The following is a 72,089-nucleotide window of genomic DNA, read 5'->3' as shown; positions in this document are numbered from 1 at the left end:
CATACGACGATTCGCAACACCTTTTCAAATATGTAATTGGAAAAATAATAAAATAATTTCATCCCTATGATTTTGCGCACTTGTATGCTATAAAAATAAAATAGCATTTTTAAAATCAAAAATATGGTTTTAATTTAAATCTATATATTATAATAATACATAAGATGCATTGTGGTGTTGATGGTATTTCGTAAAGGTCAATAAATTATCTAGTGACACTTTAGAAATGAGAATGTCTTTTACCTGACCCTCCCCATATACACCCCATTTTTAAAAATTTATTCCATTTATGTTTAATATAAATACTATATATTTTTAAGGTATAATAATTATCTTTATTCTTCTTATTATTTTTTACCTCTGATTTAGCAAATTATTTAACTTAATTATAGGTTTATACTAGAATAAACATTATTTTATTTTATAATTTATTACTCCTATAGATACTTATGTTTTATTATTATTACCACGAAATTTTAAATTATTGAGGTGATTTAAAAAAATATTATCAATCGTTTAAACATATTTTTTTTTAATTTTGGTTGATGCCATTGAACTTTCTTATTTTCGAAATTAAAAGGTGTGATTTCGAAAAAAGAAAAATTATATAATTTATCTCTCCTTCTTCTAGAGGAACATTTATAAGCGGTTATATATTTTTTTTACCTTAGGTCCAAAAATTTAAAAAAAGCGAAGTTTTATATTTTGGGGGAATTAAAAATAAAATAAATCACCCTCCATTTAGAAAGTCATTCAAATGGTTGAAAAAATCTAGGGTGGTTGATCGTCTTATTTTAAGAATGTATAGAATTACGTACTTGCCATTCAATTCATAAAAACTATAATTTTTAATATACAAGTTTAAAAACTAATGTTAAAATTTAATTTGACTCTTGAGGTTACAAATCAGATTGAACAGTCATCAGTACGGCTAAAAGTAATTAAACATGTTTACCAAATGGATTTATAATTTTGGAAAATCTTAAATAACCATTTCTCAAGCGCTACAAACACCTAACAACATCAAACAGAATTAATTAATCTGGGATAAATGTTAAAAAAAGAGAGAACAGAAACACGGGTCAATAAAGGAAACTTTTTTCATTTCTATGCACAACTATATGAAGCATGAAAGAAGGTAAGATTTAGGAATAATTGATGTTATTTAATTTAATTGTGTGGAAAAATTAGGAATTTCTTATTAAGAATAAAACAAGCACAAACAAAGGTCAATTTTTTTTAAATTCTCCATTCTTTAATAACAAATTTTACCAAAGTACATAGGGGGCCATATATATAAATTTCGATGAATGCAAATTCAACTCATAATTTATTTATCTACAATACAATGAAGTACAAGAACAACGCTTTTGAGTTATTTCAATGACTTCTCATACATTTACGATGAAGGGGAATCTGCCCCTCCATTTAAAGTTTGCGCCCATCCTTATGAGATAATGCTAATTTTTTGGAACAAAAATATATTAAATATACATTTCAAATTTTTTAAGGTTTTGGAAGTTATTTATATATAAAAAATATTTTTGAATTTAAAAACAAATTAAAATTAATTTCTTAAAATGAACCGCCAAAAAAAACGAAAACAAATTTTATTAACAAAATAATATTAATTTTTCAATTATATTCTTCCAATATATATTGTTTACAAATTTATACTCGTTTTTAGTTCTAATGGCTAGTGTAAAAAATAATAACCCCAAAAGCCTGTTTAATTTATTTAATTTAAATAAAAAGTTATCAATATTCATAATTGTTTGTATTTACAGGTAATAGGGAAAAAAACCCCACGGAAAAAACACCCCCGGATGTTTTTTTCATATTTATAGAATTTTTTACAAGAAGCAATTCTCAATTCCAAACACATCGAATTGAGCCTCTATTTCCCTTAGAAACTTGGAACGTGAATCAGAGTACTCTATTTGACGAAGAACGCACAAACAATCAATGCGAAATTTGGAATCATCGTTTTTCTAATCTGGTTGAGGATAACCACCCATCAATCTGGGTATTGATTTTAAAAAAATGAAATGTGAGTTGGCTACCTATGAAACTAAACTTGAACGATGGCATGTAGATAGTTGGACACCGAAAAAAAATCGCAGAGTTATAAAACCCAGATTCGGTTATAGAAACTTGGCGAGGAATACCGTGATGGGGTGCGAAGCCTTCCAGATTTTATAAGAGCGATTTCCTTCAATATTCGATGTCAATCAATATAATTATTATTCTAAATTAATAAATTTGTATATACATAATAATGATTTATCAATAAAATAAATATATTTTATTACAAAATTTTATCAAATTTAGTCTACTTAATATCGTAATTAAGGATGGATATTGTATTTATTACTATAGCAAATAATCTTTACGAAAATAAGAAATACATGAGTTATTTTACTGGGGTATTTTACCCCAGTACCAATTTGAACTTCAGCATTTTATCTTGTTTAAGCATTTTTTATAGAAGGGTATATGAGTAATCTATAAATGATGAATTCGGGCCTAAAGAAATTTAGCTTATTAATATATTATATTTTTATAATATTTTTTTCTAAAATACTAATTTATCTATACATTATAAATATGATTATAATAATAAAAATATACCTATAATTAGGTCTTAAGTAAATTCTATAAATATGAAAAAAAATTCAGGGGTTTATTTTCCGGGGTTTTTTTTTCTTGGGGTTTTTTTTCCGGGAGTTTTTTTCCGAGGTTTTTTTTCCGGGATTCGTATTTACAAATTTTCAATAAAAATAGCAAAAAATGAACATTTGGCCACTCCAAATAAACAGTTGGCCATTCAAACTGAAAATTCCTGGCTATAAGCCTACAAAACAGATTTAGGATATTTCTCTTTCTGTTAGTTATATCTCGCCATTTCCACTTTCATTGTTGGGTCACACAATTTCTTATGATAATATTTGACAAGTATAAAAAGTTGTTTGCATATTTTTTGCATCTAAATTGAAATGGGATAAAGTATAAAAATGTTGTTTATTTATTTTTTGCTCTCATAATATGAATAACTAAAAATAAAAGTGAATATAAGTTACAAATTTAATCATATCAAAAATTAAATATATTTATATTTTGTTTTAAACTATAGTCGATTTTGTCACATTTTTATCTTCTTAAAAATATTATAATTGTAAAATATAGTAATTTGACTGATTTTCTGGAATAAAATTATATTTCATACCCCAATCCCAGTATATGCTTGATTTATTATAAATAAACATTGTAAAATTTTATTCTGATGCATTTTGGGGCAATTAATATAGTTTTTATTTTTTGATAATTCGCATTCTGCACCCCTCCCTCCCCCCTGTTTTTTAGATCTAGTTGTGTCTCTGAAATTTATTTACTCATTTTAATCAATATATTGTTCATTTTACTAATTTTCATTTTCTAAACATGTGAATTTAACTGATTATCAAAGCTAGGAATTTAACATCGTTGACGTTGGTTGCGACTCGCATTTTGGAAATCAAACTATTAAATGCAAACATTGATACAATAGATTCCTCACAAGTCATTTAAAAAAATGTGGACAGACCTTTCATTAAGATTAATAGACACTGCCAAATCGACACTAGGCCTGATAAGAGGAGCAACAAATTATACAAAGAACTATGGTGGTGGAATGAAGAGGTACAAACTACTATACAGGTTTACCCCGCATGGATAATTTATGGGGATATTGTGAAAGCAACAAATATTTGCCATTTCCCTTGAGTCTATCATTATTATTAAATATATTGTAAATTTATTTAACAAACATCAGTAAAAAACACATAAATAAATTAAATTTAGATATATTCTCAATAATATATAGAACAACACAATAATATATAAAACAACACAATAATATTCTGAAAACTATTATATAACTAGCAGATAGCCCGTCAAGAATGACGAGTGTGATTCAAAAATTACCCTTTATTTTGATAAGGGGTTATTCTGAAATTTTCCATTATTATAAAATATGTTAATGAAGTATAAATTTTGTACCTTTAATGTGCACAATAAAATAAATTTTAAACTAAATTTTTTTTCATTATTCTTGCTAGATGAGAGTTTTGTAAAATTATTTTATAATATTACCCCACAAAACCCTTATCTAGCAAGTATACTTTTTTTAGGTTTAAACTAAAAATCAAATGAATAAAAATTTAGTGTAAAAGATGCATCCATGATATATTACAAATAAAACCAAGTATTATTAATTATTAACTTTAGCCTCACTATTTATAGTATATTATTATTAAAGATATTATTCGATTCTATATAATTACCTAATTCTGAAAGCCCCTTTTTGTAAAAAAGAAAAGGGAAAAGCAATTTTCTTGAAATTATAATCAAGATTTTTATATAAAATATTAAAACATGTTATAACACAGCCGCAAAGCAATCTCCTTTGTTATTAAGTATCCCAGGTTCGATAATGGCAGATAGTAAAAATAACATTAGGTTATATATATAAAGTGTCCTTAAATTTTGGTACGTTAAGATAATAGGATCATGTTTTGATTTAGGATATATATATATTAGATTCAACAAAATTTATAGACACACAAAAAAACGATACCAAAATTTATATAATATGATGAACCAGAAAATATTTATATTTTCCATAATTCTGGATTTTTTATAATAAGAATATATTAAAGGCTACTAACGATATATTGCCTTCATCTCTAAACTTTAAGTAGAGAGAAAACTTTGATATATTTATTATCCACCTAAATTATGAGGGGGTATGTCCTTAATAAAATATTTAGTAAAATTTTATTTATATACAAACATATTTTGTAAAAACAACAAAAATACAACGAATTCCTGCCAGGCTCAGCCTAGTAAACCATCAATATTCTCAAAATTATTTCTACTACTTGGCCAATCAGAAAATAAATTCCCTAGATATAAAATTTAAGAAATCAAAAAATTCACTACAAACACATGAACAGAACGATTCACCCTATTATAACAATGTCGCCATTGTTATCTATTAGAACTGAAGATATTTTATATTACTTAGGCCAAAGATTTTGTAATCAAAGAAAGCTCTGAGTATATCCAAAAAGGAAGAGATGTTAACCAATCTATATACCGTATTAAGCGTATAATATAGAATATTTTGTATGCAAGCCAGTTTCTTGATTAGAGCATAGATCTTACTATCAAATATCCAAGGATATTGAATATAAACGGTTAAGATAAATATTGGGTATATTGGTTTTTTTTAATTTTGGTGTGAGGTACTGTTGAATCAAGCGATTTAATTTGACCAAGAATTCTATCATTTCAAATTTCATGCAAGTTTGGCCAATTGACCACAACATCATGGTAATCCCATTTGTTGTATTTGGAAAGTCTAATGGTTTCAAGGTTGATGGAGTTTTAGCTTTCTTTTAATATAATAGCAAGTTATCAATTTGTGTGGGAGTTAAAAACTACGGGAGGATTTACAGCGGATTGATTATAGAGAAGCGTAGTTATCTAGGTATGAGAATCAATCCTACAATACTTTAAAATAGCATCCACCAATTTATAACCTCCTGATGTCTAATATAATGGAATGGGAATTGTCTTACAGGGTAAATATGTACTTAACTATTAATTATATCTTTTAACTAGTATCGTTATCTTTTAAATAAATCACGGTCATAAAAAATATATATCAGGCAATTGCAGAATTTGAAAAATGAATATGAATATATATAATATAGTCATCCTTTATAAAATAATTGTATATCTTTCTGAAATAATAAATATACATATATTCCTTCCTTTTTCCCGATGCTATCATACTACATAGAGGTACCATCCTTCATAATAAATAAGGTAAACATTCCATATTGGATCTATGTAATTGGAAATACGTGATGCACGTTAAAACTCTCTCGGTGATAATGAAATTGCATTTTATTCAATCTGGCTTATAATAAATAAAAGTGAATGTGAAAATCCAAGAAGAATGAAAATGGCGTATTTGTTGTTTTATTAAGTTACCAGTAGCGTCAAGGGGGGGGGGGCTCAAAATTTTGATTTTTTCTAAGGTCATTATTTTGGATAGTGGTTAGCTAAAAAAGAAGATAATTTTGAAAATAAATTTTAAAAATTTTCTTGAGCCCCCTGATGTTATATAATAATTAAGAATAAATTCTCTGTACAATTTAATTGTTTTGGACGTGTAATAAAGATATGGGATTTATAATTTATTTATATAGAATGAATTAATATAAATAAGTGAAAGAATTTATGAATAATGTAATTAATATGTAGAAAAATGGATGTAGGTGATAGACTATTATTATGGAAAACATGTTAATATTGATGAATAATAAAATTTTGGAATAATGGACACATGAAATTAACAGTTAAATAATTTTTGAAAAGAATGAATTTACAATATAGTTATTTGATGATTGATTGAGAAAATATAAAATTTTATGAGAAATATTGCAAGATAAATTATAAGTTAATAATATGATTCAATTTAATATTGGAAATAAGTTCATGATTCTACATGAATATGACAAAAAAAATATTAGAGACATTGTATAAATTGAATTTTGAATAGATTAAATGTTTTGGATAAATTTGATATTTTTTGACATCGAGCTTTAAATAATGATATTTTAATTTTAGAAAATGATGAGAATGATTTTAATAATAATAAAGTAGATTAAATTAAATTTTTGAACTCTATAAAGATTGATTATGATTGTTGAGAAGCTTAAATTATAGGAACTGATGTTCTGAAAATCTTTAGAGATTATTATTTGGGGATTGGAATTATAGATTGGTTACAATGTGGAGCTAGGTGTTAGTAACCATAATACTTGATAGATGGCTCTTGAGAATATGATAATAAGAATAAGATAATGATGACAATTAGATATCTTAATTGAGCTGTCATGCCAAAATTAGCTCATCGAGAACGTATTCAGGGTTGACAGTTTCATTCAAATAAAAAGCGGGAGAATGTAACCATAATTCAAAAAATAATTTTATAACAAATATTAATTACTGTGAATATTTCTTTATTTAAATAAAAATATCTAATACACAACAGTAAAATAAAGGAAATTAAAAATCAGGACATATTTTCATTCATATTTTTTAGAAGATTTTATGAATTTTATTTTTATTTTACATCATAAAATCTTTACAAGTACAAGTATAATTATATTTGATCATTAGTTCTGCTTCTAAAGCTAATAAAAAAACCGGTTACGATCATTCGCCTAAAATTTTTCATTAAACTAAATATGCGTTCTGAATCAGCATTAGAATGTGGTAACAAGAATATAATTTTGCATATTTTTTCAAAATTTAGCCTAATGTTCTTTGAAAAAAAAGTATACATTTGGTTTCATGAGCCAAATTCGTTGGAGACTTTTGTTCTTCTAGATTTTATGCTTTTGGTTATTTTTGAATCTATAAAAGTTTAGGCATGATGTTTGTAGCCCGAGCTGTAGATAAATAACTAAGCTAATGTTTTTTCATTTGGTAGATGAATGTCGTTTATGCGATTGCAGTGTTATCAATATCATCAAATAAATTTTTTTTTTTTTGAAGGGATGATTCCTTATTTTATAAATTGAAAATATGTTTTTTTGTTGAATGCCTTTTTACATCATAGACTCTTCCATGGTTGATATAAAATTTTGTATTGCATATTATACAAATTGCATTTTAGCTACATTCTTTATCTTCTCTGACCCATGAATAAATGGAATTCCAGTTATTTTGATTTCTATTTATTGTATGTTAAACTTGTTTTTAACCCGAAAGAAATAAAATATCATGAGAAAACTTTATTTTTAATCAAAAATTATTATTAGGCATAAGTTTCGAGTTAAGCTATTTTTAATTATTTTATATTTTATAAAATTTATTTAAAAAATTAGGGAGAGTATTTTTATGAAAATCCGAAGAAAGCGTAAAAAAATCAGGACGTAAAATCAATAGACGACATGTTTTTGTGTAAACTAAAGAAAAATATCAGGAAATTACGCCAAAAGCGGAAGATATGGCAAAACTGAACATAATTATTGATTGCGAGGAATATGGGTTAGCAACCATATTCTTGTATATAATAATGTGACTAATTAGTATCCCTATTGAAGGGTTGTTGCTAAGATTAAAGTGGGCCTTACCAAGGATTAAATATATCATGGATAAGGAAAAATATAGAGTACTTATGAAGACGATTATAGTTCATTGTTGAAGATAAATATAGACGATCGATGAGAACGAATATGAGACCACCTTGAAGGTACGATGATAACGAGGTTGATGAATTCAAAATTAGAGTAAATTATTGATTAGAATTAAACTCGATATTCATAATGTATAAGGGATAATAGCATTGCAAGGAACCTTTGGCATTAATGGTCATTAGGGTCATCCCAGAATTACAATGATATGTAGGAAGTTGGAATTGGTTACGGTGACTTCGCCTTGCAATCGTTCATAGAGTCAAAAACTGTTAAAATACAATGCCGTTCAAGGGCTATATCTCAGACATTTTAGAAGTAAAGAATTGGTTTTAGTTATCTCGTGGTCTTGCAAGATATAATTAGATTTCTGAACCATTCAACGTCAACTCTATTTAGGCTACCAAGGGTTTTAGACCTTAAACATAATGATGATGACTATGAGAAGACTACAAGGTTATAAAGAGAATTAATTATTCTTAGAATCAAATGTTTTTGATTGGATGATTCAAGAAGAATGAGGATGGCATTGGGCTATAATGTTTAAGTTTTGTTCAGTCTGCTAAAAAGTGGGGAAAAGGTTTCAGGACTGGTTTGTGTTTATAAATATTGGGCACTAAGATCGAGGTAAAGATCATGATTGTTTTTAATTTTTAATGAGATATTTTAACATCGTAAATTAATTTTATATATAAAAATCGTTATTTTAATAGATATGGAATAAAGGTTAGAGACATTGAATCAGGCGCAGTACAAAGATGGTTTGATACCAAATTGAAACCTTATATTCTTCTGAAATCAACTTTGAGTACATAGGGGATATAATTTAAGATTAGAGAATACGGATTAGGGGTATTTATTTTATAAATGGGGGTCATTACATCTAAAATTTATTGATTGTTTAGAAATTTATATATATTGACCGACGATATATTATTAACACTAGAATGGTTTATCTCCGGGTTTATCATATTAACTTTAAATATGTTAAGTATATTTATTAACTATTTTAAATAAATTTATTCAAAATATGCTAACATTATTATATTTCCAAGGGGTCATGTGTTTTTTAGAGGGGCTTATCATTAAAACAATGTTTGGAACTACTAAAAAAAATATATTTGTTGGAAAATAATAAAACTATATCTTAGACTTTAAAATCCTAATATTTTTCCTATTTAAATATAATAACATAAAATTAATCTTAAACTTATAGCTTCTCGAAATCCGGAATTTAAATAAATCCAATCTCTCATCAGTTGTTGTCAAAAATAGAGACTCATATATATATGAATATCATAAGTTCTATTGATCAGTGGCGTATCCAGGGATTTTCCTATAGGGTAATTTTTTTTTTGGGGGGGGGGGGGGGAGCTTCGCCTTACAAACCTCTTTAAGCTGGCCTTCGGCCTATTCATATCTTTGAGCTGTTCTTTTAAATTATTCATAATTCAATAATAATTATATTAATATTTTAAGCTTTTATTTACTAATTCGCGCTTATGGATATTTAAAGAAGAAATAAAGGTTATAACCCAATTTTTTATTATTTTTAGTTGGGTATATTATAATAAATAAATTTTATGCAAGTATATTAAACAATTCAAAATATTTGGAAAATAGACGTAGCCCCCCCCTTTCAGAAATGTATCACTTTTTGTGAATATCATTTTAATAAAAAATCAGGGATGTGAACCCTTCGACAAAAAAAAAGGTTCAGGTCCGGGTTCGGGTGCAGGAATAAAATTTGAAAAGACCCGGGTACAGGTTTCGGGTTCAGGGAACATAAAAATTCATTTATTATTATACTTCAATATATACATATTCATAATTTACAAATAAAAAATTTTAAAATGAAATAATTTATATTTTAGATGTTTTATTCAATTGCACAATCATAATATCTTCTAAAATATCATCCTTGAAATTTCCATGTAAATTAGATATATATTTCACAGTTGAAAATTCCCGTAAGCCCTTACCTAAAATAGATAGTTATCTTTATAAAATTATTGTACTTGCGATGCCGGTACAGCCATGAAGATTCTAGATAAGATATATAATTCTGGATATATTGGAAAAATTTTTCCCTAGAATTTTAAAATATTTATATCCTTATTTATTCTCTTAACTTCCGAGAACTTAACTATTAAAGTTACAATAGGCATTTTTTGATCCTCCTTTCTATCTGATGATAATTTGATTTTTTTTTCTCTATCTAAAAGTAAAATTTAAATATCATCAATATTATTATTATCACTACTACCAGTAGGTATTGTCGTAACCTCCAATATATTGTAAATAATGGAGTTTTGAGTATGCCATAAATCCTTAAGATGACCTTTAGCCATTTGTTTTTGCTCAATATTCAATAAAACTTGATATCGAGGGTATAAATATATGGAAGGTTATACAACACTATTTTGCAAATATTGTTACTCTCGAATTTTCAAGTTTCCTAATATTTCGTATAAAAAGAACTGTAAATTTTTCTAAATCTAATCGGCATCTAATCCATATGCCATAAAAATCAAATAAACATAATTGTTCTGATTGTAATCTTAATATTGTTATTTTTAAAGGAACTATTAAACTAGTAAGGTCCTTTATTTGGCAATCCGACAAAATGATTTCACATGCTCCTATAATAAAATCATTATAGAAATCTTTCAAACTTAATAATCGTTCTAGTATCATACAAATTGATAACAAACGTGTTGTGCATTATCATTATCATTTAAATTAAAATATTATTATACAATTCACTATAAAAATAATCAACGTTTACATAATAAAATATTATTACCTACACTAATGATATCAATCTCAAAAAAAATGGAAGTCCAGGAAGAAAATTGAAAGAAAAAGGCGAAGATAAAATAAATGATTCCACAAAAAAAATTAATAAAATTTAAAAAAAAACTATATTATTTTTTAAAAAAATATTTTTAATGTTAAAAATTTTCATGCCCTTGGACCCTCCACTTTTAAAAAGGGTTCGGGTCCGGGTTCGGGTTCAGCCAAAACACAAGGGTTCAAGGTCCGGGTTCGGGTTCACATCTTGTAAAAAATATCTTCCTTAGTCCTCACCACATGTATGCATATATCTTAAACAATAATTTGAAAGAAGGAATGTAAAAGTTAATATTTTTTTAAACTTAAACTATTGATTATAATTCATACATTTTGGGAAAAAGCATTTATATAAAAAAGTGAAACCAAAGATGTTTTTAAGAAATAAAATATAAGCCAAAGATAAGTCTTAAGACAGAAGTGAAATATATTATAATTACAAATAATAGATCCATAAATTTACTAATATATAAAATATAATTTTTTATATAACTTTAATTTATTTTTCTTAATAAAAGTAAAATAAAATTTAACCTTAACAGTTGAGGCTTATTTGATTTTTATTATAAATTATTTTATAACCCTAATTAAATAAATATAATCATTTATTAATTTAAAATTAAATTTAATATTGTAATCAGCCGAGTTCAAAATCACTAATCAACTATTTTATTCATTTTTAAATTTAATTACCATGCCTCTTCTTAAAAATATTTCCAACATCCAAACATCTATAAGAAATTCCTTTATAAAAATAAGCAGACATATAGTTGATAATTCTCTATTATATATAATTTTTTTTATAAAATATTAGATCAAATGCAATTTTTACAACATATTTGACAATTATAGAATATATTACATTTAATATTTTAAAAACCTTATTAACCAATGCTTTTGATAATAGACATGAGCAACAATTCGTCTTCAATTCTTTAACGCCATCTATTATTTTGAATCGCATTCATAGTGGAAATCCGATCCGACACGATTTTACAGCTGATCGATTTTTATAATCGGTTTAGAATCAATTTTCTTTATTAAAACCAATATAGACTTAAAAATAAAATTAATATTATTTAAAAAAAAATTGATCTCATAAACAAATTTTTAAAATCGATTAGCTGTTAAATAGTATCAGATCGGATCCACTATGAATGCGGCCTAAAATTTAATCATACTATTCATCCCACAATGGATATAATATTTATTAGATATCTTTTTTTAACGTATTTTTAGGAAAGTTTATTATCTTCTTCTTTAAATAACAGTTTTGAGTTAAATTTTTAATACGAGTACACTTTTGATACTATTAAAATCTATTGTTATATTAAGACATAATAAATGGCGGACATAACATATAAGGCCGAATTCATAGTTGGATCGGATCCGACAAAATTTAACAGCTGATCGATTTTTAAATCGGTTTATGAGAATTAATTTTTTTAAAATAATATTAATTTTATCTTTAATTTTATACATGATAATAACCTAAGAAATATTGGTTTTAATTAAGAAAAATTGATTCTCATAAACCGATTTAAAAATTGATCAGCTGTTAAAATTTGTCGGATCCGATCCCACTATGAATTCGGCCTAAAGGGAGTGCGTCAATAATATATAAAATTTTAATACTTACATAATATCACTCTGGTCCTTATTTTACACTAAATGATTTATTTTTAACATGGCATCCTTACCGTGTAAATAACTCATGGCTTCCATATATTTGTAATATTTTATTTTATCAATTTATCTAACATAATAAACACTTATGGGAGTTTACATAGTGAGCGTCATGGCTATGACTGCAAATTAACCAACATCTATTATTTGTGTGGGTATGTAATTTAAGATTATTACTCCTGATGCTGAAAGCATTTGATTGCATAATTTACATGAGCAACAATGGTCAGCTGTCTTGTAGCTTATATATCATTAAAAACGTAAGATAATCTTTTAGAAATTGAAAATCTCACAATAATTATCTATTACCTATCTAGCTTCTATAACATCTAAGAGATAAATTCTTATGATTTGGTCTAGTCTATTCTCTTCTTAAAGAATTATTGATTTGGTAGGGACTCCAAATATTTTCTTAACAGTCCACATTTTCTTAATAGTCTATTTTATAAAATATTGTCTAAAATGGATGAAACAACGTTATATTATTTTAATAGTCTTTTCTTAATGAAGTTGCTAAGAATTAATTGTTCAGAGTTTGCAAATTTCAATTTTAAAGTGTAAAATATTAGTATAGAAATTTAACCTCGTATCTTGTAAAAATATTTTATGACTGTATATACACTAGGGAAACCCAGCAGAAGGCCGGACAAAAATTGGCCGAAGCCCTGAGAAAATTTTTAATTTACCCCCCCCCCCCCCCTCCCCCTTAGGAAAATCCTGGCTACGCCTATGATTTGGAAATTGAGTCAAGGTTTCCTTATACCAATTGAGCGCAACAATATTATGCTCAGGTAAAATGTATTAAATATTCATACCACAATTCTAATTCACTATTAAATTGAGTTCAGTATCAATATCATAGGAATAAAATTTTGCTAAATATTTAATTTTACCAATAATGGCATCAGAAAACGAAGAAGAATCTTTAGAATAAAATATGAAGATCATTAACTTGTTTTTTTTATCTAAAAACTATACTTTAATTTGCGATAAAAATCTAAGAATGGGATGAAATTGGATATTTTATTATATTCTTTAGTTGAGTCAACATTTATATTATATCGATTAGTGTTATATTATAAGATTTAGCTTTCGATATAAAAGTGGCAGGACTTAAATAATATTAATAATATTCATTAGAAAATATATTTAAAAATTTTTATCAATCAGTTTTTAATAGCTGTCAAATGTCATTTTCAACTAGTGATAAGGTATCAATCTTAATATTAGAGTAAACAAAAATTATTTTTACGACATGGAAGGCCTGACTCCTGATTTTACAAGAGTTTTATTTAAATTTATTGTTAATTTCACTTTCCCTCTCCTTTAGAATATTGCCGAAGATAAACTAAAGGCATTTCAAATAGGTGCTATGAGTATGATCAAAAAGCCAACATCTAAAAAAATTCAAGAAGAAAATAAGAAAAAAGTAATTATTAAATGTAATATATTAATATTACATATATTGTAGCAAGATGAGATAGCTACGGCTGAAATATATCAAGAATTTGTATCATCTTTTCAAGAAAAAGATAGATTAGGGAAAACATTTGTTAGAGGTGAGATAGTCAATGCACAACCTGATCAAATTAGTATATTTATTAATTAATAAAAATTACTATATCTTAATAGCCACAATAAAAAGCAACAAAACTGGTCAATTATATAAGCCCGTTTCTAAACTTCAAGAAACAAGTTCTAAAAAAAAAGAAAAGGTTTTTATAATGATAATGTTTTAACACTTCTTTTTTTTAATAAATATGATAGCCAATTCTAGTTAAAAAAAAAGATGACAAAAAGAAAAAGAGTAATTTAGAACTTTTCAAAGAAGAATTGCAAAAGTAATACTTTAATAAAAATATTATGTAATAAAAAAATTTATAAATACATTCTTTGATTCATATATATTTATTTAACCCTAATCTACTTTACCTGGGTATGAAATATTATTTTAAATTTTTGATTTGAACTATTTCTATTTCCCATCATCTATATTGAACAATTTTTTAATGTTTTATTTTTTTTGTAATTAAACTATTATATATATGTTGTTAGTAATTCTTTTGTAAAATAAGATAAGTAAATTACAGTTAATTTCATTTTTAAGACAAGTTAATTATAATATATAAGCTTTTTAATAGAATTAAGCTTGTCAGTTGGAAAAAATTTAACCAGGTCAAGCATAAAATATAAGGTTTGGTTCAAAATAAAAAATTATTAGCTTGGTTCAGGGAATAAGAGCCAGGTTAGAATTTGGAAATTTTATATAGTAAAAGTTAATAACTTTTTAAATAATATCTATAATTTAAAATTTTTTAGGAAAAAAGAATTCTTTAATGAGAAAAATCAAAATTAATTTTATAAATAATCTAGTAGCCAAAGGCCTCAATAAGTGGGCCTAGAGACCTCAGATAAAATTTATGGAAGAAAACCTATCTAATATAGTGTTGTTAAATGCTTGATTTGGGTTTATTTTTGAAAATATCCTGATTAAAATTTTAGCCAAAATAATATTATATAAACCTTGAGATTTGACAAGTAGAGATCCAAACTTTTTTGCCACCAATGATCAAAATCTCCTCGCTTGCATTATATTATTTTGTCTAAAATCTTAATCTGGCCATTTTAAAAATTGACCTAAATTGAGCTGTTTAACACACCATTTATAGATATATTGTATATAATTTGAGGGCAAAATGAATATAGGGGAAAAATTTTATTAGCATAAAAATGATATTTATTCTATCTTATTTTATTCAAATATGATTTTAGTTTTAAATAATAATTTTTATGCCTCTTAAGTAGAGATCTGCAAAAGTAGGCCCAGCCTGAACCTGGGTATATTTTTTTTTTAAGAAAATTAGGTTTGGGCTGGGTTGGGCCTAATATTTTTTAAGAAAATTCAGGCTGTGTTGGGCCTTAGAAATTTTTTTAAATATATCTAAATTTATCATTTTATATTGAATTTTTTATGTAAAATAAAAATATTTGATTTTATTTTATAGAAACTAGACACTTTATAACACATATTGTTTATTTTGAATAATTATAAAAATTAATTTCTATATTCAAAAAAATTTGGGTTGGGTCAGTAAATTTTTTCAAAAAAAATTTGGGTTTGCATTGGGTTGAGCAAAATTTTTTAAAAAAATTTTGGGCCAAGTTGGGCTTGAAAAGAAAAACAATTGCTCAAATAAATGATTCTTTTAAAAACCTATCTTCTAAATTTGCTCTTTATTTTTCAAAATACTTTCTAAAAATGTGAGGAAAATTCATCTATGATAAAAAAATATAAAGTTGAGAAATTCTGTTCTATAAAAAAATACTACTTTTATCAGTTAAAATTACTAATTAAATTTTATAATTATGAGAGAATTACCATTAAATTAATTTATAATGATATATTTCTGTAAAAAAATTAAAATTTATAAAAAATGCAAGAATGGTAAAAAATAGGGGTATTGAGATTTTTTTATATTCTTTTTATCAGTACTGCTCAAATTCCAAATGGGATAAAATGCAATAAATATTGTTTACATATTTTGTGTTCACATCATGTGAGTTGTCTGTTCAAAAACAATTTAGTATTTTAATTTCCATAATATTTTTCAAAAGGCTATTTTTTTTATATAAAATACTAAAAAATTTAAAAAAAATTTTTTTTATTGCTTCATTTTAAATTATGCTCTCTAATTATCTCTATCTAATTATCTCTATCTAATAAGAGATGTTAATTATATATTTACAAAAAATGAATTCAATGTTAATAATCAAAACATTAATCAAGAATACAAGAGGAAAGACAAGAAAGGAACAAACTAAAGCAAGAATTGAGAGAATCAATTAATAAAGGTGGAAAAATTGATCCAGCCATTGAGTCCTGGCTTTCTACCGATAAAGGTTGATTAATCATACAGTTTTTTTAAATATATTAATTAAGAAAATAGAAAAATAACGATTTTTTGAAAAATGAAAATTAATGTGAAAATAACGATTTAAAAAAAAATGAAAATAAATATTAGAAAATAGAAAGATAATGATTTTGAAAAAATATGAAAAAGAAATTGAGATGTATATAAATATCAAATTAAATTTTATAATTCAATTATATGTAAAGATGAAGACCATCTTTCGCCGTCGCTTGGAGGGATGCCTTCCCATCTCAGCTCTGCACCAGGAATGAGTGATCAATGGGACTCTGACCCTAATACCACCAACATATTTTTGGCGAATCTTAATCCTAAAGTAGCAGATTAAATATCAATCATTTTTTCATTTTTTTTTGGAAAGTTCACTTGTTTTTCTATTTAGTTCTGGAATAAATGGTAAAAAAGCCTGATTTTTAAGAGAAGTATTGAGTTAATAAGAGTATAATATATATTTACAAATCAAATTGCGAAATAAATGGACTAAGCTTACAAGAGACAAGGCTAAGAATACCTCAGGCATATTAAAATAATTGGTGAAAACTAAATTTTATTACAAAAATAAAAAGATGAATAGAATATATAAAGGAATAGAAATAGGGGGAAAATGATATGATAATTTTTTTATAATATATATAAATAAAAAGAATTAGAAAAAATTATAAAAATATAATAAGAATTAAAAAAAAAGGATATAGACAATGAATAGAAGGGTGAGAATATATTATAAGATCATAAATAAGAAATAGTATGACCCTGCTATATTAAAGTCTTTATCTCGGTCATTTTTGGAAGTGGTTAAGTGATGCAACTTATTAAAAGATAAAGTGCCCTACATCCATTTAATAAATACTCATAATTTCAAAACCAGTTGAGTGTCCAAACGAAACCCTTTTTTTTATCAAAAGAATACTCTTTAATCTTAGATATTTATTTAAAAAAATTACTTATAGCCGTTTTAAATAATTCCGTTTTCTCTCTCTCTAGATTTTTATTAATATTTTTCATATCATTTAAGAAATCTAAAATAAATTGGGTGCACATTTAAAATTAAGGAATAACCATCGCCTTTTTAATTGCATTATTTACAGATTTTATTGATATTCTACCAAATTCCTTCTTTTTGGATTATTTTTTCTTTTCTTAAAAATAAAAATTGAAAAAGGCTTAGTTTTCGTGTCTCAGAAACTGACCGATTTTAGCTTGATTTCTTAGATGCTTAATCAATTTTCCCACTAAAAACTAGAATATGCCTTATGGCAATCAGCTTTTAATTTAAATAACACCAAGTCATATATATATTTCTATCTTATTATTATTATATATACTTAAACCCCCATTTTTCATTTCTAGAAAGATGCTTTTATTTGAAATACTATTTTAATTAACAAAAAACTAGGTCAATGAAGAAAAGCTCTGTGAGTTGTTCGGGGAATTCGGGCCTCTAGCGAGTGTCAAAATAATGTGGCCTAGGACAGAGGAGGAGATAGCCAGAAACAAAAATTGTGGTTTTGTGGCCTACATGAATCGTAAAGATGGCGAGAAAGCATTGGAGAAACTTAGAGGTTTTTTTTGACTAACGTAGTTTATATAAGGTTAGAAGGAATGAAAGAATGAAGAGAAGAGAATAATAAATTTTTATAAATAACTATTTCTTATGTACCATTAAAATACCAGGTATAGACCTCCAGGGTTACGAAATGAAACTCGGCTGGGGCAAGCCGGTTCCTATTCCGCCTCATCCTATATACATCCCGCCCCACATGTTGGAGCTCACGCTTCCTCCTCCACCCTCTGGTCTCCCTTTCAACGCCCAACCTGTCAAAAAAACTCGCAAAGATCAAAATGATGATGAAAAAGAAGATAGAATTGAAACGAATGCAATTGAAGACGATGGTGAGGGATTTAATTTGACCCCAGGAGGTATTATGCCACCCCTCGATGTTCATGGGAGGAAAAAGTTTGAGAAGGTAGTTATTTTCCTAATATATACACTTTAGAAAAAGAAGCTTTTTTTGAACCTAGTACTTTTTGTGTAATTAAGATGCGAAACATGTATATTATTATCAGATACAAGAATCTGGTAATTAGCGAAATTATTATATTCCTCCTATTTAACTAACCAGCATTTTCATATTTACACTCAATGTATATGATAGAAGAAACAATTAATTGTGTTATAGGTGGATATTAATCCAAATAAGGATTTGAAGATTTGGATGAACAAGAATGACAAATAATTATGAATCAATATTGTATATTCATCACATGAGATAATATTTGTATATCTTAACTTATGTGGATGGATTATATTAAATACTAATATGTGCAACTAAAAAAATAAGATGCTAAATTTTTTTTGATAAATATTTTATAATTAAAAAATAACTGGCATGAATTTTCGATTTATTCTTATTTTTATTATAGATACAAAAATCTCAGATTATAGCAAGATCCATTTTTTTCCCAAATGGATCATACAGAATTGAATACTTAGTTAACCATTCTTTCAATGTTTTAAGCCACCATAATTATATAAAATATAATATATTCTAATTCTGATATTTCGCCTATTTTTTTTTGTAAAACCTAAATTATTAGCCAAATTATTATTAAAATGATTTTATTTAAAATTGTTATTTTTAAAAAAATATTTATGTGATTTAATATGGTTTTCTTATTCAAACTGGAAACATTTTCTTTATATTATATATGTTTGTTTTTAAACTAATTCATCGAATATTTTTTTGTAATTATTAATTTTTTTTAGAATCAATTTTATTTTCCTTCTTTTGACCATTTCCGATGGATGGATAGATGTATATACAGTATTTTTTTATTTTAGACTCTCCACTCGGCTACCGTTAGGGTTGTCATACCTACCGAAAGGTTAACCATTCTTTTCCCCTTATTAAATATTATTTTTTCTTTCTCGATGTCTTTCTTATCGTCTATATCACTTTTTTTTAAAAAAATAGAAATTTACCATTTTAGGTTATATTGCCTTAATTACCTTTTTACTTTTTTTGATACACCATATCTCGATTTTTATTAGACCACTGGATCCTTTATAAAATTTAGATTATTTAGGTCGGTCAAATTGTGCTAAAATTAATCAAGTTACCAAATGGCGTCTGCCATTTAAACCAGATATATCTTCTCTAAAAAAATGACTCATAATCATCCTATATATATATATGTATATTTTTTTAAACACATTATTTTACAGGCCTTTGCTTTGTCTAATCCATAGAATGATTGAATTCGTTATAAGGGAAGGCCCCAGATTTGAAGCTATGATTATGAACAGGGAACTGAAGAATCCCATGTTTAGGTTGAGACACATATTTTTTCCCTATTATCGTAAAAAAAAGGAACAGAAAGTTTAAAGAAAATTTATATCTAAAATTTTAAGTTCAATATTTAAATTAATGATTTTATATTTTTAAGAATTGGAACTAGTTAAATAGCTCAAAAGCCAGGTTCTTCAATCCCTAACTAAAAAATAAAAGGAGCTAAAAAGTTGAGTTTTATTTGCCTATATCCCCTTTGCTTCAATTTTTGTATAACTAATTCGCACTATTCAAAAAAAGTTTAATATTTTAAAAAATTTATATAAAGGTTCTTATTCGACAACAAAAGCCCTGCTCACATATATTACCGCTGGAAATTGTTTTCCATTTTGAACGTGAGATTTATCAATGATTTTAATTTATTATATTTAGTTTTCCTAAAAAATAGAATATGTTTCATTTAGAGTAGGTATTACATAAAAGATAGAGGAAAAATAATTTTGAAATTAATTTTTTTTCTTAGGGTGATACGCCTACCGAATGGCGGACCAAGAAGTTTAGGCTTTTCAAGGGCGGATCTTACTGGCAGCCTCCTCCGCCTTTCAATACCTTCTCAGCAGCATCAAATCCACCTATTAATCCTACCATTCAAATATCGTCTTCATCTTTATCCACTGGCAAAACAAATCAACAATTGCCTGAGAGTTTGCTACCTGAAAGTGAACTCAGACACAGCAATACAGAAAGATATCCGAGGCGGGAGCCTGAGCCCAGAGAACTATTGAGCCAGAGGTTTCCCTTTATATATTTATCCAATATACAGAGATGTACTGATACCATTTTTTGCTAATCTCAATAGCTGTCCCTATACTGCCTGGTATTTGGTCATTACCAATTACAGAGTATCCATGCTATTAAATTCTCGCTTGATTGATTTATTAATTATTAATTTAATATAATATAGTGATACATCTGCACTCTTATATTTATTGGAGTGTTTATTTGATACAATATAATATGATGTTTATGTTTTAAGGCAAAGGGACAGATTGGAAAACATGTTACGCAAGTTAACCACGGATAGAGAAAAGGTATGTGAGGCGATGCTATTTTGCGTTGATCATTCCGAAGCGGCCCAAGAAATCGTAGAATGTTTGCACCAGTCACTTACTATCCCTCAAACCCCGTTACTCAAAAAAGTTATTTTATACTGAATCCAATATCAAAAATTATCAAAATTTATCTTTAAATATAAAAACAACAGTTATCTAGAATTTACCTCATATCCGATATATTGTACAATTGCAGTTCCAAAGCTCCCAACGTGTCTTATTTCAGGAAAAGGTTTGTATAAATATATTTAAATATCCGAAGTTTTTAGAAAATATTCACTAATAAAATTATTATATTTTCTTTTAAGGGGAATCAATATCGAATAAATTAATCACCTCACTAATATTAAACCTAAATTATGCTTAATATTTTATTTATTTAAATTTCTTATATTTATAATAACAATTATTTAATAATAAAATATGTTTGTAATGAATAGTATGGTTGGGTTTAAATTAGATTGCCAACTGCATTGCTCGTTTCATGATATAATTAGCTACTTTTGAAAAATGAATATTAAAATATACATAAGAAAAGATTATTATAGCTTTGAAAGAAAGAAAGTTTACAAAAGAAAATTTTATTTATTTTATAATAAAAAATATCTAAGCTTTCAAAGACAATTGCCCGCCATTTTCAGGGATATACAAAAATGTTACAAGGACATCAAAGCCAGATTGAAGGCCGAACAGTTTAAAGTGAGTAGTAATTATTTTATATTACACTATATGTTAAAAGCTAAATCAGAACTAAATAATATATCCTAATATTTAACTTTCACAGTAATATATTTATATTATCTTTGATTTAAAATTTTTATAAAAATTCTACATTTTTATAAGGTTTGCTTAAAGTATTCATAAATGAGAATATGCGTTTCTTAGTTTAAAATATTTAAAAAAAAAATTAAATTAAGAAAAGAATGAGTTTCAATTCATTAAAAAATTTGAACTAATTTCTTTAGTGAATATTAACGTAAGCTGATGATTTGGGAAATTTATTAGGGTTTTTATTAATTTTTTTATTAATCACATTAAAAAAATTTTTTAAATATACTTTGACACAGCAAAAAATCATGAGTTGCTTAAAGGCTTGGGAGGATTGGGATATATATCCCGGAGATTACATATGCCAGCTACAAAACATCTTCCTAGGATTGGTTAATAAAAAAATAAATATAGATTCAAATTTTTTATCATTGTAAGTATAGAGTTTTCTGTACTTTAATTTCACCACAATCGACTTCAAAGTATTCTATAAACTTGGGAGATATTTTAGGAAAAAATTCGGATAAATGTGTTTCAAAAATTTTAAGAAATTGAAGTTACCGATTTATTAGGAATAAACTAGAAAACCCTAAAGGGTCTGCCTTAGTGTTGTTAATTTGCTTGGTCGAAAAATTTACGATCCAATTTGGTGCTCAAGCCTGCTCTGAGCACGAACCCGGAGCACATACCTATAAGACCCGGGGTTCAGACACATGGTTTAGGCCCAGGGTTCAGATGTATAATGTTATTCAAAATAATTCAAGTAAAGATTATTTACCAAAAGTAAAAGCAAAATGCAGTGGTGTTTTCTGGGCTAGATAGTAAAGCTCTGCAAGCAACTCAGCTTCAGGTTAAAAAATTTTAATCGGGTCCACCAGAGTTTAAAAATACCAAAAAAATAGGATTAAAATGAGTTATTATGTTGGTTATCCGAGCTATTATTTCTAGCCATACGACTTTTGCTACGATTCTAAAAATCACTTTTTTCTAAATAAGTTATAAATTAGAGTTTTTCTGGGATTAAGACAAGGACAATTAGTATTAAATTTAACTCTATACAAAAATTAAAATGCTTTTCATTTAAAATTTAAAATTAAAATATTTTCAGACTCAGGTAAAAAGAAGGTGTTAGAGCCTTAAAATCAATAGGTATGGCTGTGATAGGGTTTTAAAATAAATTGAAATGGGCTCAGGCCAAAAAAAAATGAATTTGCAGAGCTCTATCTCTGGTAGAGTAAACATGTTTTTTAATTACCTACAGTAAGTGCGAATCTGGCTAAGCATACAAAAATGAATGGGAATTTTTTATAATCATTGATTTCAGGATTCAAAAAAAAATTTATTATTATATTAAATGTAATAATGTGATGTGATTCAATGTAAATTAATTAAAATAACACATTTACTTTTAAAAACTTGAAATAAAATGTTGAGAAAAACATTATTATTTTTAAAACTTCTAGTAATTTAACTTTTAAAACTTATATTAATTCATTTTAAATTTACGAATTAATTTTAAGCTTCTAGCAATTTTTTAAAAATTATAGCTCAGAAAATATACGATTATAGACGGGACATTTGCAGCAATAAAATTTAAAACTTACCTGGATGATTTATCATCCATTTTGCCATTGAATTCCCTCATAATTATGGATAATGCGCCTACTCAACGTGTTATACAATAACTAAAAATTATCCAAATTTAGCATATCTTCCACCTTATTACCTGATTTTTTTTGGCGTTTTTAAAAATCAATATATCCCAAACCAAATAACAGAATCCATATAATCGAGGCAATTACTTCCTTTTGCTTAATTTCACTAATTATGATTTCAAAGCCTTCTAATCACATACGATACGATATATCGAAGAGGAAATCCGAACGACTTATTTAATAGATAATTACACTAGATTATTATCAGAGACCTGCAGATACCATTTGTACGGCCCTGCCCGGATTTTTTTATAAAAAAATTTTTTGATTAATTTTTCAAAAATTATCTTCGGCCCGGCCCTGTATTTTTTTAAAAATTATTTTATTTATTTATGCTTTTTATAGCTAATAATGGTCATATCAAATATTTTGGTTTTAAAATACCTGGATATTTTTTTAAAAAAAAATTTCAGACCCAGCCCAAGTATATGACCAGAGCCGGGCCTGCAGGTCTCTTATTATTATATAATATGGATATATTTCGTTATATTATGTACAATATAGAAAAATAAATACTAAATAAAGATTTCACAAGTCATTTTCGAAACTATAATATAAGAAAGGTAAATTTAATAGAAAATAAAATAAACAATAAAAAAATTATTATAATTTGACCTTAAGTTTTACCCAAAAAGAAATTATGTATTTTTTAACTCATTCAAAAAAAGTCTTCCAGTTTATAGATGAAAGTTAATTTTATAAAAACCTTGGCATAAAGCAAATTTTAAAGAAAAAAAGATTATTTTAATTTTTTTTATAAGTTTAAATTGTTTTAAATTGCAAATGTGTTATTTTAATTATTTTTGCAAACAAAATATTTTTATCTGGATGGATTTTAATTTAATCGTCAACATGTTTTATTAATTCATCATAACACTATAGAGAAAATTTAAAAAAAAAATTTTTTTATTCAATTCTTCAACTTTCACTTTCAACTATAATTTTAAAAATGAAATAAATCGAATATAATAATTTTATGGCGCCAAATATATAAAACAAAAAATTAATTAAATTAATTCAGTATTTTTGTTTATTTTTATATTTTAAAATTTCTAAAAAATTAAATATATTAAAAATAAATGTTAAAATTTGGAATCTTGTTCTTATAGAACATCTTCCTATTCGCCCTGACTTCGAAAATACTTAAATTTGAATTAAATTTAAGACGAATAGTCCTTTACCTGATCCCATAAAATTTCTAATTTATCGTTTATTAAGAAAACAAAGTGATTTTTCGTACGTTATAAAAATCGTATAACTGGAAATAATAGATCGGTTAACCAACATAATAACTCATTTTAATCTTATTTTTTTGATATTTTTAAACCCTAAGTGGGCCCAATTAAAATTTTTTAACCCAAAGCTGGGTTTCTTGCAGTCCTTTACTATCTAACCCCAGAAAACACCATTGCGTTTTGCTGCTTCTCTACTTTTGATAAATAATTTATATTTGAACTATTTGGAATAACAATATTCACCTGAACCCGTGTCTGAATTACAAGTTCGTGCTCAGGGCTGGTTTAGTCGATTTTAGACCCACGGGTCTGGATTTTAAAACCAATTTATAACACTAATCAGCCTTATGTAAAAGTGCCTAACTGGTTATTTTGTAATTAGAAAAAGTTTTAGAGAATCTTTTTGTATTTTGAATGATAGACATTAAATCATTTTTTAATGGCAAGATTGGTACAAAGGTTACGACGTGCCTTGCAACCCCAAAGACATGGGGGTTGGGCATTTGGTGCAATTTTTTTAGGTCAGTTTTTTTTTCGAAAGCGAATCTGCTCTTCTCTTCTCTAGAAAGAAGAAAGAAAGAAAGAGCTCACTCAGGTTTGGCTTGTTTTATTCAACCAGTGTAAATAATCCTTTTAGGGAAAATACTGTTTTTTAGTTCCTTTAGTGAAATCAAACTATAATCTAGTATACTACAACAGCCAAACAATTTTTATTTACTAGCCTTATTTAGCCAAAAATAGATTGGCTTTAGTATTTTAGCAAATTAAAAATAATTATTTTCAACAGGATTCCCGAGTTGGGAAATTATTTAACCATCTATTTTTTTGAAAATCTCCTAACATATACTATATTTCTATAAATAAAAAACAGCAAACAGATATCAATGTCAGAACCAATATTCTATACAAACGATACCAAGAACCTTTGCTGAGCTTGATAAATAACGGTCAAAATTCGTTCGCTCAAAAACAAGAATCATTATCATTTCAGCTAAATCAGGATACAGAAGGTTTCGACTTGGACGGCGCACCTCTGGATATTGCTGGTAACGAATCGGAATTGTTGGCGGACAAACGGTCGCGGGTTATTAAAGATTTTAAAAAATGCTATTTTTTAAACGAAGTTAACCTTCAATTTATGTTCTTCAAAAATAATTTTTAACGTTATTAGTATAATAGGAGTAAGATTTTGTTTTTAACCAACCCCCTCACTTACTCTATCTACTCAAATAAGGCGAGAATAAAAATAAAGTTATCTTTATATCCATATAACTTATTGATAAAATCAGAGTGACATAGCCCCAACAAAACTCTCCATCTATGAAGATTTATATTCGGATAACGACGAAAACAGCAAGCTGGAAGACATAGATGGGCTACCTTTTACCAATCTCAAAAATCCCGTTTTAGACAATTGTATAATTTAACTACCTTTTTGTTTATTTATTAGCATATTTTTTGTTTTTTTAATATTTTTCTACCAATATATAGCTTATTACAGTCACATAGTGTAATTTTCAAACACCGTTTTTTTTCAAAAGTAACTTTTATAACGGGTTAATTAGATTGAAAAAATACATACATTTATTTAAAAAAGAACATTAAATGATTTAAAAAAAATACATGCATATATCCTGTTTAATTAATCATTTTGATTTTTTTTGACAAATTTGTAGTAACTAATTGAATCATAAAATTAGTATCATATTTTTAAATATTGATAGCATCCACATTACAAAATGCCAGCATTAATACCACTGCTAACATAGTCGGGGCATTTGTTAAATCCAAATGGGAAGAGGTGGATGAAACTACTTTGCAAGCCCAAGGTATATTTATAATGTTAATATCGTCGGTCTAGAATTGGAGTGCTCCACTCGACATTTTCAAAATTTTTGAGTTAGAAGTGGATAATAACTTATTTATTCCTAATATATATAAAAATAAAAACTAGATTAAAAAATATTAATTTTTGCCAAAGTTATAGCTCTGTCAATTTTGCTCTATTTGCATATAACGATGTAATTTTTGCTTCATATGCATGCCCTATCATATTATCTTATTTAATCACGTGTTGTATTTCCCTCCTTTTTTAATTTTTTGCTTTCCATATTGAATCGTATAATTTTCATTACATTTATCTCTATTCCTATATGTCGAGGTAAATTTTATATTATTACATATTATAAATTAAATATTTGAATTATTATGTATTCGTTTGTTAATATAATAAATTTCATTTTTTTTATTTAATCAAGCTGGCAATTTTTGATAATGTTGGATATCTATTTTTATTTAATTTCCACCAGTCTAATGGATTTGTATTATTACAAATTGTGGCTTCATCCACATATTTGCTTATTTCTAAGTTATTATTGTTGTGACTAGGTTTAACCTGATATATTTTATAAAACCCTTAATTTCTAGTTTTAAATAAACATGGAAAAAAAATCATGAAGCATTACCATAAAAACAGGGCTAAGAACCGACTCTCAAAATTTTACTGAATCCAAATTCTTTTTTTAAACTAGGAATTTATTAGGTGATGTAAATATAAAAGTTATTTATTTAATCAAAATAATCTCTGGCAATTTTTGATAATTTTGGATATCTATTTTTATTTAATTTCCACCAGTCTAATGGATTTCTATTATTATAAATTGTGGCTTCATCTACATATTTGCTTATTTCTAAGTTATTATTGTTGTGACTAGGTTTAACCTGATATATTTTATAAAACTCTTAATTTCTAGTTTTAAACAAACAAACATGGAAAAAAAATCATGAAGCATTACCATAAAAACAGGGCTAAGAACCAACTCTTAAAATTTTACTGAATCCAAATTCTTTTTTTAAACTAGGAATTTATTAGGTGATGTAAATATAAAATTTATTTATTTAATCAAAATAATCTCTGGCAATTTTTGATAATTTTGGATATCTATTTTTATTTAATTTCCATCAGTCTAATGGATTTCTATTATTACAAATTGTGGCTTCTTCCACTTATTTGCTTATTTCTAAGTTATTATTGTTGTGACTAGGTTTATAACCTGATATATTTTATAAAACCCTTAATTTCTAGTTTTAAATAAACATGGAAAAAAATCATAAAGCATTACCATAAAAACAGGGCTAAGAACCAACTCTCAAAATTTTACTGAATTACCTTCTCATAATTTAAATAAAGATTACATAAAATTAAATTTGATTAAATAATTGTTTAACATGTATCACAATTTTTTTATATTTCCAGAAGCATAGCAAATGAAAGAAAAAGACTAAAGGAATGTGGTGAGGCCTACATCAATATCAAAGGTGATTTGAAAAGAGCAAGGATGGTTCAGAATGATCATTCCAATAAATGTAAATTTCAGTGTCATCTAGATCAGAGTAAAATTATTCATGAGGTTTTTTGGAGCTTAGCTGATGAAGCTAAAGGTTCTTTCTATAGCAAATATATTGTTAGGACTCCATGTAAAAGAAGGATAAAAGATTCTTTAAATTATAAAAACTATTCATACTTATATTTTTTTGAAGTGGAGAATGTTAAAGTTAGAGTCTGCAAACAATTTTTTTTACAAACACTTGATATTAGTAATAAACAAATTAGTTACAAATAAAAAGGTTCCGTTTTTGAAATTTTTATTGATTTTAATTTAGTGAACGGTATGTGGTTAAATTTGAATTTTTTCGAAGCAGAATGGTAATCGAAATAATTATTTGAAGTCATTTCAATTACCTCAAATGGGTTTTTGCGATTAGTACCTCTTATTAATCTATAAAGAGTTAGAGGGCTATGGATCTCATTTTTTCTTAAACATCTTTCTATTTGGCTATGTATTTAATCTACCTCTTGTAAAATCGAATGGTCTGGAGCACCATATTTGATTTGTATTGTTTCGATTTGACTGGTCGTGTTATTTGCTAAATAATGTTTTAAACCATAAATTATAATAGAATTTTTATTTTGGGCGACACAGGAATCAGCCCACAGAATTAGATGAGGGATATTTGGAAATTTTTATAATATCGCATCTACTAATGCTATCACACTGCAAGCTATGTCATTACCAGTTCTTCCGGTTTGGCCTTGATGCCAAATAGCACAATAACCACGTTTGTCTTAACTGCAATATGCAGTTTCATTATAAACTGATAATTTTCTTTTATAATAAGAAGATCCAACCTCAGATCTTGGTAAGGTTATGACATTTAAGGTCAAATGATATGACTAAAAATTTTTTTGACCTAGCTGTCCATACCTCTTTCAATACTCGTCTCAACATAATCGTCATGGTGCTTATTGTAGTTACAAATATCTTCTTCATTCATATATTCTTTATTAATTAAATACCGCTCACATTTATCGCACCTATATTTTACTGGTTTAGCAAATCCTATATTAAAACTATTTTTAAATATTGTTGTATAATAATGCGCCTTAACAGGAATTCTCGATAATTCATCACATTTTTTAGAATATAGATCATAAAGTATTTTAAAATTGAGACTTCTATCAAAGTATTCCTTGGAAGAATCTTTTCGCCTGTAATGAGAATGGACCTTTGGAATGGAGTTTATGTGATCGATGATGAAATCTTTATCTTGATCAGAAATAACTTTTTTAGTATTTTTACCTTTTCTAGGAGCCAAATAAGTTCCATTATTTTGGTATAAATGTTTAAAAAAATAACTAATTCGTTTATTACTAATATCAAGTGTTTGTAAAAAAAATTGTTTGCAGACTCTAACTTTAACACTCCACTTCAAAAAAATATAAGTATGAATAGTTTTTATAATTTAAAGAATCTTTTATCCTTCTTTTACATGGAGTCCTAACAATAAATTTGCTATAGAAAGAACCTTGAGCTTCATCAGCTAAGCTCCAAAAAACCTCATGAATAATTTTACTCTGATCTAGATGACACTGAAATTTACATTTATTGGAATGATCATTCTGAACCATCCTTGCTCTTTTCAAATCACCTTTGATATTGATGTAGGCCTCACCACATTCCCTTAGTCTTTTTCTTTCATTTGCTATGCTTCTAGAAATATTAAAAAATTGTGATACATGTTAAACAATTATTTTATCAAATTTAATTTTATGTAATCTTTATTTAAATTATAAGAAGGTAATTCAGTAAAATTTTGAGAGTTGGTTCTTAGCCCTGTTTTTATGGTAATGCTTTATGATTTTTTCCTTAAAACTAGAAATTAAGGGTTTTATAAAATATATCAGGTTATAAACCTAGTCACAACAATAATAACTTAGAAATAAGCAAATATGTGGATGAAGCCACAATTTATAATAATAGAAATCCATTAGACTGGTGGAAATTAAATAAAAATAGATATCCAAAATTATCAAAAATTGCCAGAGATTATTTTGATTAAATAAATAAATTTTATATTTACATCACCTAATAAATTCCTAGTTTAAAAAAAAGAATTTGGATTCAGTAAAATTTTGAGAGTTGGTTCTTAGCCCTGTTTTTATGGTAATGCTTCATGATTTTTTTTCCATGTTTATTTAAAACTAGAACTTAAGGGTTTTATAAAATATATCAGGTTAAACCTAGTCACAACAATAATAACTTAGAAATATACAAATATGTGGATGAAGCCACAATTTGTAATAATACAAATCCATTAGACTGGTGGAAATTAAATAAAAATATATATCCAACATTATCAAAAATTGCCAGCTTGATTAAATAAAAAAAATGAAAAACAAACTAATACATAATAATTCAAATATTTAATTTATAATATGTAATAATATAAAATTTACCTCGACATTAAAATAGGAATAGAGATAAATGTAATGAAAATTATACGATTCAATATGGAAAGCAAAAAATTAAAAAAGGAGGGAAATACAACACGTGATTAAATAAGATAATATGATAGGGCATGCATATGAAGCAAAAATTACATCGTTATATGCAAATAGAGCAAAATTGACAGAGCTATAACTTTGGCAAAAGTTAATATTTTTTAATCTAGTTTTTATTTTTATATATATTAGGAATAAATAAGTTATTGTCCACTTCTAACTCAAAAATTTTGAAAATATCGAGTGGAGCACTCCAATTTTAGACCGACGATATATTTACTATTATAATGCGTCTTTGGAAATTTGGGGGTAGAAAAAATCTAAAGATATAATATAAAATTTTCTAATAATATTTAAAATCGAAGTAATGACCACATCCAAATGGGAAACACTAGAGGATCCCGAAAAATACTATACGGAAATTCAAAATACTCCACCTTCTGAGCATGACGACGAAACGGATGCGCCGATCAATAACGGATTGTTTTCTCAAAGATTACATGCCGGAGAGGAAGAAGAGGATATAGACGGAGAAGCAATGGTGGAACCAGCCTTGGCATCTACCTTAAAGTTTATTTCTTCCGTTTTTTTTATATATCATTTTTTTACTTTCAAATGTTTTCAATACTCTCTTCCTATGTCTTTCCTTTAATTTCATTTATCCTTTCAATATAAAACAGTCTTGATCCCCTCTATATTGGTATCTTGTTCTTTTATTTCTTTTTCCATTATTCCATACTGTTTTCTCTTCCTCTTTGCCAATATATTTTTTCTTTTAGAAGTAAAAATTGGTAAGTTTCTTTATTAAATAAATGAATAAATGTTATTCATTTGATCTAGCATGGAACACATTAGCCAGGACAAGCGTTCCAAATTGAGGGAAATCGAGGTAATATTATACTATACACATAGTTTGATTTTTGAATATTTAAATATTGATCGTTATCAAGAAGCTGAATTAGTAGGAAATAAATGAATAAATACACGGATTGGATGAGTTTATTTAAAATGAAATTTATTTAATATATCGTCGCCTGAAAATTGCATTATTCAATCTCCATTTAATATTAAAGAAGAGCAATTACAAAAATTAACTTTCTATATTTTGAATATGATGGTATAATCTTGTTTTGGAAATTTAACTTTATTTTATATTTTAATGTAAATAGATAGTATAATTAAAATAAAATGATTTATGTAAAGCCATTTTTGACTAACCTAATTCTCAAGCTACATTCTTTATCTTAGCTTTTTAACATAATTTTTCAATAGCTTTTATAACTACTAAATTTGTATTTTCTAAATAATTTTTTTTCTCTCATTTATTATACTGGTATAATTTATATTTTATGGCTGTTTATTGATTAAGACATAAATATTTTTTCGAAGCAAAAGTAACACTAATTATTTCGTTTTTTTAATATCCATCACACAGTTGAAAGTGATTCAATATCAAGATGATTTGGAAAGCGGAAAAATAAGCAAAAAGTTTGGGTTAAGCCAGCAGGAACAAGTCCAGAAATACAGAATTAAACTCTTGAACTCTGTAAAAATAATATATAACACCATTTTTCAAATAATGACCACTTTACAAAATTATATTTTATATATTTTTACTTTTTTTATGAATAATTTTTTTTAATATTTAACTGTTCTCCTTTTTCTTAAGCCCAATTACTCCGATATACGTTCAACAAATAACACTCCTCACAAATCTTCATCCTCTAACACTCACTCTGAACAACATAAGAAATCCAGACAAGGATCCAGGGAGGCACCCAAAGATTCCTCTAATAAACACTCGTCCACTGGTAGTCGGAAAAAAAGCAAAGACGAGGGCAGCAGTAGTAATAAAAAGCGAAGGTAGATAAATAACAGAAAAAAATATAATAAAGGAAGAAGGAAAGAAAAAAGAGCAATGCTAAATTATAGGAAGAGCTAACAAACTTGAAATTTATTGATTTTTATTATTATTTTTCTAATAAAAATGTTTGAAATCAAAATGATATCAGATCTGTTTCGACAAATTCATCTTCGTCCAAAAGAGTTCGCAGGAAATCTAACGATGATGGAAAAAACAAGAAAAACAAAGAACATAAGTTAATTTTCATATATTTTAAGGAAAAAAATGAAGTTTTAAAATAAGAAAATTGTGAACATATTGTTTATAAAAATGCAAATAATTAATTTTTGTCTAAACACATTTTTGTTAGATTGCTTAATTTGATTGGATTGGAAATAATTTTTTTTTGCTATAGTAGTTTCTGATAATATTGAGAATTATATTTTAAAATTATTTTATTAATTTATTTTTAGAAAAGATGACCGGAAGGACAAAAATTCGGAATCGTCTAAAAAACATGGCAGCTATCATTCTTCCAAAAAATGAATAAAGATATTTCTAATATTTATGCCATAAAAATTATATTTATATTGTACATTATTCATATTGTTTCGTTTAACAATCGATCATAAAATTTAGGAAAATAAGATGAAACAATTTTAAGATGAGATGAATTTGGCCAGTCCGAAAAAGTAATATATAAAATGTCCGTTATTTTTTGTTAACCAAATATAACCTGTTATAATTAATTTAACCTGTATCAGAAAAATATATGATTCACCAAAAATTTAATAATCCTTGGTCGGGCCTAATTTTTTTTTAAAACTTTAACAGTCTAGAAAATTAAAGAAATCGGGCTGGTCCTATACTCTGTTTATTTTATATCAGTTTATATTTAAGAATCAATTGTATAAATCCTAAAAATTTCTTGAATTAAAAAAAATATGATCAGGTTTCACATTTATCTCCGTCTTTTTATAAGGATCATTTATAAGTAATATAATATTCACCTGCCATGCCTTATTCCATATCTAATTTCGGCGTCTACTAATTCGTTTGATATGAAAGCCCTTTAAACTAATTAAAGAAATTGACAAGCTCGTCGCCTATAAAATAGTTGCACCCTTTGAAGGTATGCCGGCCCAAATCAGTCCATAGTTTTGGACAAGAACTATTATAATAGATACCGATGTTGCCTCACCTTTAAGGTTGTTTGATTTTACTGACGGTCCGATATTTTTCCGGTGGTTTTTTTTTCATTTTATATGTAGTTTTTTCGTGTTTTTTTTCCTATTACCAAAAAGGTTGTAATGTTATACAAACGTTTTAATTTTAAAAATAATAATTAATTAACCTTTTTAAAACTACTGCCTGGCTTAGCCTATCAAAATATCTTGACAATTAGCCTGGCCCTAAATAAGCTCACTTTATAATTTCACCCGAGAGCCTTAGATTTATTGTGTACATATCTTTCCTGAAACTTTACTAAAATCGATAAGATACTGGTATTTTGATATAACAGGTTTCATTCATTTAATTAAAAATATTTCTCAATATAAAGTAATATATTTCTGAAATTATTTTGAATAAATTAGATTTTAAAACAAAAAAAAAGGTACTAATAAGTGAATATTCCATTTATCCACTTCATTTCGTATTGCATATTATATATAATCTAGAAAAAAAATTTATTGATATTTTAAAAGGAATTTTCATTTAATTTATGTATTGGCAAATATTAATATTTTCCTTTAAATCGCGATTTAATATTTAAAAAAAATACGATTTTGCCAGCCCTAAGCAGGACTACACCAAGAATCTATCCGGAATCCTTTAATATTTGTCATAGCAAGAGGTAATGCCTAGAGAATGCAAGAACTACTTTATGGTAGATCATGTATAATGTCAATATTATGTTGATGGTGAAGGGTAACGGAATTTAGCTATAAAATTCCTAGATGAAAGCCAACGTTGAAAATGAATGTATAAAAAGGAGGAAATAATAATTGAAAAAAAAAACGAAATATAAGATGGAATAAACCGACAAGACATTGTTAAATAATTTGTTGAGAGTTGAAGTTTTTCTTATGGGCTGTTTTTTTAGATAAAGCTTCATTTTTTGCAATGAGCCTACAGTCTTACTACCTAGGCTTAGTAAGGTATAACCAGAGTTAAAGGATCGAATCAAAAGATGGCCGATCCTGGATTCGATCCTAAATTTGTCAATTTTCTCGGATTTAAGATCCTGACCTTAAATCGTGATCGAGATCATTTTTTTAAATATTCGATCCCGATCCTTTTAAAAATTATTTTTTTACTTAAAAAGCAATAAATAAAATTAAATTTAAATATCATTTAAAAAAAAATATTTATCTTTATCAACCACCATTCCACCTGATTTTATAATTCAACAATTTCCCAAATTTTTTGTAAGAACAAGTTATATTTATTTATTAATTATGTTATAATATAAATTCTAGGTTTTAATAATGTCCTCCATTATAGATTTTTAAGATGATACATCTACTTCTATTGATGTGACAGCAGATATGAATGAGAATCTTTTACCATTTCATAATTTACGTAAGTATTTTACTTTATGTGAAATGGATGGAAATAACCATACAATGATCTATGCAAAAACAAAATATCTTCTTCAAAGATTAGCAGTTCAAACCTAAAGAGGCATTTAGAAGTAATAAATTCTTTAAATACAATTTTTATTATTTGTGAAGATCATAACAATATGCATATAATAAAAATTATAGATTTCCTTCACTATATGATGACAGCAATATATTGGCATCAATAATTCACACAAAAGTTAAGCTCAATTGGCCTTTTATTAATCTGCCACAAAAGTTGCTAAAAGAAAGTTTAATTGCCCATTAAAAAAATATACAGGGTCAACCATACGCAGATCCTTCAAATGAATGCATGGATCGATACCTTTTTTGGGGAAAACCCCGTCACAAAATGCTTTTTCCATTAATAATTTTTTTTATTCTAATGATGATTTAGTGAATATTTTTAATAATTATGTTAATTAAAAAAAACATTGATTGAACCTTTACCATAAGCGCTCCTATGGTAATGGAAAACGTGGCTGTTTAAATGATGATAATTTAGAAAATTTTAATTAAAGGCTAATTTGATTATAAAATATATTCTAATTGTTATACTTATATTATATTATTCAATTACAATAAATTTATACCATATTTATTTATTTTTTATATTAGTTATTTTTGCATCGATCAGAAATTTAAATAAGAAAAGGATCGTGATCGCGATCCTCTTTTTAAAAAAAGGTCGATCCTGGATTTCGATCCTCTTTTTTTCAAGAGATCGTGATCGGGATTCGATCTTTTTAAAAGGATCGATTAACAAGCCTGGATATAACCTAGGTAACAAAATTTCCCCCATTCTCCGAAGTATCATTGTTTCCTATATTCAATTAATACAAATCTGAGCCAACATACTGCACGCTGTCACGTTATCTGACAAAGATTCGAGGATTATTTTTCCATAAATGGATATATGTGGGGTGTTACTTTGAGAAAGAAGGATTACCATATGTTGATTTGTAAGTAGCAGGAGAAAACCCTTAGAGAGATTAAAATAATATGAGGAGATTGGCATGAAAAATGGTTTTACCAATAAAGATGTCCAAGATCGCCAAAAAGGATAATTTTATTTGTATTCCAATCTTAATTTCACTAAGCAATAAAACTAGAGCATTTGAATATTTAAAGACGCCTTGACCAAACAAAAATTCGAAATTTGAAACATAAATATTTCTGTTCTTTTTAAAGATTTTCCCAACTACAAATCTGTTGGCTTTATAAAATAATGTATTGATTATTTTTACTTTCTTATTTTTTGTTATCTATAATCCCCATCCATTCCCCCCCCCCTTTTACCCTTGGAAAATAATGGAATGGACGTCAAGGCTGGGGAGATGGAAAGGAGATTTATATTGTAATCGTTAAGAAAATAAGTTAAGATGCGAGATCAGTCAAAGCGAAAGATATAATTTTTTGATTTTTACCCTCTTAGAGCGTGAATAAAAAATTATTAAGAAAGAAGATACATTATAATAGCATTGTTATTATTTATATTGCTACCTTTTTATTTTTAATAAACATGTTTAAAAAATATATCTATTTAATGAAACGAAATTATTTTTTTTTGGTATTATGACATTTTAAAAAATATTCCGTGTCCATGACCATATTTTTTTTGACAAATATCTAAATAATGACGAGAGAAATTACCGTAGCTACAACACTATAATAAAATTATTCAAATAATTTTTTATTTATTATAATTTTTTTAAATTTTGAAATTCACTATTCTTGGGAACAAAGATATAAAAATAATTCGAAAAAGAAAGGGTAAGTTGTATAATAGTTTCAAAGGTTTCCGAAATATTATAACAAAAATTGGTATTTATTATAATAATAAAAGTTACATTCATTAGATATTTTTAAAAAGTAAGGTTAAGAGTCAACTTGATTGTTCATATGTTTAGTGTAAGTTAAATAAATTAAATAAGGGATAAACCCCACCATTTAAAAATATTTAAAAAAATTTACAATGCTAATTTCAATCCATTATAAAATAAATAAATTTTCAGAACTGGTTAATAGGTAAGAAGCGCTCAAAATATAAACCCCTATATCAAAATAGAGGTTAAAAAATTATTGTTACTAAAATTATTTATCTACTTAATATAATCGAACAAAATTATAATGACAGCAGTAAATTGAAAAAAAATTATAATTAGGTAAGAATAAATTTATTATCAGAATGGTCTTCACCGATCTCTTAACCAAATTGGAAACATATGGGGAATTACAAAGAGAAAATTATCATAGCATAATAATCATTGTACAAAGACAGATTTTCAGAATAATATTCAACAGTAAAAAAAATAGCTTCAAAGACTTGTCAACTTATCAATTCTAATTTAGTTGGAATAACTGGGAACAATCTAAATTTTAAATCTTGTGATAGTTTATATAAATCTATGTTGTAACGTTTTCTATTATTATAACATACCCCCCCCCCCCAACTCTTTAAAATACAATCCTTATATGCTTAGAGAAAATAAGATACAGTTTAATTTTATACATAAACGATTCTATATAGTGAATTAAGTCCATCTCTTTTTTAATTTCAATATTATATGTCATGAAAATTGAAGTCATTTTTATTTATCGAGAGAGTGGTAATATAACAAGAGTCATTTTATTGAATGTTAATTCAGAAATCTTAACTAAATATTACAAGAAGATCTTTGTGATTTCCCTATTTCATCTAGAATAAAGAAAAACTTTAAGATTATTTTATTGTATAGTATCTTCAAATGGTATAAATATTTTAACTGAGTTTCCCCCAAATCAGTTGAAAAATTACCATATAATAATAACAAATATATTTATAATGAAATTTTCTAACATATATAGGAAAGAATTTAGAATTGAATTAAGACCTATATTGCTGGGTTACCTTATCTGCTTTATAGTATATCCAAATCATTCGACTTTATAATATATTCGATCTATTCAATTTAAAAAAATTACATCTAGCATTAATTTTTTTTTATAGGGTAAAAAGCTCGAAAACATGAGTGAAATATTAAAATAGAATATATACTTTGTACACTAGAGGGAATCGTACTAATGCTGTAAGTGTTGAAACTCGAGAAGGATACAATTTGCAATACCCAAAAAATTTGTAACCAAAATATATGCTTTTTATACGCCACAATTTTTAATATGTTTTTTCCAATTCTCAATATAATTGAATAAACCATAATTAAATCTAATTTCAATTTTTTTTTTAGAATATCTATTTAAAATTACTAAATTTAAGTTTCAATTTAAAAAAAAATTACCCCTATTAGAATAGTCAGATTTTTATTATCTTGCTTAATTGCTTTAAAATATGATTAACATAAAATAAAATATTTTTTTTAAAACCCGAGAAACCAAAATTTTCCTTTTCCTCAATAAAATTAAATAAAACTGATTATGTTGGTAATTGATTCTTGAGAAGAATATTTAATATAAGTTCTAAAAAATTAAATTGTTAAATTTTTTACTTTTGTTGTTAATTTTGATATATCTATCTACCCAGCATTAAAATTAATAATTTTTTTCTTTTTTGAATTTTAAGCATAGTTTTTTTTTCATATAACCTTGTCAAATGTGTTAATTTAAAAAAAAAAATTATAATAGATTTTAATATTAATTTTTCGAGAGTTATAAAATAAATTTTAATATTAAATTTAAATGTTATATGAGAATTACATGCACAATAAAACTTAGAAGCACAAAATGCTGAATAAAATATGATTGATTATTTAATAAAGAATTTGCATAATTTGTCCAAAAATTAAAAATTAGAGAGAAAAAATTGTATAAACAAATAGGATTAAGGTCTTTTAAATCGCCTCTCACATTTTCACTAGATACATTTAACAATTTATTTCTAGGAAATTTATCGATTTATTATACAATAATTGTGTCCTGTTACTGTTATCAAGTAAATTTTCAATGTTAAATACCAAATTAATAATAAAAAAATGTAAACTGTTTTGTATTAATTTCAATGTTAAGGTCACTGAAAATAATTATTTTCAAATAAAATTTGGAGAATTTCGATAATATTTTTCTAAAATTATTTTATTTAAATTTTATATATATTAGTTAAATTATTGTTTATAATTTAAATTTAATTTTTTAAAGCTTAATTTTTTTTTTGGTATAAAAACTTTACTTAAAAAATTTAAAAATCAATAAAAAATAATAAAGCGTAAATTGCAAACTATTCAAAGGTATGACGATTTTAATGCACTGTATAGAGGATAAAATTAAAAGGATTTTGATATTTTCTTATATGTAATTCTGAATTTTAATTGATATAATTGGATAATTCCAGGAAGAAAAACATCAGGGAGAAAATTCACGAAAAAATTACTGGAAAAAAAACCTTGGAAAATTTGTTAATGAATATGAGTCTAACAATAGCTAGCATATAAACTCATCCTATAGCCCACTAGCCTTAGTCCATACCTGAATGATAAATTTTGTCACAATTTCAAGTTCTTTTCAGAACAATTATTAATTTAATCTGAGCATCTCAAATGGACTAACTCTCCTAGATAGCCACCCTGGTTCAAATCAAACATTAGAAAATATCTAGATTTAATAGCATCATATCAAGCCTTAGGGTTTGAAAATTAACTAGATACTCATAGCTGCGATTTTACCGAAGGGAATAATTTCGTTTAATATCAAATTCCGCTAAAATTTATATTCATTGATATAATAATTCGACCCTAACTATTTATACAGATTGGCACTAGACTAAATAAGGCCTTAGCCTATATATCCATTTTATATAAATTAAGTAGATATTTAAGGCTTAAACATTAATGTTAAAATATTGAATAACCTCCCTGAGAGTTTCTCTTCCAAAATTATATTCCTTGTGTCCTCCCGAGCCTATTGGAAACTTGACCCATTTTTACTCCCTATCCCAAACTCTGCTCAACACTAAATTATTTTAAACCAATCATCTTTAAATTATGGCACCTTTAAATTTGGAAAAATAATTGAGATAAAATTATAAGAAAACTCCACAGGATAACAAAATTTGTTGAAAGCGGTCATAAATTAATTTTGAAAAAAACTTTATAAATGAACATTTTATCACTCATCCATCAGTCAAAGGTCACACTGAGAAAGTGAAAAATTAGGGAAAACAAATACAAAACATGAGTCATGTTGTTAAACGGTACGATTTGGGCCAATTTTTAAATATGGCTACCTCATATATTAAACTGGAAAATTTGCCTAAATTTTGAGATTGGCTAATAGATACCCAAATCTTTAGACTGACATAGTATTTTCCTCGATAAAATATTGAGTTAGTCATTTTTAAAAATCGGCTCAAATCGAGCCGTTTACCAACGCTAAACATGAGCCTACATAAAATTAATTTTTAATTATTTTCTTTACAATTAAAAAGTATCAAAATATTAAAAAATATAATTTTCCCGCTTTGTTTTTAGATTAAAATTATAGATTTTTGCATAATCCTTTTAGGGTAAAAGTGAGAAAAGTCAGGAGTTTTGATAAAAAAAATATTTCGTAATTTTGTGGTATACTAAAATTATTTGATTTCAATTTATATCATTGAATATATTATATAATAATTGAAGTTTAACACCACTGCTGAATTATATTGAAAATTATTGATTAAAAAATTTATTTACAAAGTAACTTGCAATTAATTACTTTTGCAATAATGTAGACACTAACTTAACGGGTTACTTTTTAAGAATGTAACTAGCAACGGTAACTACTCACTTTCCAAAAATAACTTTTAGCAAGACCAATTGTTACCTATTATTATTCTCTATAATACATATACTTACAAAAATTTTTTAATTAATTTTTTCCTTAAAAACAACACTTTTTATAACATTAATTATTGTGCTATATACATATATTATATCCAATAAATATTTATTACATAATTTTTCTATACCCCCATCTTACGACTTTCAATTTAATGGATATTTAAAGCTGAATAGTCAGTCTAGGCTATATTAATATCAGTGGGTAAAAGCCTCAAGAATTAAAATAAGGAAAGATTCTAATGAATAGGATTTGACCTTATTATGTTATAAATATTATAATGAAATTAAAATATTATTTTTAAATATTTTTTATTCTATTTTTCTTTTTAAAGCTATAATTTGTTAAATTTTGAAATATCCAGTAGTAACACTATTGGGGGAAGATGCATAGGGGCTCAAAAATTTAAATTTTTAAATCATTTTATAAATAATTTTAAAAAAAACTTTTGAGCCCCGTGAGATTGTAAAGGCTAGAAATATAATTAAATTTGCTTAAAAAAACCATAGGAAAATTGTATATTCTATTAAATGAAAATTAAAATAGGTGAAGAAATTTCATCTTATTTCATAATTCATTTTCTCAAAACTTCAGAATGATTTCAGCAAAATGTTTCGACATTCGTTTATCATGCCTCTTGTATTATTTTACAATAAAATACTCGGTAATTATGATTTTCGCCATAAATTTGGAATGCCAGCTCATTTCCAAGGACGAGGTTGTCAAGGCGGTTAAGGATGGTGTGAAGTATTATAATGACTTAGAACGTGAGTGGTCCAGAGGAACCTACGATTTGGGTAAAATAATATACACCTATTATTATAATATGCAAACTGGCGCTTTAGGGAATTAAAATTAAATCCGAGATAAAAATGCTTAAAAAAATCAAGAAATCGTAATAAACTAGAACTTATCATATTCATACACTTATAATATACATAGACTGATCAAAGGCAATATAGAAGATAATAGTTTCCCCTATTTCGGGTTATTAGTATCAAAAAAGGTATATGTAAGTGATCATTGTTACGATATCCTAAATAGGTCAAACGAATAGCTTCTAATCAGTTTACGCGAATGTATTAATGCAAAAATATTATTGAGAATGTATTACCGCAAAAGCATTATCGTTAATTCATATTAGATATTGTATTACAATGAAAACATTAATGAGAATGCATTATGGGAAAATATTATGACGAATACTTTTTTTTGCCTATATCTTTCCGCAAGTATTATTGTAAATCCAATATCGTGAATGCATCATCGCAAATGAATTACAGCAATTATTAGCCAGACCAAGGGATTTAAAATGGGCCTGAATAGGGCTCAGGCCTAATAACAGTTTTAAAAATAAAGTCGGGCCTTAGCCTTCTTTTTTTATAACTGAAAATATATTGCAATTCAAGCAATAAAATAAAATGATTTTTCTGGTTTAGGTTAAAACAATTAAATTTTTATTTTATTTTATTGCATAAAAAATGTGTTTAAATATATTTTCCAAATGAAACTTGGACAGGCAGAGGACAGGCCTAGAATAAAAAATCGCCATGCCTAAAAATAAAATAAATTTTGGGTTGTACTCGGACCAAAATGAACAAGACGAAGATCGATCCTTATCGCAGAGGCGCAGATAGATAGTACTTCGGATAATTTTTAGATATAAAGTAGAATCTTATTATTTGGGTGTTTTGAGAGTATGATATAGGGAGAGGGCTGTATTAGTATAAGGAAATAAGGAAGGATTAGTATTTTTAAAAAAAAATTCAATATTTATCTAAATAAGCTAAGCATCCTTTTATAAATTGAACATGTATCAAAGCACAGTTAAATTCAAAATATCTTCTCCTCTCAAATAAATTTATTTTATAAATCTTTATGTTTTATCGTCTCTTAATTTAGACAATATTTTGATAATAGATTTGTATATAAGTATTTTTATCGCTTAATCAAAAAGATAGGCCCAAAGCTCACCACAACAGAATAAGAAAAAGTATATAGCATCATAATAAATTGAATACCTTATTTCTCTTATCTTAATTCATGTAATCGCTGATGATTAAATTGAAAACTTGCAATTATCTCGATAAATTATATCTAAAGGTGACTCAGGAATTGAGAAAAAGAAACGATTTATTTATTCTTGTGGTAATTTGAAAAAAAAATCCCTAAAAAGAATATTTGATGGCTTATTGAGAGGTCAAAAATATAAATGCCTGAATTTTCAATTGGCAACAACAGTGCTCGCAGTCCCTCCTCTAACTTTAAATTAAAAGGGTGTTTTCTACATTAAAGTTTATTTTATTCTCACAACGCTTGAAAATAAATTACAACCTTTGGAAAAGGTGTATTTACACTTTACACATTCTAATCATATTTTTTTGCCAATTAACTTAAAGATGTATTTATTTTCTATTATGAAAACTACAAGAATTTATATATTGTTGTATGTTATTTAAAATTCTTGAAAAATATATTTTACGTTTTTTATGTAGTGCAATTCTGTATTTTTTAATTTTTAATATAAAGAAAATAAATTCTAAACCGTAATTGACCTTTATATATTTTTTTTGAAACCGTAGCCTTTATTTTTTATAGACCTAAACCATAACCAAATTTTTGAAATATTTGTAGTGTATTATAGTCCACGTTATACTTTTACATTCCAACATTCATTCATTTAATCTAATCAGGTTTTAGGTTCCTGTTCCTACCGATTCCTTTTTCTACCTTAAGGAAAGACAGAATTTTACATTAAATATTTAACTACTCCTTAAAAAATATAGTTTAGTTAAAAAATGCAAAACCCATTGCATATCAAAATTAAAAATAAAGAACTCAACAGAATTTGTTGTCATAAGATAAATTTATAAAACATGATATAGCATGATCTCCTCTTCTGTACCCTTTGAAGTGTGATTTTAAGGTATAATTTCCGTAGTAGCTAACTATTAATTTGGTTTTCCTATTCATATTGAAAGACAAATAATTTAATTTTAAATCATATTTCATCTGACTTTTTCAAAATTGATTGGATATTAGAGATCTTTGCAAAGTTAGGCCCGGCCCGTCCCCGGCCCGGGCCTAATTCTATTTGAAATAATCCGGTTTGGGCCGGGCCGGGCCTAATATTTTTAAAAAAATTTCGGGCCGGGTCGGGTCGGACCTTGGGAATTTTATTAAATATATCTAAATTTATCAATTTTATATTGAATTTTTTATGTAAAATAAAAATTTTTGATTTAATTTATTGAAACTAAAACGCTATATAACATATGTCATTTATTTTAAGTAATTATAAAAATTAATTTCTTATTTAAATAAATTCGGGCCTGGCCGGGCCGGTAAATTTTTTAAAAAAAATTCAGGCCGGGCTTGAAAAATTAGGCCCGATGCAGATCACTATTGGATATATTTATAATTATAGATCTTTCATTATTGCATTCTATATTAGTAGCCATATTAGTGGTATATCTAGGGAGGGGAGAAAAGAATGTTCTTATCAAACTTTTTCTCCTTTTTTACTTTTATAGACTTTGATAATAAAGGGAAATGTAAAATATTATAATTATATCATAATCTTACTTCGCCGAGAACTCGCGTTAAATGTGATTGCAGGGTAACGCGTTGTAATAACGTTGTTATTTACTAAGTGATGTTTTCAATTGTATTATAGTGAGAATAAATTATTTTAAAATGTAATTGCTGTAGCAGCCCTTTGTCGCAAGCGAAAAAAAAAGATTCTCTGAGTTTGATCGGTCTTTTTGCAGATCCACCCATTTATCTAGTTCTTTTTAAAAAATTAGACCTTGGTTTGAATCAGAGTTTAAACTGCTTTTCAAAATAAAAAAATTTTTTTAATGAAAATTTCTTTTTAGAATTGCTAAAAAGAGTAATAAATCTTTGTTATAAAAAATCTTTTGTAACTAAATATTTTGTGATTGTATGCACAAAAAATCTTTCTTGATAAAATCATAAATTTTTTAAAGATAATTTTGATTTTCTTAAAAAAAAAATTTTAATTTTGGTTATTTTTGTGATAAGATTTTTTTCTCAAAATTTGGGCGAAAAGATGATCATATTTGTTTTTTCATATTCTAATTAGAAAGCAAGTGACTGTTTGTATAAATTTTTTAGAGAAAAAAATGTGCGGTAAAAAAAATATTATGGATTCCTAAATAACTAAATATGATAGTTTCAGAAATATCTCAAAAATAAAAATATATTAATTGATGAACCATATTACTTAATAGATATAATGTACAAATAGCAAAGGAATTTTAATACTTTACATTAGTTATATAAACCATTTGTCGAGTATAAATAAATCACGATATTATATTTCCGGCAATATTTTATGATATTGCATTCACTGGTATTCATTTCACGATAATGCATTCTAACTCATTCGCGATAATGTTATCGCGGTAATATATTTGCTATAAAGCTTTTAGGCTAATAAATTTATTGTATTGGATTGGCGATAATATTGGTAATACATTCGATATAATGCATTGGTGATAATGTTTTGGCCAAAATACATTCGCGATTTTCGATTATCAAAATATTTTAATCAAATTCATAATCTTCTAATTCAAAAATATTAATATTACTATATATTTCTATTCTAGTTATGCTTAAAGTTATTTTTAAATGGAAAATTTAAATCAATTTTTTTGTATTATGTAAATAATATGATTAAATTATAAATATAGACTAGAACTAACTTTGAAAAAGATTAATCCATTTGTTAATTTTTTTTAAATTATTTATTGCCTCTAAAATTACAAAATGGAGAAATGATATAACAATGTAATAATAATAAAACTATACAATATTATTTAAAAGAATAAATCTCAATTTTGTCTATACATTATACTCAAAATCTTATTATCTTAAATTTTTGGAGTGTTTTAAAATTTTATCATCTTTGTTTGTGTGTTATTGATAGGGTAAATATTTTTGCATAATTTGTCATGAATAGAAAACAGCCAATTGTATCTTTCTTAAAATATCAATTACAATGTTATTCCAACTAGAATACAAATGTTTGATGTAGTATTGTTAAACTGCCCAATTAATATTTTAGCCCAAACAATATTATATAAGCCTGGAATAAGTGGTAGAAAAGTTTGGACCTCCATTTACCAAATCTTGAGGCTCCCATAATATTATTTTGGCTAAATCTTAATTGGGTCATTTTAACAATACTAGTTTAATGTAAAAAATAAATTTTTTTAAAAAATTTATAGGATAGAAATTTCCTCCCTCCAAGATAAATTTATATATTTTGTTTTTTTAAATGATTAATATATTTTCGATAAATTTTAAGGTTCTATCTTTAGAACTTTTTTTAACTTTATAGGAATCTATTATTCTAATTTGATCAAATTTTGCTAAGCTTATTATCATCCTTATTAGAGAATCATTTTAAATCATATAAACAGGTCTATATACAGTAATTTATAATTCAAAGAATCACGTATAGAAAATAGATCATTTTTGTTTAAGATTCCCCAAAAATGATAGCCTTTATGATTGTAGCAAAAGAATGTATAAAAGTATTAAGGGCTCTGTCATTAGCCATGACTAAATAAATTTATATTTACCCTAATGCGAAAAATATTATTTTTACATTAGAATTAAATTAGAAGAGATAATTTACTCTTTCTTGGATATATATATATATATTGTTTGAATACCCCTGTGTATATTTATGAACGGGCTTTTATAAGGTTTTGCCCTACCAGGAATAATATTCTATACAGGTTTCTCAGCTCATCTAGTGAAGTGTTTTTATGCAAGTTGTCCAAGTCCCTAATAATTTTTGAATGCAAGAAAAAACATTAATTACATTAGCCCATAATTCTATGCTTAATATTCTTTGCGAAATTCCCGCCCAGTTTCCGGCCCGATCCGAAAAAAAATTTTGTTCAAATTACCGCTCTTTCACGTTTGGCCGTGAAGATATCAAATTCTAATTTATGTTTTGCCTTATTTGTTTTCTTATTGTAATTTCCATTTTTTTTAAAAAAATTTTTAAAGTCGTCGAAGCTCCTCATTTGACAGGTTATTATAGACCTCCTACAAACAGATTCGTTAAATATTCGAAATATGCTATCATAAAAGAATACGCATCCTTGCAAATAGCCGAAAAATTAATGTAAAATCAAAATATGGATCAATATGTTATTTCTTAAAGATTAACTTAGGATTGTATTGTGATACAATTCACAGATTTCTTTTAGAGAGTTGGCTCAAATCACGTGTGAGATAGTGAAAAATTAAATTAAAGGTTTTTTTAAAATTTACAACATTATTATGATTATAGATTTAATTCTATCAAATTGTATAATGCGTATTCCTAAATAGATAACAGAGCTTCTTGGCTCTGAAGAAATTAAATAATGTATAATAATATCATTATATTTTTTTGTAAAACTTTTGATATATGGCACAATATTAGGTTTATTAGACCTTCAATGTACACATCATCTAATAAAATGGCATATAATTACTATCAAGCCTACAATATTATATTAAAATAATTTAATCGAAATCCTTAAGGATTTCTTAGGCTTTAAAGGAAAAATTAGTTAAATAAATTTTTAATCGATAGAATTCTAGTTAATTATGGTCGAATTTGAATTTTTCGAATAAAATATTTATAAACAGTGATGACTCTACTCTTTCAAATTTTATAGCCCTTTAATTAATTTTTTTACAGAAAAATGAAATTAACTAATAAACCAACCTACTAAGTGCTTTGTAAGAAAGAATTCATAAATTTTAGATAGAATATATATTTTCATTTATAAATAAATGTTTTTTTCTTTACCCTTTTAAGATGATACCTCCACTATACAAAAAAACCACTAAATTCCCACGGCAATTTTAACAATTTAGAGGAATTAAACATAAACTGAGAAAAAGCCCTAATATACTAAATTCACATGTTTTAATATCATGTTTAAACAAATGAAAATTGATACCTACCCTTTCTACTAACCTTCAAATAAATAAAAATTGGGGAAAAATATTCTGAATATGAAAATTTTGGCCCATTTATTTATATAAGTAACGGTAAAAAAATGAGTATTTACACTATTTTTCAAAATATAAAAGAAAGATAAATATTTAAAAAAAACTCCGAATGGTAGGCGGATACCGAAGCGAGACATTTATATTTATAAAATTTTAATTACAATTTAAGCAAAAGATGGCTATGAAATCTTACACCACCTCAAAGTTTCTCAAACTCATTTAAATTTAATTAAGAAAACTTTTACACCTTTTAGTATTTATATATATGAAAATATAGTGACTATCTCTGAAAAATCAAATTTAATTTTCAATCTTTTATCATTAGAAAAATTAACATTTATTTTTATATTCCACACAAAGACAGCTAAATTACAGTCCTCAAGAAATAACACGCTACTTGGAAAGGGTTGACGTGTCTGGAACCTTCTTAGACTCCTGCCCCTTAAGAAAAGAGATAGCCAATAGAGGAAGCTGTCCCATATATTACAGGACAATAGAAGGGCATTGCAATAACCTCAAACATCCAACTTGGGGAATGGCGGAATTGCCGCCCCAGAGATTGCTTCCCGCTGTTTACAACGATGGTTTTATTTTAGATATTACCTTTAATTATTTATTATATAAAAGTATTATATCCCGTTTTGATAAAAGTTTTTTTTCTCAAGATAGATAAGCTTATTTTGGGTTTTTGTGGATTGTATGACTAGCGGTATATTTTAAAACTAACCATATGGTTTCTATTTTGTTAATATATTATCATATGGACGTCTTTATTAATTATAACAAAGTATTGATTCATTAATATCGCACGATAAAATATCTCCTATCTTTTAAGGTGGCGTTAAAATATTTAAATAAAAAAACGTTTTTCAAAATGATGCCTACAAAACTATTAGAAAAGTATAATTATTTGACTAATTCAGATAAAATAAATATGAAAAAAATAAAGTCGTCACTCAAGGAAATTGACATTAGCACACCTGATTTATTTAAATGTATTGTTTATAATCACATGACCTCGCAGATTTAACAGTAGTGCCCTAATTTATTGTTTATATACACATGACCTAAAAAAAGTAATGGGCTATCGCTAAAGCTACAAAAATTAACGCGTTGATTTAACAACACTGATAGAAGGTCTCAGAAAAAATATAAGAATCAAAATGGTTATTTGAAATATTTATATTATATAGTAAGAATTTAAAGATAGTTTTTATCATCGATATTAGTTTAATTTCTTTTTTCGGTCATATTTTAAGCGATTTATTAATTGTTACTAAAAACATTAAAAATAAGGTGTCAGCGAAATCAGGAGAGCTAAAAATGGTGGCGAATTACCAAATGCAAGAATGATAAGTACATTATGCTTGCCTACGCAGTTTCTACCCCATACAGAGCTAACTGTCATGATGACAACTTTTGGTCAACTTATAGACCATGATTTAACATTGTTTCCCGTGCCTACAGGTCTATATTTATAATAACAATTAAAAATAAAGTTGTCAGCTATATGATTCCTCCGTATATTACGTAGGCAGAAAAATTTTTATATTTAATTTTACACTTGTTGCTTTGTCCAATGACCTCTTAGTCAACGTATAATTTTAGAATCGTTTATAAATGAGGTAAAAACTTTTGAAAATTATTTGGATATTTTTGGATCTGGTATATCTATTATAATCAATTTTCTAAATTATTTTTAACTAGAGACAAAAAAAGAAAAATATTTTTGCTCAAAAGAGGACATTTTTTATAAAGCCACGTGGGCCCTATAAAGATATTTGTTCTATCTAAAATTGAGGTTATGAACAATATCTGTTTTAACCTACCTGTTATTTAGTCCCAATATCTTTTACTATTTAATAACCTAAATAATTGAATATTTATAAAAGAATATCTATATTTAAAAAGGTTTTAAATACCCTAGATTAAAGTGTTGTTTAGATGAGAAGAAACATAATCCAAAAGATCGAGAATCTAGAAAAAAAATGCATCCATATTGTTATGGCTTGAATTTACCCGTTGATGACCCGTTTTATAGTTATTATGGAGTCCGATGTATGGAAGCGGTAAGATCTTTGCCTGGAGTTGGTCTTTCTTGCAATTTAGGTATATATTATAGAGCCCTGAATAAGATTAGATTTTATTTTAGGAAATGTGGCATGAATGGCCATGTTTTTGCTTTTTTGAAAAAAAGGTATTAAAATTTATGTTTAACCAAACAAATTTTATATCAATGTGTAGCCTAAATATTAATCTTTAAAATAAAATTAGAATCAAAGCTATATGTCTAATAGTTTATGAGCTAGATGAGATTATGTGAAAGTTGTTTTTCTGGCCAGTCAAAACATAGTATGTATTGACTGGCCATATACTATGTGTTAATTGGCCATAATATATTATTTAAGAATTTTATTGTAAATATAAAATAATACAATATGAAATACTTGTAAAAGACTTATATTGATATTTCTACATTTTTTAGTTATATAAAAAATTAATTATACACTAATTTAATTAGTATTAAAATCTCAATTTATTACCGCATCTATTTAATGATAATATTATAAATTAATATCTTAATTATCATTTTACTAAACATTCTTAAGCTTGTTCATCATTTTATTTCACCAAATGTTGTTTTGCAAGAGCTTTTTATTTTAATATGAATATGTGAATGAGTATTATTATTAAACGCCTTATATGTCTATTAAATAAAGCTTTTAAAGTCTAATTTTTTGTGTGAAAAATGCTAAATGCCTAATGATAATATATATATAAAATATCAATAATCTAAATTAGTAATATTTTCACCAAACAAAAAAATGTGTAAGGTGATTTTTCCAGAAAGAGGTACTAAAAACAGTTTATTTGAAATATTTTTTTATTGAATTGCTATATTCAATAAATGAACTTAGGTAAGGTACATATCATAAATAAACACATTTTGACAAAAGTTAAAGGGTGGTGGCCAGTCCTCAACCATGGCCGTTTATGGCACATTTCCCCTATATTATTTAGGTGGAATTAATTTAAGATGATTAAATAACTGGAATTATGTCAGCCTTTTTTTTAATAAACTAGATCGGTTGTTATTCTCCTTTTTTTTTATGATTGAAGCAAATAAAGTCATTTTTAAAGAAAGATTAGACATAAACAATACTTATTAAATTGGAGTTTTTTTTTACTGAATCTCAACTAGAAAGTCAAATATATTTAAAATATTTAGAAAGCTTAAAGATCTTTTAAAACCGTAAAATCCAAATTATCGATAAGCATTTTTTTTAAATAAAAGGTGTAAGGGAACAGGTCAATCAATTGTCGAATTACATCGATGCGTCAACAGTCTACGGAAACACAATCAAGGAAGCCGAAAATGTTCGACTTTACCAAAATGGTATAATTAATATTTATTTTAAATTCTTGTAAAAAAAACAAATTTTGAAACTTTTTTATATAAATTTAAATAAAATATTTGAAGATATAGTCAGGGAATCCGAGCCATAATAAATATCGGTTAGTAAGAATTAATAAATGAACCTTTAAAAACAAATCTGAACTTTCGTAATCAAATTTTCTTTAGAATTGTATTGATATAAGCATATCAAATTATTTATAATTATGCATAAAGCAACGAATGTCTATTTTATTTAATGCATAAGGAAATACAAATGACGCTTATACAATTAAAATATTTGTAAGTGTCTCCTAATCAAATTATATCTTTAATGGAAACTATAATGTTTTTTTTTAAATATGAGAACACTTTTATAAGCTAACCTGGGAGCTGGCACCTTCAGATATTGCAAAAAACATAAAAACGATGACTGATACTCAGGGTTTCGAACCGAACTGAACCAAACCGCCAAATAGGAATGATCCGTTATGATTTTCTGAACCGTAACCTTAACCGAACCGTTATAAAGAAAATATAAAAAGAGAACGGTTTTAAAAAATAATTAATTTTAAATTATTAACCTAAATTTGAAATTTAATTTTTCGTGGGCATTTTTTAAATTGGTGATTTCTTATCAAATTAAATATTTTTATATTATCAACATTATATATCAATCAATACCAAGTTTATTGTTTTTTTCTTAAAATACTTATTTTATTAGAGATTAGGCAAATTATCTGTTAATTAGATAAGATATCTTAAAATCACACATAATTATTCTTGGCTAAATTAACAAGTTTATATATATAAGTTATTAATAAGCTTTTATAATAATTACTTGCTAATAATTTAGGAAAAATTAAATAATTCTACTATCAATAACTAACATCTAATAGAAATCAAATACTTTTTACATTCATTTTTATAGTTTATTTTTTATCTCATTATAAAAACTTGGATCATAGAATTTAAATGACAATAAATAAAATGGTCAGCAATATTTTAATGATATAATAATTTTTTATTTATAATCATATTATTTTTTTAAATTCAGAATTCTAATTTTCATTTAAGTCATTATAAATTATTTATTATTAAAATAATATTTTTAACATTTGAAGAAAGAGAGATCTCCAGAAAACATTTTTGTAAAACTTGGAACTTGATACAAAGTCTAAATAATCAGAATATTGAAATTCTAAATACTATGCCTACATGTTCATATTCGAAAGATAATTTAGATGATGATTTTGAAGATTTATTAAAGTCGCATGAAAGTCTTAATAAGAATAATTCTCAGGGCATAGAAAATTGAAATAGATTATATAATTCGGTCATTTGATAATATAGAGAGATTAGAAAAAGATACTAATCTTTTGAATTATTTTGAAAATGTAAAGAATAGTATGCCAGAACTTTATAAGTTAGCTATAACTGTGCTAGCAGTTCCAGCAACTTAGGTATCCGTAGAAAGAGCATTTTCTAGCCTTAAGTTTATACTCTCTGCGCAGAGAACTAAATTAAATCCTGAAATATTAGAAAATATTTTAGTTATCCGTTAGTATACATTTTATTATATTTATGCGTTATTTTATTCATCATTGTATTTACGCATGTTTGTTTTTATCTTATTTATTTATGAAATAAAAAAAATTAATTTGTCTAATTTATAATTACTAAGCTTAATAAAAATATTATTAGATAATCATGGTTAAATTAAATAAGAAATTATAAATTAAAAAGATTTTTCTCTAAAATTAATATATACATGGTTAATAATTAATGTTTTTTTATGTCTAATTTATAAAAACCGGAACAAACCGAAAAGAACCGTTATAAATTATAAACCTAACCGAACTGATATGAATTTTTTTTAAAAAACCGAAATGGAACAAAACCTTTATAAAAGTTTAAACTAAAAACCGGAACAAACCGAACCGTTATGCTTAACGGTTCGAAAGTGATACTGGACCAGTCTAAATTGACTGATTAGTAAATCTTTATAAAGTTGATAAAAAGATCAAAATCGGTTCACAGATCTTTTTAGAAGTTCGGTATGTCGGGTGACAAATATTTGGATGGTTCAGGTTAGGTTTCGGTAAATAATTTAATATCGGTTTTATAAATAAAATTGTTAAGCAAATATCTTATCTTTCATAAGATAATTTTACAAAAATTAACTTCTAATGAAAACAAAACATAAATAAATTAATTTTATCCCCGAATAAATAAAAATTTAAAAAAAAGAAATAAACCCTCAATGGCAGACAAACTATATTTTAAATAAAATTTTGGATCGAAAAAATGGAAATTGTATTTACGGAAAAATACTTAAAATATTATGTGCCAATAGGGCTCTGCTAAATCACAAATTTTTTTACTAATCTAATTCGATTTGCTATAAAATTGATTATAATCGATACCGATCCAATATTTATATTTATTAATCATCTATTCTTAAATCAATGTTAAATAAAATATTTTTTCCCAAATCAAGATTTTGGTCATTATTATCTAAACCTCGTGATCTTGCCCACAGATGTCCAAATCTTACTGTTATCTGTGAGCAAAATATTTAAACTTGGGTTATTTACTTTTGGCCAAAATTTTGGGTTGTCTGCTTTCAAAAGTCGGCTAGAACAGCCTAACACTTGCTAGATATGACGTGTAAGATTTATTTAAATCCTTTTCTTTTGCATATAATATAGCAAAAATAATATCAAATTTTAGCTTAAACTATAAAATAATTCGATTTTTTTAAAACATTATAAAAATTAAATTTGATTATTTTTATTAATATAAGATTAATATTATTATTGTATATTTATATATACAATTATAAAATAACCCAAAATAAAGTATCGGATCGTAAAGGATCTATTTTTTAAAATACAGGCTCCTATCCGATATTTAATATTGGCACAGCTCAAGTGCTAAAATAATTTAATTTCAAATTAATTAAATTAATTATAAATTTAAAAAAAGTTTTTTAAAAAAAATAAATGATGCAATGCCGAGTTATAAATAATTTTTTTATAAAGGTCTACTCAAGACGCAACGGCATCCATTTGACCCAAGCAAAAAGGATTTAATGCCTTTGTCAAATGGTACTGTGATAGAAGAATGCCTTATTCAGAGCGTTAGGAAGCACCCATGCTTTATGGCAGGTTAATAATAAAATAATATTTAAAATAATATAGTTAATAATTCATTTGAAAGTTAGGTCTTCATTTTCCTTCTTTTCAGTTAGACGTAGGTTCATGTACCTTCAAAAAGTAGAAGAAAGGGATTAAACAATTACTTAAGCAATATGTCATAATATTCGTTAAAAATAGTGTTGTTAAAAGGAAAATCGGCTAACTCAATATTTTAGCAGAAAAATATTACCTAAGTCTTGAGATTTCGTTAATAGACGTCAAAATATCATTTATGTGAAAAATCTTCAGGCTTGCGTAATATCTTATTTAAGTTTGCCTTTTTTTAAAAAATCGGCCTAAAACGAACTGTTTAACAACACCAGTTAAAAAGTAAGAAATAACATTTCATTTATTAAATACATATCTCTCTCTTCAATTTATCAAAGTTAAAAAAAATGATTATGTCATCATTTCATATAATAAACAAATTCAAATATCCCTTTAATATAAATAAAATCACTACAAGAAAATTTGAATTTTCCCTTAGACTCTCTTAAGGACTTAGAAGCAGACTTCCACCCAGCCTAATGATTTCATTTATATTCTATTATTACGATTCCATTAACTCAATCTTTAGTAAATTATTACAGGTGAGAAAGATATAATGACAACATAATCTGATAACTTTTTTTAAAAAAATAAAAAATACTAATAAATATAGTAATATTTTTAATAGGTGAAATGCGAAGCAACGAAAACCTACCATTAACCACTATCCACACAATATTCTTTCGCGAACATAACAGATTAGTACGTGAAATGTCAATCATAAATCCGGATTGGAATGACGATAAATTGTAATTTAAAAAAAACATTTCTTTTAGACTGAAAAGTGGGATTATTTAACAGTTAAGCGATTTCAAATTTTTTTAATGAAAATCAATTTTTTTTTATTAAAATCAATTTTTATTTAATTAAAATCAGATTATTATCATGAATAAAATTAAAAATATAATTAATATTAATAAAGATATTGATCTCATAAACATAAATTAAAAATCGATCAGATGTTTAATCGTGTTAGATCGATCCTACTATGAATCCAGTAAGAATTAAAGGTACATTGGAGCCAACCTAATTCATTTCTTCTCTCTTTTTTCTTTTACTTTTTTTGTTATAAACAAAATGTTTCTCTATCATAGTGTATTTGACAGTGCCCAATATGTTACTTTATAGTTTGATTAATTATATATGTGAAGCGATTTATAAATGTATTTCACACCTTGTGTTTAGAAATTATCAAAAATTTTTCTATAGAAGATATATTATAGTAATTCTCGATTAACGGTCTAAGAATAGGTGGAGATGATACCTAACTTTTTCTTCCCCTATATAAGTTTATTGATAAAAATTTAACATCGATTTACGAAAACTTTTAGAAATTATCATACTAAAATATAAAAGATTAAAATGCATTTGTAACTTTTTATAATATAACAAAATTTAAGATTTGAAGAAGTCAGGAGGATAGTAGGGGCAATGATGCAATACATAGCTTACAAAGAATATTTACCAAAATTTTTTGGTGAGCAAAACCTGGTTAAACATAAACTTGTTTTGGCCGACTCTGGTTATTTTAATGGCTACGATGAGAATGAAGATGCCACTACCATTAATGCCTTCAGCTCTGCTGCCTTTAGGTTCTCTCATTCCTTATTGAAGTATATTTTATAAAAAATAATAGAAATTTTAATTAATATTAAATAAATGAAATAATAATATAATATAACAAGCCCTGTAGATTAGGTTACAAAATAATTCTTTCAAGAGCAGTTTGGGGTTAAACGGCGGACTCTTTTAATATAGATATTTTATATACATTTCCAGAATAAATATAATAGTAATTTTTTAACAATGCGCTTAGCCTATAAATTAAACTCTTTTTCATTCTTTCTTATAATTTCAGAACTTGGGATATAATATTTAGGTCAAAATGGAAATTTAAAAAAAATATAAGGGCAAAAAATACAAAAAAGAGATACATTACAAAAATATGCATGGCAAAATGGTGTGTTTATAAAAATACATATTCTTTTGAAATTTCATTAAAAAGGCTATAAGCGTCTGTTCATTTACTCTGCTTTTAGCCCCAGCCTCTTTAATCTATTTTTTGAGATAATATATTTATATTTTACCAAAAATTCTATTGATAACGAATTTATCTTTTAGTGTTCATGGAAATCTCAAATCATTGAACACATAAATTTTTTTAAAAACACTTTAATACCGTGAGGGTGATCGATCCTAAAAATATTAGTAATATATTTCCTTCCTTTTCATTTTTTTCTATCCATATCACAATTTAAAATGAATTTATAAAATAAGAAAACTTTTTTTAAAAAAATAAGGAGGTAGGAAAGATTTAGGGGAGACTATGGCTATTCGAACATTTTTACGAAATCGGCTAGAACTCCTGTGTTTTTTTTAGATATTATAAAAAACAATATATGAATAGTTGCTTATAAATATATTCTATAATAGAGCCCAGGAAAAGTTATTTTTTCTCTCTAACTTTTTTACCTCGAGTTACGAAAAATCTATTGAGGACTATATTATAAAATGAAAAAAAAAATTAAATTTTCTCTTTCACATATCAATAAAAATATTTTGGTAGTCAAATGAAATAATTTTAAGAAAATATTGCTATAACTAATCATTTATAACCAGTTATTTTTTCTGAAAAAGGGGGAGGAAGAAGTTTATATATTTCAAAAAGGAATAATTTGAATATAATTTTTAAAAATTAGGGTCTCACCATAATTTTCAAAAATTTTTTATGCCATTTTTTAGAAGAATTTGGATTAAACTAGTGAAAAAATATTTTCTGATAGAATAAAATGATCTAACAATATCCTATTTTGATATGATTCTTTACCATTTTTTTAAAAAAAGCGCCAACATATTTCGGGTAGGTCACTTTAATTACCATCTTTCGACCACACCTTTGAGAAAACTATTTTTTCAGCCGGAATCTCTGTATGGAGACATATATCCACATGGAATAGATCCTTTGTTGAGAGGATCGACTAGTCAATTGGCTCAAGCGCTGGATATCAATATAGCCGTGGATGTTAAAAATCATCTGTTTCAACCAGAAGATTTAGATTACGGTAATAATGTCACGTTATCATGTTTTCTTATCGCTTTAAAAATCTCTCTTTCTTATAGGGTTTTAAATAACATATATTTATTTTAAAAAACTTGAAGTTTAAACTTTCTATTTTTTTACATAAAAATTGAAATATTCATTTACCATCCACAGACTATCTAACGACCCCCCCCCCTCCCCCAACCCTCCACCACCATTTGTAAGTAGTAATATTTTAATTTGTTCTTTTATAAACTCTCATCATACCAATTCTTAATATCAAATTTTCTATTTCTACTTTGAATTATCTACTATTTTTTGACATCATGACATTTGCAAATTTTTAACCTGTAAATATCTAATTTATAAAATATTAAATGAAGTATAATTGATATATTTTATCACTAACATATTATAAGGCATGGATCTAATGTCGCTCAATATAATAAGGGCCAGGGATAACGGAATAGCTCCTTACAATGATTGGAGGGAGTATTGCGGAATGGACAGATTAGATAGTTGGGACGACGCCTATGACTACTTTTACCCTGAGGCAGTCTCAAATATGTCTTATGTCTATGGGTTTTGCATTTATATACTTAGTATATCGTCCCATATTAAAATGCAATTTTAGAAATGGTTAAATGTACGTTTTTTTAAAATTTGGTTATTAGGATGTCTTGTAATTTTCATCGATGACTTTAAAATTATAATGCGCATTGTTTTAAAAAAAAATGGAGATAGAACAACATGCTTCCATAGATTTAGTGTGGTTAAAAGGATTTGGGTCAATTTTTTTTTAAATGTTACGATTAAGATTTACAAACGCACTCCCAATTGTGTTTACATTTTATCATAGCTAAATGTCTCGTGCGAAGATATTTATTTTGAGCTCTTTTAAATTTTTATAAAATATCCTTAGATCCCTAGTATGAATTATGGAGTGTAATATTTAATACTGAGGCGTCACTAGAATTTTTTGCAGAGGCTTAAGGGGTATTTTTTTTAAAATGTTTTAACCATATATACCAATATTTATTAAAATTTCTTTGCTTCCAATCTTTTTATAACTTATTAAACGGCATTCCTAAATTTGTTTTCAATTTTTTATTCAAGGAAACCTAATGTAAATGTTTTAAAAATATTCAAAAAAAAATTTGGTTACGTTTCTAATCTATGAAAAAAAAGTTATTTTGTATTTCGATAAAATTTACATTTTTGAATTAAAATTTTTGAACAATAGACTAAAAAATATCTAAAACTGTAATATTTAAAATTCTATTTAATACTATAGAAAAATGTGTATTAATCAAAAATAATATTTTAATTTTATTCTGCACTATATTTTAGGATTGTTAAAAAGTCTGATTCGGGCCGAGTTTTAAAAACGACCCAATTAAGATTTTAGCCAAATTAGTATTATTAAATATAGAAATTTTGCTCATAGATGGTAGAAAGGTTGGATCTCTATTTGCCAAATCTCAAGGAGTACATAAAATTATTTTTTCTAAAATCTTAATCGGATCATTTTTAAAAATAGACCCGAATCGGGCTTTTTAAAAACCCTACATACTCGTATATACAGGAATTATACCGTTATTAGTAAAAAAAATATATCGAGAGAATACAAGATTTTTAATATTTTGTTCACTATGACCTAATAATATTTTAATAAACAGTTAATAATAATCGGACATAATTATCCCGGACTAAAGTTCCCATGAATAAAAATAAGAACAAAAATCTCTTAAAACTTGTATTATTTTTTTTTTCTATTAAATTGATTTTACAATTATTATTTTCAAGGGGCAGATGTGACCCAGATGTTACAGATCTGGAATTAGTTTAATTAAATTAAGTTGTATCATTAAATTTCTAATTGTTTCTTGCCTAATTTAGAAAATGTTGACTAGTTAACTTTTGTCCCTTTGAGGAATAAATGTCTGCATGATTATTTTTCTTGAGTAATTATGTTCGAGAATTTTTGTTTGAGTGAGGGGGGGGGGATTTGGGAATAGAATCAATTTAGTCTAAATTAAGTTTGATTTATTGGGTGTAGATACTTCTAGTACGCAAAAATTACTGAGATATTTTTGAAACTCTCGTAAATTTTATGTATAAACATAATTTAAAATAATAGATATTCATTTTTATTAAAATTCATAAATAATACCTTTTATTAGGTTAAGCTGCATTGTTTTAATGCTTCTAAGTTTAAATCTTGTAATAATTTATTTTAAAATTAAAATATTTTGCAAATTTTAGAAAAGGAAATTTCAAAATAGCATATTCTAGCCAGATTTCAATATTATTATCATTTGTCTCAAAATTCTTCTTGCATGTGTCCTTCTCTATTGGCGACATTATATATTTTAAATCATTGGATTTATAATGCAGCTTTTGAAGTATAAATTTTAAAATTAAGTTAATAAAGATTATAATTTTAATAATTACTTATTAAATTCTAAATAAATTTTATTATTTTTTTATAATATACTATATATTTATTACATTAAATTTTAAAGTAGCAAAGTCGCGCCACTGCTAAGAAGGGGTGCGCTACTGTTATCTCTGTTTTTTTTAAAGTAACGTGCTATTGTTAGCTACCGCTTTACTTTAAAAAAAGTAGTGGACCATAGTAGCATCCTACTTAAATAACTCTGCTCGAACCCCCAATAGCATCCCCCCAGTGAAGCCACTGGCTCAATTTATTAATATTAATTATGTTTGAAGAATTAATTATATAACTGCTAGGTCAAGGTTTAAAATTCCAAGTGACAACTCAATAATAATCTATTTCTATAAAAGAATACTAGGAAATAAAATTTTAATTAGTTGAAGTGCCTATTTCCACGTAACCAGATTGCTTTCTAGTTCTTGACCTATTATTTACAAATTATATAATATTTGCGAATTAATAGCTTTTTGAGAATTTTCAATAAATTTGAAATTTATTCTAGCGATGTAGACGATATTGATTTATGGATAGGCGGGATATCGGAAATGCCGATGGAAGGTGCTTTGATTGGCCCAACCTTCTCTTGCATAGTGGGCATTCAGTTCAGGAAACTCAGGTTTGGCGATAGATTTTGGTTCGAAAATGAATACATTCCCGGCGTTGTTGAATATCCATTTACACCAGGTTTTATGAATTAAAATAATTTTAACTTTATAATAAATCTTGGCATGTTTGTCTTTCTATTACAAATTGTTTTTATAATATAAATATCAAAAACATTTTTATCCATTCTGTAGCTTCTCAATTAGAGATTTGTAATAAAAAATTATTTTATCGGCCCGAGAAAAAAATTAGCCGGGAGGCCGAAAAACCATTAAATCTTTATCGGATTTATATTGCCAAAATTAGATCGGTCAGAAACAATTTTGATATATTAACATAATGTTTCATATTGATTTCATATCACTTTCTCAGTTATTTCGAAATATAATTAGACTTTAATTCTTCATATTTTACTTAAAACATTTATTAAGTTATATTAAATGTGAGGATTTTTATAGGAGTATCCAAGATTTCCCTAAGAGGATACTTATGAGGTTTTGCTTTTACAAATTCGTCCCATATAGCATGTCCGGTTTTAGATCAACTTATAGTACTTATTTACATGAAACCATGTAGATATTCGTTTCATACATATTATATGACTTATTTTATTTTTCATTTTAATTTTCCTATTTTTCTCCCTATTGGCAATTTTTACAATTTTTTTGAATAATATTTAAAAAATATAAAATATATGACAGATAATCTAAGCACTTAAAGATGATACTATTGCGGTGATTTAAATGAAATAATACTATATTATATTTATAATTAGTCCTGTGTGACGATTTCGCAATCGATGGCGGCGGTATTTTTTCATCGGCGTTGTTCGGCGGCAGCGGCACGATATTTATTAAAAAAAGATTTTTTTTAATGAATTTAATTTATAAATCAATGTATTACATTTTTTTTATAATTTATTTAGGCGCTCTTTTTGGGATATTATGTTGACTGAGCAAAATATAGCATTCTTGTTCTAGATTACTAATATTGTTATAATCGTTGCTTGGAAGGGAATGTTTACGAGCTTTACCTATATAAGAAACTTGAATCTCACTCTGTGCATTTCTATTAAGCTAAAAGTTTTAAATGTCTAATTAAAAATTGCAATGATGTTGAATTCGAATTTAAATATTTTTCGCTCTATTAGATTTCATATTTATTTTATACATTAAAAGATATTTAAAAAACATCAAAATAATTAGAGCTGGAATGAAACAAATAAAAAATTTGATTTAGTTTTGACTTTCAAAGTTTTACATAATTAATTTAATAAATTATATATTAAATTTGTACATTAAAAAGATTAGAGCTGACAATAAACAAACTAAAAATATAGTTGTTTTGAACTTTCAAAATAAAGATTAATAAAATAATTTAACAAACCAGTTAATAATTTAAAATCAATAATAATAAACTATAATACTAACCTAAGAGCCATTTTTTATCTCTTCAATTGTTGCTACATCTTGGTGTTGGCTTAAATATTTTTTAGATTTTAAATGGATTTATTATTATTAACTTTTTTCTGATATTATATGAACATTAACTAAGTGCCGAGGTTACTTGTACTTATATTTTTACTAAAACATTTTATTTCATAACTTTATTATAAATTATATATAAATATAAGTTTAAAATAAAAATAAATTACTGTGAAAATGTATTAAGTTTATCAGAATCTTTCTAATCTTTTTTCCCCAATTTTAAGCAAGGTTAACAATAAATATAATCAGCCATTATTTTTACTATTTTTATTCTTCAAAATAAGATTTCCAAAGTACTTCCAGACAAAACTTGCTTTATGATTAGTAGAGAGAATTGTTATTTCATAATTGTATGGGTGTTTTAAACCGTGCAAGTCCATAAAAATAATTAATATGTATTGTTCGTGGAAATAAAATATGATGTAAGAATAAATGTAAATGATATACACTATTCCATTATATCAATAGAATATAATTCATATTTTAATTTTTGTATCATAATAATTTAATATGTAAATTAAACAGCATTCTAAAAATTATACACGCACGGCGCCGCCATAAAAAATTAAACAGCAGCGAACCAGCTCGCTCTGATGATCTCAATCGGCAGATATAAAGCCCCATAAAAATTTCAAGGAATGATAAATTACCTAATTAAATAATTAATGTTTTAATATGAATATATAATTATATTCATAATAATATTTTATGATTTATAAGGATTCTAAGGCACAGTATCCACAGTAGATTTTAGATATCAAACTCGAGGAATCATGCTAACAGGAAAAGGGCTTTAATCGTTAATATTTTTATCTATAAAAAATATATTTCAGCAATGCATTTTTCTTAAACTTTACAATATTTTGATAACAAATATGCTTTTGGTAATGTCAGAAACAGGAGGAAAAATTTAACAATGTATCATATTAAATTTAGATGCCCAACAAAAATTTGGGGTTTACATGTTCACATTCACATTACCAAATAAAAAGTAAACAAAAATATACAAAGGCTGAATCCTTGAACTCTTTAACCTTGTGAGGCTTACCTTGCCATAGAAGAAATTGAATTAATGAAAGATTGAGGCTTAGATGTAATTCATATTATAAATATTATAAGCATTTCCAGCATGTCAAAAATAATCACCAATAAAATAGTTCTCTAGATTTTCAATTTTACATTATAATAAAGGAAAGAATTTAAAGCATCTTCCTAAGGTTAAAAAATAAAATCGACTCGGGTTTCCATGCGAATTATTTTTGCAGGGGTTCTATTTAAATAGGATTTTCTCCCCGGCAATAATTTTCTTATATATTATGTATTTCTATTTCTATTTCCTAATTTAATTTTTTTTTAAATAATATGGCGTGTAAAATAAGAAAAATTTTATTGTGTCTCAAAATTTTTTAATAAAAATATTACTGTAGATATAATTTGTAAATTTCATTAGCTTAAGATTTTATTTTATTTTACTTATATTTTGGTCACTATAGTTATAGGGCCAGCCTAAAACTAAGGTTATTGCCATCCTACCAGATGGTTGTGTCGTTTAAGAGTATAACATTATTATATATCATGTCAAAAATCGTGCGTTGCAAAATAAAACTAAATTGTGTCCATTTACGATATTAATTGCGTTTAATGAAGTTTATTCAAAATAAGTTGTGTTAATTAATGCTTGGCTTGCGGCCAGCCTCATGGTTTTAATATTTGTTATATAAATTTTAAACAAATTTGGTGATATTACATGTAAGTATACATTCATCAAAATCAAATTTCTCTTTAATATTTTTTAGCATTTTATTAATAATTTTATATTTATACAGAACAATTACAGGAAATACGTAAAAGCAGTTTGGCCAAGGTTATATGCCATAACACAGACACATTTTTCAATATTCAGAAGGATGTCTTTTTAACGCCAGGTTTTAGGTATATTCTTTTACCTAAAAAAAATATTAATTAGAAGAAAGGAAGGAATTTGTTAATTTGAGGTTTAAAGTGAAAATGTAAATTTCGAAAATTTTGATAGATCTATAAAAAAGATGAGTTCATCAATTTAATTTATTTTTAAAATCAATCATAGCGCTAAAATTGTGGTAATATGATTGTTTATAAGAAATTGTCTAAATTTCATTATAATATAGATTAGTGATCTGCATTGGGCCTAATGTCTCAAGCCAGACCAGGCCCAAATTTTTCTAGAAAAAATTTGTCCTGCCTTACCCGATCCTAAACGAAAATTTTTTATTTGTCGCGAAAAGCCCGACCCGAAATAAAAATAATTAATTTAAAACCCGACCTTGCCCAAAATTTTTAAAAATATATTAGACCCGACCCAGAACCGAATAGACCGGCCCGAGCCAGGCGTCTAGTCGTAATTTGTAGATCTCTAATAGAAATATATAATCTGTTTATTCCGATACATTCACTTAAATTTAATGCTAATCCGAGCGTTTAAAGGGAAAAATTGAAATATTAAAAATTATAATAGATAAATAATCAATGTAATTTATTTTTAAAGTCAAGAGTATAACTTTAAAATTGAATAATTATCATGATCCATAATTTTAAACGCATAAATTTTATATCATATTCCTTGACTAATATCTCAATAAACTTTTCAAATTATTGCTATAATTATAAATGGGCTTTAAAAAAGTTTATGTTATGACTACTTTGCGACTTATATTAAATACTATATGAATTTAGGTTAAATATTTCTAATTAGAATAATACAGAATTATTTCATGAATAAAATTATTTTTAGGAATCCAATGATGTCTTGCAGAACTATTGGGGATATAGATCTCACTTATTGGAAAGATAACTGAATTATTAAAAAAATTGACTCTCGAATAAGATTCACATGATCTATCTTTTCAATGCGATATTCATGGAATTAGAAATTTTTGTTATCCTATCTAATTTTTTTTGAAAATATATAATGTATTTGTATTCTAGACTTATTCATTATAGTAAATTATATAAAAATAAATAAAAACATTATATACCAATAGAATAGTATCGTTCATTAATGTCAAATGTACCAAGTATTACTATTAAATTGAGATTACAACATATTATTTTTAAACTTCAACGATAAAATTTTGGAATATAATATATATTAATGAAGTTCAACTACAATTTTTTTAAAGATGGATTTTTAATAACTGTTCGATTAAAATTCCTATATTTGAAAATTAAAATTTCGATATAATTAAAACATATATATTTATGAATAAATAAAAGTTTTATTCCTAAATTTAAACTAATCCGTTTTTCAAGGTTAATATACATTTGATATTTTATAGATAAATTAATTAAAAATAAAATATAAATGTACGAAATAATTAGTTATTCTAATATAATATGCTAGTTATACTTAATGGATAATAATTAAGATAATGAACACAAAATATAATATTTTAGCAACGCTCGCAACCAAAATATAATTTGATGTTATTCCTGAACTCTCTGTCCAATACAAAAAACGTGATGAAACCCAAGGAGTTGTTGACTAACTCCAAAAAATTGGCAACTGTAACTAAATCCCTGTAAAGACAAGTCCGAGGTGAGCAGTGAAAATAGTTGTATGTAACGGATATGAACGAAGATGGTACTGTTAAAACGAAATACTGAAATATTAGGATCATAATTATAAATGTCAATCGATATTTATTTATATTTTGGGAACTTTCCATAATAGAACGGAACTCTATACGATACTTCGATATCTTGGATGTTTTTTTCTGAATTTCTTTGATATTCATTTCACTTATAGATGGCATGGCAATCTGGCACTTCTTTGATAAAGAGTTTTCAAAATCTTTATGATCAAATGCAGTTGAATCATCTAAATTATTTATTCTAACCTCCATTTTGATTGAACTGACACTTAATGATCGGTGTCTATTAAAATGTGTAGGATTGAGAACCTTAGAATCAGGAATTACGTTTTCAACACTTAATTGATTATTAGGTAAATCTTTGTTAAACTCGCTCGGACTACACATTGTAATATTCTTTGATCTCCCAATATGTTTTCTGAATTTTAAGAAGGTCCGAGCATTCAGGAAAAATAAAACTACCAAAGTTATATAAGTGAAAAGAATTTCTTTGGTTATTTCATAGATGTCAAAGGCTTTGGTCTTCTTATTGATTGTAACACGGTGATACTTGGTTAAAAATCGGTAATTAAATTTAGCGCCGTATACAGAGGACGATGACAAAATTATTGATACATTTTCAAAAACTGTATGTTCACTTACCTGGTACCATTTGTATAATGGAATCTGCCAAGCGAGACAAACTATGAATGTGATAAACAAAATAATGCAAAGGTTTTTTCGAGTGCAATAAAATTTGTGCCGTAAAGGGTGACATATAGCAGTGTATCTATCCAACGATAAGACTATAATGATAAATAGATTCGTTTTTTCTAAGACTGCCTTGATAGGAAAGAAGGCGTCTCCTATAAATTTCAAGAAACTAAAGGAGTCCCAATATTGATCAGACCCGAAATCACGGACCTTTAATTTAAAGCTCAAATATAACAAGAAGGGCCAGGGAATGCTGAATAAACAGAACAGGAGCTGTAAGGTTACGAGTATTCTGACGTAGAAATAGTATCGGTGAGCTTCTTTCTCGTGGATAAAATGATTTTTTATACTAAGCCATATTATTTTGAATTTACCTTTTAGATAGCAGTTTACATTATGAACTGAAGGGATGAACATTCCAAAGATTTTTAGACTCCGTTGATTTTGAATATCTATTTTGTCTGCCACATTTAAACGGTTGTTGATATCCCTGTCCAAAAATTTGTTTAATTTTATATTGATCCTTTGCTGGTTAGGTGTGAATATTATCGGGGCGATTTGATTTTGTTTAAAGTATTTTTTGACGTGAGAAGGTCTCTTGATAAATATTAAGGTCAAAGTATTTCCTATGATTCCGATTACAATAATTATAGGCGACAATATAGTGTAGAGTATCCATTCACTCTTGTTCAGTAAAACATTTTCACTATTTATAGTCATAATTATATATTATTCTACATATTTATTTGAAAAATTAATAATAAATGATATTGATGCTAATATTTATAAAGGTAAAAATTAATTACTTAATCAATACATTTCTGTTCAAAAATAATTACTCATATTATTTAAAAAAAATGTTTGTTAAGGATTAATCTTTTTTTATCGCAATCTAACTATAAGTATGGTATATATAGTCATAAAGAATTGTTTTAATAAACCTTTATAGCATACATTTTCAAAATTTCTTAATTTGTTAAACTAAATTACCTACTTATTACAAAAAATAGTTACGTAGGAAAATTATAAAAATGTTTATAATTTTTTAAGTTTTCCATCAGTATTTTCTATTTTAGAAAATTCTGGATTAAATAACCTATAAAACAATAATATCAATTAGCCATATTATTTTAGGGGATATATTTACATCGAAGTTATGATGTTTGTTGATAAATCTTGAAATAAAATTAGGCTAAAATTTAATATCTAAGAGGAGATGGATTGAAGTGTAGGATCAAATGTAAGATTGATATAAGAAATTCACACAAAGAGTGGTAGTAAGGTTAGGCTGAGTATAAATGAAAATGACTGCAAAGTACTGAGATAGCAAAAGGAATTGGGGAGGGAGAAAAGGGGTAACATTAATTTTCTGGGGCTGTAATGGCCTAGATATATGACAAAATATAATATCAATAAGGAGGCATCTATTAGGTACATAGGGGAATGAAGGTTTCAAGGGATCAAAGTGAAAAGAAAAATAAGGGGTGATTACATATTATTGTTTTGATTCTTATGTTTTAAACACTATGATTATGCTTTGTATGAATTTCATGACTAATCTAATAAAATTGATGATTTGTTTTTGGGAAGTACACAGCTAAAAATTCCTTACTGAAATGCAAGTTGATTCTTATGTTTTAAACACTATAATTATGCTTTGTATGAAGTTCATAAATCAACTAATCTAAGATGATTTGTTTTTATCTGGGAAGTACACAGCTAAAAATTCCTTACTGAAATGCGAGATGAGTTATTAATTATGGGTAATATCTCCAAATTCATATTGAGAAGTGATGAACGATATCATAAAATTTGGATTTTTTAGTATGTGGCAGGCTATATATATCTTTGAAATAACCTTAATAAGCTTAAAAAGATTAAGTCGAAAAATTAATATTTTATACAATACTACAAACTATAAAAACACAATGAAATCAACTAAATGTAAATATTTTAGTGTTCCTTATAGAAAATGAAGCAAGATCTCTACACATTTTTAAAAATAATACATTTGTCAAAGTTGGTAGAATTTAAGATTGGGAGATTAGAACCGTTGTCAAATAAAGAAAAGTTAGAACTAAATTATGATACTAAATCTTTATTAAATACTTAAATATAAAGTGAAAACATAATCAAAATAAAAGAAAAATAAAATTAATATAAATTAATTTTTTTTTTTATAATGAGATAAATAACAAATTTCACAAATTTTTCATTTACGAATTATAATTAAAAAATATATATAAACTATATATTAAAAATGAATTAAAAAATATGTATGTATAAAAGAGAAATGAAATAAAAAAAAAAATAATAAAATTTTTTAAAAAACCCTAGAGAAGAGTGAATGCTTAAGAAATTGGACCGGCAGATTTCCAGGATAATTAAAAAAAAAAAATTCGCAACATAATAATAATAATTATAATCCTTTATCAGTAAAATATCCACGATTATATTTACTTTTCTATCTTATTCATTTACATAGTCTTTACTCAAATATAATCTAATTATTCATTTCGTTTTTCTGTTAAACAGTCGATTTGAATATTACTTCTTTTTTCTTGATTTTATTTCAAAATAAATTTACATATTACAACAAATAATATTCTAACAGAGACTTGCAAAAATATCTATTACACAGCCGGTTCGGATTGAATTCTCTTAAGTATCCAAGTCCGGCCTGGTATTTGTTTGAAATTTATTATTTTGAATAACTTTGGCTGTATATTTTAGAAATTGTTTTAAAGGGAGATTGTAAATGTGAGCAATAAACGAATATTATACGCTACATTTTTTATTTTTAACTCATCATTTGATATATTTGAATTTATTTTTAAAATTTTTTTTGAATATTGTAAAATGCAGTATATTTAAAATCTCGTTATGGGGTTTATTTTTTAGTAAAATCTGGACTTGACTATGCTTTGGCTTGGACCTGCAGGTCTCTAATTGCAAAAACTCAATTCCTTAACCCTTTATTGCTACATTTCAACATTTAAAAAAATCCTCTATTGCTCACTTATAAAAATTTAAATAAAATAATCACTGAGATTGTTTAAAATATTATTTTTTGATATTTATTGAAATTTTATAATATAAAATACAAAAATTACAAAATAATTTATAACTGGGGGATGGACATATTTTTCCCACTGTGTATTATGTACATTATTTTTTGTTATGAAAAGAAAAATCAATTTCTTTTAGCGTTAATATAAAGCGAAACTTTACTAATAGAACATTCCCAGGATGTCCTAGAACATTCTCAGGATGTCCTAATATATTTTTCCAAGGGATTCCGAATCACTAGCAAGAATTTTTATAGAAATGTGATCCGATCCCTTTTTCCTTTTTCCTTATATCATCAGCGACATTTTTTTTATGAAATTTTGAAGGAGTCGATATTAGATTTCTTTGCAAGGATGATGATACACCCAAGTCAAAAATCTCTTTTGAGATAGAAGATTTTAGATAATTTTTAATCGAAATAGAGACCTCTTATATAATCACCAGAGCTGTAAAAACTTGGTGGGGGTATAGTAATTACCCTCCAATTTAATTCAATTAGGTTGTCCTCGACTTCCTTTAAGTATATTTCAAAAGAAGAATCCGAATCAGTTTAACATGTATCAGACAAGAAAATTTTTTGAAAAATTTTATAAAAATATAATATTTTTAAAATATAAATGTAAAATAAGCATTATTGCAGTGTGGGACATAAAATGACCCGATATTTTTTGTAACTGCCAAAAAAATAAACAATCATTTTTAAAAATATTGATATTTTAATAAATATGTAGAATATATAAATGTTTCTTATCATTTTTTATTTATCAAATTTACCAGAATTTTGCTAAAGTAAATTTAAAAATTTTATAAAAAATATTTTACATAAAATAAAATAAAATAAAATAAAAAGGTGGGATTGATAAAATACGAAACTTTTTGCGCACGAAAATATTTAAATAAACATAAATAATATAATTTTTTAAATGGGATAAATTTATACCATCTGTGTATTAAATAAAATAAAAAAATCAAGCCGGGTTAAATATGTCCCACCATGTATTAAAGTTCCTTTTTTATGTGGGACAAATTTCAACCGGCTGTATAATAAAAGGGTTAAAAATCGAAATAAAGCTGAAATTACTTTGCCACTTAGATTGCCTTTCATTCAAATGTTAAGATGAATATAAATAATATGAAATTCAATTTAGCTAAATCAATCAGCTATTAACAAAATCACTCCCAAAATTGGAAGCTTCCTAGTTATTACCTTTGCAAAATATAACAAAAATTAAATTTGATCAATTTTTTAAATCCGATTAAAATAAGCCTTATATATAATCGTTCAGATAATAAATGTTTAGAATCCTATCCTACATATTATTACATACTTATTTATGCTTTCATTCATCGATTTTTTAAATTTTATTTAATTTTTCTCTGTTTTTTTCCGTCTTTTAATTAATTTATTATAATATTCATTTATACAAAAAATTGTGATCGTTGACAGGAATGTTTGTTTATTTCATGCTTCAATTTAAATTAGAGGTTGTGTGGGAGCCGCATAAAATTCTCGTGACACAATGAATAAAGATGTGTCATGTCACGACTCACAACCTAAGTCTATAAAAATCTTGAATTTCAAATCTGTGATTGGGCGTGATGGGCATGAATATAAATTTTGCGCAAATAAAATTTAAATAAATTTTAGATTTAATTAAATTTTTAATTAAATTTAATTATAATAAAAAATTAATTGCAAAATATCTTTAAAAAGTAAACATCTTCCTTTCATTATAATAAGCATTTATTTCCCCTTAAGATACTACTTTAGGCTAATTCCAATGATTTCAATTTTATAAAAAATATTTTGTACATGTTTTTATTTATTTTTTCTTTATTAAAGTTTTCATATTTTGTCAATTAAATCCATAACCAGTAAAATCTTGTTTCTACCTGCAAGTTCGCCTTCTAGTGAAAGTTAGCCAATCGTTTACCAAAACCAAGTAAAGGGTGGAACATAAGGAAAATGAAAAATATTAGATAAAATTTCAGTTTTCATAATCGTGTTTAGGCAAAAATTTGCATTTCTTAAAATTAATGCAACCTCCTCCTAAATTTTATAATCTGTAAAATCATCTGAGAAATTAAAGTGTGTTAAATAATCTTAAAAATCTACGGATAAGAGCAAATTTTCACATTAAAAACTTGTTTTAAATAAAAAAATTAAAAAACATGACGCTTCTATAATTAGTATAGGACCAATGTTTGAACTTTTATATTTTCAATTATAAAAGCGCACCGGTGGGGGTCCAAAGCAACTATTTCTAAAAATTTGAGTGGGGATACTTTTTTTTCATATTTAATTCCTTTATTATTTTAATACATCCACCCATAACCAAATGATTTCTTGTTTATGATATCGGACTCGACCTTGGTATTCCGTTAATACATTTTTAAATTAAATAATAAGTCGGGGTCTTATTATTTAATTTTAATAAATTTTGGTCGATGTTTACCAAATTAGGTT

The 72,089-nt window shown here is 25.8% G+C and overlaps 2 protein-coding genes across 5 annotated transcripts; both read left to right on the top strand.

Moving 5' to 3' along the window:
* Positions 1–14,016: 14,016 nt before the first annotated feature.
* LOC135922597 (U2 snRNP-associated SURP motif-containing protein-like) lies at positions 14,017–33,211 on the top strand. Its single transcript, XM_065457000.1, has 26 exons — positions 14,017–14,076; positions 14,122–14,220; positions 14,263–14,383; positions 14,424–14,506; positions 14,559–14,632; positions 16,579–16,691; positions 16,909–17,036; positions 18,117–18,282; positions 18,395–18,687; positions 19,563–19,606; positions 19,947–20,051; positions 20,339–20,405; positions 20,534–20,802; positions 21,047–21,209; positions 21,275–21,354; positions 21,734–21,821; positions 22,190–22,282; positions 25,712–25,924; positions 26,130–26,256; positions 26,565–26,669; positions 31,048–31,252; positions 31,523–31,571; positions 32,118–32,228; positions 32,352–32,545; positions 32,695–32,781; positions 32,999–33,211. Exons 1-26 carry the CDS (start codon positions 14,047–14,049, stop codon positions 33,069–33,071), a joined length of 3,180 nt encoding a protein of 1,059 aa, XP_065313072.1. The 5' UTR covers positions 14,017–14,046; the 3' UTR covers positions 33,072–33,211.
* A 3,599-nt stretch (positions 33,212–36,810) lies between these two features.
* LOC135930994 (peroxidase-like) lies at positions 36,811–65,131 on the top strand. 4 transcript variants are annotated; one of them, XM_065467831.1, is made up of 15 exons: positions 36,811–36,922; positions 41,552–41,754; positions 47,003–47,120; positions 48,362–48,585; positions 49,298–49,468; positions 49,913–50,110; positions 51,297–51,398; positions 54,440–54,565; positions 55,272–55,392; positions 56,044–56,256; positions 57,488–57,705; positions 58,103–58,265; positions 60,644–60,825; positions 64,058–64,163; positions 65,002–65,131. In XM_065467831.1, the coding sequence occupies exons 2-15, from the start codon at positions 41,553–41,555 to the stop codon at positions 65,063–65,065; spliced, it is 2,208 nt and encodes a 735-aa protein (XP_065323903.1). In that variant the 5' UTR covers positions 36,811–36,922; position 41,552; the 3' UTR covers positions 65,066–65,131. The 4 variants fall into 4 exon arrangements, with proteins under 4 accessions (XP_065323903.1, XP_065323904.1, XP_065323902.1 ...); XM_065467832.1 differs by lacking the exon at positions 36,811–36,922 and adding an exon at positions 38,139–38,267; XM_065467830.1 differs by lacking the exon at positions 36,811–36,922 and having other exon boundaries at positions 41,520–41,754.
* Positions 65,132–72,089: the final 6,958 nt, after the last annotated feature.

The sequence above is a fragment of the Gordionus sp. m RMFG-2023 genome, chromosome 1 (genome assembly GCF_954871325.1).
Source record: "Gordionus sp. m RMFG-2023 chromosome 1, tfGorSpeb1-WG-v2, whole genome shotgun sequence".
In the NCBI taxonomy this organism is placed as follows: domain Eukaryota; kingdom Metazoa; phylum Nematomorpha; class Gordioida; order Chordodea; family Parachordodidae; genus Gordionus; species Gordionus sp. m RMFG-2023.
Note: the sequence above shows the minus strand (reverse complement) of the source record. Positions and strands in the feature narration are given on the sequence as shown.

What these genes read in the sequence shown, in the direction of transcription:
- LOC135922597 (XM_065457000.1), top strand. Translation starts at nt 14,047, where the DNA reads ATGGAAGGCCTGACTCCTGATTTTACAAGA. An exon ending in GAATTAAACTCTTGAACTCT is followed by an intron (nt 32,229 to 32,351) that starts GTAAAAATAATA and finishes CTTTTTCTTAAG; the next exon opens with CCCAATTACTCCGATATACG. An exon ending in AGTAGTAATAAAAAGCGAAG is followed by an intron (nt 32,546 to 32,694) that starts GTAGATAAATAA and finishes AAATGATATCAG; the next exon opens with ATCTGTTTCGACAAATTCAT.
- LOC135930994 (XM_065467831.1), top strand. Translation starts at nt 41,553, where the DNA reads ATGATTTCAGCAAAATGTTTCGACATTCGTTTATCATGCCTCTTGTAT. An exon ending in ACCAGAAGATTTAGATTACG is followed by an intron (nt 57,706 to 58,102) that starts GTAATAATGTCA and finishes ACATATTATAAG; the next exon opens with GCATGGATCTAATGTCGCTC. An exon ending in AATATGTCTTATGTCTATGG is followed by an intron (nt 58,266 to 60,643) that starts GTTTTGCATTTA and finishes AATTTATTCTAG; the next exon opens with CGATGTAGACGATATTGATT.